Source organism: Equus przewalskii, chromosome 2 (assembly GCF_037783145.1).
Source record: "Equus przewalskii isolate Varuska chromosome 2, EquPr2, whole genome shotgun sequence".
Taxonomy (NCBI): Eukaryota; Metazoa; Chordata; class Mammalia; order Perissodactyla; family Equidae; genus Equus; species Equus przewalskii.
Genome location: NC_091832.1, coordinates 80,943,121 through 81,015,209, shown reverse-complemented (window position 1 = coordinate 81,015,209; position 72,089 = coordinate 80,943,121). Strand labels below are relative to the sequence as shown.

General features: G+C 43.8%; 1 protein-coding gene across 2 annotated transcripts; it reads right to left on the bottom strand.

Moving 5' to 3' along the window:
* Positions 1–13,784: 13,784 nt before the first annotated feature.
* TMEM154 (transmembrane protein 154) lies at positions 13,785–55,452 on the bottom strand. 2 transcript variants are annotated; one of them, XM_070611553.1, is made up of 8 exons: positions 55,136–55,298; positions 53,145–53,209; positions 35,227–35,484; positions 35,098–35,136; positions 29,887–29,914; positions 28,639–28,724; positions 26,501–26,558; positions 13,785–16,206 (listed from the first exon to the last, which is right to left on the bottom strand). In XM_070611553.1, exons 3-8 carry the CDS (start codon positions 35,453–35,455, stop codon positions 16,191–16,193), a joined length of 456 nt encoding a protein of 151 aa, XP_070467654.1. In that variant the 5' UTR covers positions 35,456–35,484; positions 53,145–53,209; positions 55,136–55,298; the 3' UTR covers positions 13,785–16,190. The 2 variants fall into 2 exon arrangements, with proteins under 2 accessions (XP_070467654.1, XP_008538606.1); XM_008540384.2 differs by lacking the exon at positions 53,145–53,209 and having other exon boundaries at positions 55,136–55,452.
* Between the last annotated feature and the right edge of the window lie 16,637 nt (positions 55,453–72,089).

Here is a 72,089-nt window from a genome sequence, read left to right as displayed (position 1 = left end):
CTAGCTAGCTAGTGGTAGAAGCAGAACCCTAGGAGAGGAAATGCAGGAGTGTTCGTGCTGCAGAGAGGGCTTCAGGCTCTCTGGATGCAAACCTTCCGAGGAAAGCTAATGCTGAGTTCCGTTTCCTCTCCAGCCGGCGTACAGTCCTGGCCGCAGCAATGTGGGCCTTATTGCCATATTTTACAACAGACATAAATTCAGCATTTCCAAATAAAACTAGAATCCAGTATATGCCCCATGAAAAGAAGTTAATTTTAATGAGGATCTCACTTAGAGCATTCACGGATTCTGCATATTTCATTTGGTCATTTAATGCATTTTACCTTGAGTATTGATATGGAATTGATGAAGTGGTTTTTTTTTTTCTATATAGGAAAGAAAAGACCATAAGTACAACTATTTCCCAGCCTTTTCAATTCTACAAGAATTACTAATAATAACACAAAACTATGTAAAGTAGCAGAGAGTAGATAATGACAGAGTTGGGAAAAATGTCAGTGATAAAGAGGAAGGTGGGAAAAATATAGCTACAGCACAGATATCTGTACTTTACCTCAAAGTAGTGATGTCTTAGAAAATGTCATTATGGCTCATGCATTTGTCATCATATTGTAGGTAATTCAAAGCCAGTGTCTGACTATTGTCGTCTTTATACTGTCGCACAACACCCAGCTCAGTCTTATGTAAACTCTCAAAATACGTTGCCTGATGAATGGGAGAGGAAGTGGAGGAGAAGACGAAATGGCGAGAGAGGGGCTGTGGGAGGGTGAGAGAGGAAAATGAAGTCAAAGGTGGAGGAAGCCTGTGTCCAACTGTTCCTTCGTAGGATTGGTGTATTTAGAAGGGGGTCAGGTGTCACGGAGAGTGGCGTGGTTTGGCAGGCAGGCCACAGTGAGTTCAAGGAAGCACAGTGCTGGTAGGGCACATGCAGAAAGGTAGAGTGATAGAATTTAAGACTCGGGCGTATAAGAACCTACTTATCCAACTTTATATTTCTTAGCAAACAAACAGCTAAACCATCTGAGGTGGATAGCTGTCTGTTCTAATTTCATTGGTTCATACAGTGATCCCAAAAATATTTGTTGCTTTCTAATAATAATGATAATAATGACTACCATTTATGGAGTACGTACTCTGTGCCTTTACCCCATTACACGGGTGAGGAGCTGAGGCTCAGAGAGTCTGGGTAATGTGTCCAAGGTCACACTGCTGGGATTCAAATGCGAGCCTGCTCCACGCCAAACTGCACTTTGAGTCACTGTAACGTTGCATAAAGTAAGCCCTTATTCAGTCATGTTCAGATGGGCCTGTGACAAATTCACCCCACTCTGTTCCATCACTTCATCCAAGGAATCTGGTTCTGCACACCCCCCCACCCCCACCCCCGCCACTCTCTTGCTATGTGACATTAGCCAAGTCTTTCATGTCTATGGGTCAAGTTACTTTATCAGCAAAATGCTGGATTGGGTGATTACTGAAATTCCTTGTTGCTTTAAAATTCCACATGTCTGTTACTGGGTATTCATTCCTCTTAGCTGGGGGACGATTTATGAAACTTCACATTTTTTTCATGGCCTCGGCTGTCTCATCTAGGCTGTTGCTTCCTGTGGTAGAATCAGCTGTTGCCCACCTGATGTACATTCTTCTTAGTAGAAGAATCCTTGACTTTCTTCAGGGTAGCAAGTACCCATCTAAAAGGCTACGTCTCCAACCTTATTTAAAGCAAGATGCAGTCCTTGTCCAGTTTTGGCCAGTGAGATGTAAGTGGATCAGGCTTTCTGGGGAGTCCATTTCACCTTCCCCCTTCTTCCTTCCTGCTGTAGGAAAAATAGGTTTGATGACTGGTGCTCCAGCAGCCATCTGGAACCAAAGGTGACTTTGAAGATGGAATCCATATGCTAAGAATGGTGGCACAGAGAGGCAGAGAGAACATGGTTCTCTGATGACCATGGAGCCACCATACCAACCCTGGACCTCCCACCTCCAAACTTCTTTTGGGTGAGAGAAAAAGAAACACTTGCAAATTTAAGCCTCTGTTCTTTTGGATTTTTTGCTAGATGCAGGCAAACCAGTCCTCACTGATATACCTACAAACTCTGCACTCTTTCTTCCTCTGGCTGTAATATTTCCCTTAAATTGTAGTGTTGTTTGCTGCGAATTGCTGGATAAATTGATGACCTGCTGGTACCTCTGAATCAATATGTACAATACTGGATTCATAATCGCCCCTGGAAAATGGTTTCTTCTCTGTTCCCTGTTTCAGTAAGTGGCAACACCACTTTTCCTGTCACTTGTGTTCAAAAGCCTGGTGTTACCTTTCATTTCTCTTATTCAATTAGTTACCAAACGCTATAGATTCTCCATTCATTGATCTAACATTTTGAGGGCATATTATCTCACAAGATGATTGGGGCTGGGGTACAAGGGTAAGCCAAACAGATGTTTATCTGTTCTCATGATGCTGGCAATCAAGGGAAGGCATTTATCTGTTCTCTTGAAGCTTATAATCAAGACAGGCATTAGTTGGATAATCACACAAACAAATGTCAAATTGCAACGGCAGCAAGTGTTACAAACAAAAGGTACTGAGAACCTACAGTGGGGGCTGGGGAAGGCTGGGCTGACCTGACAACTGAAGGATGCATGGGACCGAATGTGGCAAAGCATACAGAGGGCTGCGGGGTGGCAGGGTAGCATTTCAGGCAGAGGAAGCAGAAGGTGAGAAGCCGAGGGAGGAAGGGGCAGGGTCTACTCCTCGAGTTGAAAGGAGGCTGCTGGCCGAAGCACTAGGAGCCATGAGGGATCCAAGAGCCAAAGGAAGGGTTCGGACCATGTTGAGGACTTGGAGCTTCATTTTAAGATCGGTGGGAAGACATTTGAAGTGTTTTAAGTGGCAAAGGGAGGACGGGCAGTGACCTGATCATATTTGCAGTGTCCTTCCTATTTCTTTTCTTCTCTTTTCTTAATTCCCTCTGCTGCTATGCTCGTGCCCTATTACCTGCTTCTCTTCCTGAAACTCACCCTCCAAAACTGAGGATCATTCTTCCAAATCCCAGCGCTGATCATTCTGCTCTCATTCTCAAAAGTCCTCAAGAGGGGCAGGTCCCATGGCCTAGTGGTTGGGTTTGGTGCTCTCCACTTTGGCGGCCTGGGGTTCGTGGGTTGAGATCCCAGGTGCAGACCTACACCACTCATCAGCAGCCATGCTGTGGGGGCAACCCACATACAAAATAGAGGAAGATTAGCACAGATATTAGCTCAGGGCCAACCTTTCTCAAGGGAAAAAAAAAGTCCTCAAGAGCTCCTCATTTCCTGCTAAATGAAATCCAGCTTCCAAGGCAGAGGTGAAGGCCCTGGCCTCCCAGTGCAGCCTGCGTCACCTACTGTTGTCTCTCACATACCTATGTGCCCCAGGCACACTGTACTGTACTGGGCTCCCCTGTTTCTGGGCCTTTCCTCACGCTCTTCCCTAGGAACTAGAATGCCATTTTCTTGATTGACCATTTGTCAAAACTTTCTGTCCTCTCAGACTCTGCTCTAAGGCAACGCTCTCCCTGAGGCTTCGCCTGCTCTGCCCAACCCAGTCATCCTTCCTCCTCTGTGTCTCTGAGCCCTATTGCTGCTCCTCACTGGGAACTTGTCATTTTCTGCATTTGGGCATAAGCCTTATCTCCTGAAACAGCTTGATGGGAGGATCCTGGCTTCCTTTCTGCACCTGACAGGTCCCACTGTGCCCTACTTAGAGCGAGGGGCTCAGTAAATGTCAGCTGAAGGAGCAAATGAATGATGCTCAAATAAGTAGGCAAATAGCAATTTGCACAATTTCTTGGTTGTCAGTGAAAATGGCACATCTGCATGGTGACCCTGCTAACATGCAGGCTGATTTTGGAAACAGACTACCTGGGTTCAAATCCCAGCTCTACCACATACTGCCTGTGTGGCCATGAGCAAGTTATCTCATCTCTCTATGCCTCAGTTTCCTCATCTGTAAAATGAGGGTAATAATATACCTACCCGGGGAGTTAAGCCAGTTAATTCACATGGAGTACTTAGAAATGTGCCTGTTACAGAGTAAGTACGCAATAAAAGTCTTCATCATCATCTTCTCATTCCCACTCAGAATGACCCTCACTAGGTGAGGATGCCGTCTGTGACCCAGTTACCTACAAAATGGTGCTTGGGGCCAGAGTCCTGGGCAGGATGATTTCCTGCAAGCTGTTCAACCAAGGAGCCTCCCAGCCACTCCACATCTTAACACGATGAACCCGGCAGGCCCTTCATCTTGTTGCACAGACTTCCGGTTTGTGCTGTTTCAGCCTCTGACCTGTGAAACTCCTTAAGGGCAGAGACCATAATAGTAACACTCAGCACTATACAATCCTTACCACACACTAGGCACTCAGTGTTCAGAGCATTCACTTGGATCAATTCATGTGGTTTTCCCAGAAATCCTCTGAGGAAATTAGGGCCCAGAGAGGTTAGGGCCCAGAGGCACACAGCCAGCATTTAAAGCCAGCCAGTCTGGCTGCAGGGACTATGGGCTTTTCTACACTATCCCCTCCCCTCTGTATTTTTAACACCTAGTGCATAGTAGGCACTCAATAAATGTTTGCTGAGTGAATAGATCCCAGTGGCATCTTCAGGGAAGGCTTCTAGTATCTCCTCTATCCAGGATTTCTGACTGGCTTCCTCTCCTGTTGACCCTTCTAAACCCTCCAATAGGGGCGGAAAGTGCTTCTGCTCTGTTCAGGAAACGATGCTGCCACGGGCTGCTTGAGGAAGTGACCCTGGGTGGCCCCACACTGTGGTCCACTCCCAGCCCTCTTCTTACTTTCCCTTTCTTAGAGAGAGATAGATGGAGACTCTAAAACACTTCTAAAAATAAAAATTGCTTTGTTAGGCAGGTAGAATTAAGAATAATTTTGCAGGGGGGAGATTTTAACTGGATTTTATTTTATTTTTTATTTTTTTTTACAGATTGGCACCTGGGCTAACAACTGTTGCCAATCTGTTTTTTTTTTCTGCTTTATCTCCCCAAACCGCCCCCATACATAGTTGTATATCTTAGTTGCATGTCCTTCTAGTTGTGGGATGTGGGACGCCGTCTCAACGTGGCCTGACAAGCGGTGCCATGTCCACGCCCAGGATCCGAACCCTGGGCCGCCTCAGTGGAGCGCCCGAACTTAACTACTCGGCCATGGAGCTGGCCCCGTGGATTTTATTTTCAATAATTGTTTTACTCTATGAAAGATGTACATATTAATTGTAGAAACTTTGGCAACTACAGAAGTGCACAAGGAAGAGAATTTAAAACGGAAGATAGTTTTGCCCTTTATTTAAAATATTCTTTAATGTTAAGTGGTCCTTACGGTAAGAAAATGAGAAGAACCCAAGTGGTTAGATATTATGCATTATGGGGAGAGAACATCTTTCCAGTTCTGCCTTGTTCTCATTTGGCCTGTCAGGGTCTTGACAACAGCCTGACTGCTGTCTGCTCCTGGCCTAAAAGGTGACTTGATTCACAAGGTAAATTCAGACTTCTAGAAACTGCCCTGATTCTCCCCTGGTCCCCGAAGGGAAATGGGAAAAGTGTGCCTGAGTCCAGCCTGGGTTACAGGTGGGCATGTGGATTATTCCACACCCTGGAGTGAGCCTCTAGGCGCTTTTTCCTTCTCCTTTTGGAATCCTTTCTCCCTCCTACAAAAATGGTCCTGGTCACACACACCTAAAAATATCCACTCAGCTTTGCAACTAAGTTTCCAAAGACATTTATGCTCTAAGAATATTAGAATTAAAATTAGGATTTTTCTATCTTTTAGTTCTTAGTATTTCTGCCTTGGTTACTGAAAACCTACCCACTCTATTCTTTTTTTTAAACATGTATTACAAAGGTACTAAATATTTACTGTAGAACACTTAGAAAATATTAAAAATGCACAAAGAAGGAACTGAAAGACATTGGTAAACTCCCCATCCTGAGTTCTGAACGTAGAGAAGGAAGTGGAAGGAGAAAGAGGAAGGTGTGTAATGGCGGATATCGGGGTGCTTGGCTGGTCCCCAAGACCCTGCCTCTGGTCATAGCACTCTGATTCCCTTTAGAAACTGCTTCCCCCTGCGTTCTCTTCCCCACAACCAACCAACCAAATAACCAACCAGCCAATGAACCAACTAATCAACTACCCACCCACCCCACCAACCAACCAACCTATGCATGTAACACGCACAGGCACATGCACTTCAACCAGAGGTAGTAGAGGGAAGTGTCGATCCTAGTCAGTCCCAATCCCCATTTTCACAGGGTTAGGCATAAACCCCAGACAGTCTAATCTGGTTCCTTCTGGGAGACCTTTCTTAACCAGATGCAAGGAAAGAGATTCCTCTCCTCTGGTGGGAAAGACAGAAAGACGAGCTCCCTGGAGCCACTAGCTGCAGTAGTTACTGCCCGATAGGGAAAGTTGTCTTAGAGAATGAAGGAAAGACAAAAAGACTAAGAAGCTGTATTGCGTTTGAATCCCTAGTCTGGCTGTCCCTCGTTCTAGCTGTACCCGATTCTGGTTGCCCCTGAGAGAAGCCACTTCCTGCCCTTGCCCAGTTTACATGAGCCCAGGAGTGTTTTCTCACTGAAACCGAGAGTCTTGTTTAAACAAACACACCAAAGTTGCATTTAAGGAGAGAAAATTAGGAGAAGTGTATTTATTTAGGATAAATTTTTAAAAATTTATTTGAAGGACAGTATTGAGCTCTGCCCTGTCCACGCTTCATGTCACTTGCTCTGGACTTGGCCAGAGATGTAGGTGGCCTGGCCCTACCCAGGTAAGCCAGCTAGCTCCTGCCACTCCCATAGCTCTGACAGGAGTCAGGGTATGTGCCCCGATGCTGTGGGAGCACGAGTCCTAGGTCTGTTATTCATGCTGTCTCTCTGGAACTGGGTTTCCAGAGAGAAGGGAGGACGGGCAACTCTGACAAAGAGAAGGTATTGATTATCTAATGTCCTTTCCACCTTTCCACCATTAGGCCAGGCTGATCACCATTCCTTGTGTATGTGGCCAATAAAGGATAGCCTTTGGATAGCTCGGCAACAGTGTGGAAATCACCCAGAACGCTCCTCACCTCACTCCCAAACCTTTCCAGCCCTCTTCTGTCCAACACCTGCTTCTCACTTGTGTCCCAGATTTTGACTCCTCTCCTGCCCCTTGAGTCTTCACAACTAATCTTGTTTCTCCTGTTTAACCAGAGAACTCCCTAAGAGCTTTTCTTCACATTCTCCCCACCCCCAACTCACTGTGTTCTCTTTGGTCATGCTCCAGCCCCACGCAAAACATAAATCTTGACATTAATTCATTTGGCTGCTTCCCCAGATATATCTAACCCAGCTCCCTGAAGGCAGAGGGTTGGGCAGTATGAGCAAAGAGGAAGGTTAGAGGTCCATCCGGAGTGGAACAGGGGTGGGTTTTGAAAAGAAAGGTATATTCACATGAGGTAAAAATTCATCTGTAGCCACTTGTAACAAGATGGAGGAATTTCTGTCCTGATTCATGGAGGTGAGAAATGAAAGGGTCTCAAAGTTTCCTATCTTGCCCGATTAACTGGCTTGGTTGGCTTCATCTACATTCAGTGCTGGTTGGGGAACGTTTCGGGAAGAATTTACGGCACCTCTTATTTTGTTAATCTGTCTTCCTGTCCAGAGAAGAAACAATCCGTATCTTGGGCTTCGAGCATGACCTAAAATAGATTATTTACTCTTTTTATTAATAACAGGTGTATTTCTTTTCTCCGTGGACTCTCCAGAGGTCAAAGAGGAGAAGCCCGGAACTGAGGCAGAAGGAGCTGCCGGGAGGATTTTAGTGACCTGCTGGGCTCCTTCCGCACCCTTCCTTCACCCTCCAGATCGGGGCCACTTTCCTCTGCCTCCACTAGCTTATTGGTTCAATTATGATTGTTCTCTGCCTGCTTCCAGGCTGGATTTAAAGTAGCTAAAAAATAAAACACTCAAACAAGAGGACGATTTCAAATAAAGATTAAAAATGCTATCAGAATCCATTAGATGGAAGGCGAGAAAAACACAAGTAAGCCAGGAAACTTGGGAAGAAAATGGTGATGGAAAAATGGACAGTTCTTTCTTTGGGTTGTGTTCTTACTGACGACAAAGACTGATGAGACACTTGAGTCAGGGGAATACAGGGACTCTTAGCTCAGTAGATGATTGGTTTTTCCATGATGATTGAGCATCTACAGTGCCAAGTACTGCTCAGGATACAGAGATACGTAAGACTTGATCCCTACCCTCAAGGTGCTGACAATCTAATCTGCTCCCATTTTAACCTTAAGTACTGAGAGTAGTCATAAGCTTCTCTGTGTCTGACCCACCCACAATCTTTTCTGTGTCGTAGCTCATGCCTCATGTAGTGGGTGAAACCAGTTCTACCTACCACAAATTATTGGACCAGGGATCTATGTCCAAGAGCAAAGACAGCCGCAGTGGCACCAAGCTCAAGGGAGCTCACCTATTCCTGAGGACACTTGATGTGAGGTTGCCTAATATACTTCTTCCATATTGCATGGGGCCACATAAATTTTGGCAAATCAGATTTTCCACACATGCCTGCAACAAATCTCCTGTCCCACTCGCTCTTCCCACAATGTGACCTTGACACTGGTCCCATTGATTGGTGGAGTTTATGTCCTCTCCCCCTTGAACTTTGTGACTGCCTCAACAGAGTACGGCAGATGTGATGGTATGTGACTCCCGAGTCTAGCTTATAAAAAGGCCACATGCTTCCAATTTGTTCTCTTGGGACACTTGCTCTTGGAACCCAGCTACCATGTTGTGAGGAAGCGCAAGAGTCCATGAGGAAGGCCACATGGTAGAACCAAGGCCCCTGGCCCATAGACCGGACTGGGCTTTAATCCACCAGCCAGCACCAACTTGCCAGCCATGTGAGTGACACTTCTGAAAGTGGATCCTCCAGCCCCAGTTGGGCTGCCTAGCTGATGCCATGTGAAACAGAGATGACCTATTCCCACTGAGCCCCACCCAAACTGCAGACTCATGAGCAAAATAAACGACTGTTGCTGCTTTAAGCTACTAAGCTTTGAGGTGGTTTGTTAGGCAGTGATGGATGGCTTAAACACCAATCCAACAGATTTCCACTCTTGGCAAGTATGAATGCATCCAGAGGTGGGCCTCTTGAACTCAGGCTGAATCCCCAGCAATGATGCTTTTCCTGTTCTACACAACTGCTGTGTACAGGCTAGGCTTGGCTGTTCGGAAAGCCAGAATGACTATGGCTGTGAAAGAGGTGATATTTCAGGCCACCTTAAATTCTCTAAAATTCTAGCGCTGCCCCCCTGTTCCTGAGAGTAGCTGGGCATGCTCTCCACTGCAGCCTTAGAGAGTACAGCTACTAGCCTGTTGGCTTCAGCTCTAGTAAGTGGGAACTTTACTTTTTCACCCTGTGACCGAATACACCCTTACCAGAACCTAAGTCCAGAAACCAAGCTTGTTCCTTATCACCCCTATCCCAAGCCCTGGTTTTTCCTCACATGATATACCATTTCCACTGGCCCTGGGGTCCTGCCTCCACTGCCATCCTGCAGCTTCTGTCACTTCTTATCTCAGTCTGTACCCATCTTGAGGCCTCCTTGACAATGACTGATGCCGCCTTCGACACTTTCCTATTGCTTATTACTGAGGAGGCAGAGTAGTATAGTGGTTCAAAGCACGTGCTTTGGCATTGGGGTGACATGGGACAAGTGTTTATAAGTTCTCTAAACTTGCCTGAAGAGTATATTGTGAATATTACAATGGAATGATGTGCTAAATGTTTAGCGCCTTATGGCCAGGATTGCGACCTCATTTGATTCGCAATATTCTTTCACCGCTTCTTCAAAGAAAGCCCTTATTCTTGGGTCTGATAACGTACCCACCATAGAGCTACAGTTCCCTGCTGCCTTGCAGATAGGTTGGCCAATGAGCTGCAGGCCAAGTTGTTTCATTGGGCTGGCGGGAAAGCTCTTTACAGTGGCTGCCTTAGACGGGAGGCTCACCCCCACGCTGGTTCCCTCTCTCTCCTTCTTGTGGATATGGTGCTGGAGCTGGAGCAACCATCTTGGATCATGTGGCAAGCCCAAGGGTGCACGCTCTGCAATGATGGAGGTGGGGAGACTTAGCAGGAGCTCAGGTGACCGTGGAGGTACCATGCCAGCTTACCTCTGTGCTCCTTCACGTGTGGGAAAAAACCATCTTGTTGAAAACAATTTTATTTTGTGTCTCTAGTATTAGAGGCTGAACTTAATTCCTAACGCATAGTAAATGTTAGTCAGGATTATTGTTCTCTGTGAGCATCATTTCCCTAACTCTGTGGGACATCTGCTTTTTGGGTCCAAGCCATCTCCAGGCTGATCTGTCCCACCACTTTAGTCACTTAGCCATTCTGGTTAAAACAGGAAAAAAATACACACCGAAGTAGACTCTAGGGGTGTATCATTGCCATAATTGACCGGGTTTCACGTTAGTTGGGACCACAGGAAGGAATTTTTCTCCACATTGTTTGTCAATGTACTGACTAGTTTTTGTGGTCTGCAAGAATGCATCCTTATTCAAGGATGTTTTCATATTATCCACATTTATGAACCTACCAGTTAGCCTCGCTCTGACTGTTATAATGTCAAGGTGTGGAAAATGAGATTAGAAGTAAAGCCACGAAGAAAAGTGAGTAATCAGGGAAAAGAGAAGGTTTTATCGCTAAGATTTTTCCATTTTTACTGATTTTTTTTTCTTTTTGGTGAGGAAGATTGGCCCTGAGCTAACACCTGTTGCCAATCTTCCTCTTTTTTTTTTTTTTGCTTGAGGAAGATTGTTGCTGAGCTAACATCTGTGCCAATCTCCCTCTATTTCATGCAGGATGCCACCACAGCATGGCTTGATGAGTGATGCTAGGTCCGTGCCTGGGATCCAAACCTGTGAATCCCCGGCTGGCAAAGTGGAGCACACAAACTTAACCACTATGCCACCAAGCCTTGGTTATTTTTAAATAACCAAATAACCAAAAATATTTTTAAAAATTACATTCCCATAGACAATTAAAATTTTATTCCTCAATTTAAAAATATTTTGTAAGGAAGAAAAAGACAAAAATGTGTAATAATATCTTTTAGATACACAGAGAATCCATTAATTTTTTGGTCTAGACAATTTTGTATAAAGCAGGTTCAATGCTAGAAGAATCTTTGAATTCGTATTGCTTCATTTATTTAAAGAGGCCTATGGATCAAAAGAATACAATTATAAAGGTAACAATCCTTCTTTTCCATAGTTATAGAAGTTAAGATAAAAGAATTTTCCTTTAGAAAGATGCATCATTCACTACTTTTGTCATCAACATTTTAGTAAACAAATATCTTACCTTCAAATAAACGTTTATTCTAAATAGTGATATACGTTAATGACATACAAACTAATGAAGAAAATATACTTTCCTCCTATCTTATAGTGCTTTATTTTTCAATTAAATTTAGAAATGCTTTGCAGTTTATCACTGCTGAATGAGCAATTTAGCATACAAGCCTGCATGTACTTATTTATTTTTATAAAAACCACGCAGCTGGGAATAGAATAATTTGTACATATATGTACATGTATACCTGACATTTATAAAGCCAGAAGTCATAAAGGAAACAGATTATTGTATATGTTATTCGCAGCATGCGAGGTAAGAGAATAAACCCAGAACCTTCAATCAGTCTTAAAACTTCGATAGTTTTGCAAATTAGTTCTAAGCAGTACCAATGGGACCATTTCTTCCATGAGGCTTACAAGGTAGAATTCATATGTTGCTGGGACAAAAACCCAGTGACGACCTTACTGACCTCCTGAGGAAATACTTTTCATTGCTTGTAAAATGAGAGAATCTAACATAGTATTTTTTTACATGATTCTCACTTAACTTTAAAAGCAAGATACACACATAGTAAATTATTACTAATCTATCAGATTATTTTTTAACTTCTTGAATAACTACAATCCCTGCTCTTTCTGAAAACTGGCATTTATTAAACATGCAGACTTTTCACATGTTTCTGGTGTTATTTATAATTTCAGGGGTTTCACCTAAGTCAGAGTAATACAATCATTACTCTCGACCAATCTTTACAGGGGGAAAAATGTTGCTTACTGTTTTTAGTATCTATGTATCATTCATTTAATCCTTTCCATATAGACCAAAAAAGTGAAAAATGTGAAGAATATGCTTTTTTGTAAAAAGTCCAGTTACTTATTTATAACGTACCAAAGGCCAGTGATGATAATGTGATGTGAACTGAGGAGGATGATGCCCTGAGCCCTCTGCAGCCGAAGTCAAATTGTAGAAAAACTCATCTTCCTCTGGTTGTGTTAAATAGTCAACATTATATTTCTAATCTTGTACAGCACTGGAATTAAAGTCTTCATGGTCTTATAAACACTTTGGTTTAGGAATTTAATTTCTTCCTTCCTTCCTTTCTTTTTTTGCTGAGACAGATTTGCCCTGAACTAGGTGGGTTGCCGCCACTGCATGGCCACTAACAAGTGGTGTAAGTCTGTGCCCAGGAAGCAAACCCAGGCCACTGAAGCTGAGTGTGTTGAACCTGACCACCACACGGCCAGCCCAGGAATTTATTTTCTTAAAATATCATTTCAAAAAAGAGCTTAGAGCATCTATACAGTTGACAAAAAAGTTTTATTTTATATAATTGTATGGACTGCTATGTCATGAACATGACATATTGTTTAGAAAAGGTAATAGGGCAAGAAACAACCCCCCAAACCCCCACCCTAGGTATATACAAATAACCACCCCAAAAGGACTAAGTGGAAAATAAAATTCTGATGTCAGACAAGACAGTATCAAGGCAATGTCAAAAAGCTGCTCAAAAAATAAGTAATTCAGGCAATTGGTTGTTTGGGCTTTGCAATTATTAATAACCAACTTGACTAATTCCACTCCACACTAATATACAGTGACTCTTCTGGTTATTCTAAGATCAAAGAAATGAGTCAAGCTACTCTGGACTGCCTGTTGTAGATGTTAAATGAAAACGCCAGAATTCATCCTGAGTGTCTTCTGAGTGTGAAAAAAGGAGCATGTGTAAATTTAATTCAGTAGAAAATTTAAATTTAATTCAGTAGAAAATTTCAATGTTTTCCCCACAATGAGAATTTCAGCAGTGTCTTCCCAGTGTGAAACCGTGTCTTATCACTCTGCTTTATTCAGAATTTGTACTAACTCTGACAGAAGTTGCAACTAAAGTCTACGTTTTATGTTTACTCAACATAAGGGCGTTCTTCTGGAGATGGTGCAAAGTGATAGTCTAAACAACCAAAATAAAAGAATAGACAAAGGTATTGTGTGTGTGTGTGTGTGTGAGAAAGATTGGCCCTGAGCTAATATGTGTTGCCAATCTTCCTCCTTTTGCTGAGGAAGATTGTCACTGAGCTAACATCTATGCCAATCTTCCTCTATTTTACATAGGATGCCGCCACAGCATGGCTTGATGAATGGTGCTAGGTGGGCGTTCGGGATCTGGGCCTGCGAAGCCACAGAAGCAGAGCTTGCGAACTTAACCACTACTCCACTGGGCTGGCCTCAAGACAAAGGTATTTTTTAAAGCACTCAACTATGTTGTTAGAGCTATGAAGGTGACCAGCAAAAGCATCCGTCACCCTGTGGATATCAAGGTTGACCCATGCCATGTGCTTGTATTTGGATAACAATGACCTTCCCAGAGAGAGGAGCCACATCACTGAGTTAAGATTGATATTTTCACATATTTATTAAAACAAGTTTCCTGAGGAGTTCAACTAGGCAATGTTGTTAACCCAGTTTGCATAAAATGTACAAAAATGCAATACAACTTATACATCTTTAAAATATTCTAAAGTCAGATTTTGCTTTGATTGAATGCTCAACTACATAAAGTTCATAAGATTTTTACTAGCAACAATCCAAATCAGAAAATTAAGCTTGGGTTTAAAAGCAATTCTTAAAATTATCATAAATTTATGATGCCTATTGATTGAACAGTAACAAAAAGATACAGGATGCTAGAATTGACCCTTGACTCTTTTGCCCCTTACTAACTTCATATATCTTGCCAGAATGAACTATCTTAAAAAGTGCAATTATATGTACAATTATAGAGGTTAGTACATTTTTCAGATATAAACTCAATGACATGTTGCTGAAGCTTGCTTCTTCTGGAATTTGAGTAATTTTAAATATTGAATGAAAATATTTTTTATCATATCATAAACTATTGCTTCATCAAAGTGAGATTCCAAGACCCCTTACACTTCTCTGAACTCCTGAAGTTCATCATTTGATAGGATTGGATGAAGTTTACAGGCCTAACTGTTCCGCAAACATCTTAGATACCTGGGGAGAGAAAGGAGCAAGCTGAGACTCTTCTGAGAGTCAAAACGTTGATGAGAAACAGGGTGACGACATAAGCAGAAACAGTGATTCAGAAAATGGCAGTTTTGGTGTAAATATCTGTGAGTCACTGTGAACCACAAGTTGAATATGGATATGCAAAACAGCAATGGAAACAAAAAATGCCATATTAGGATGTGGTAATGAGGATAGGACAGAAAACTGTTGAAATTCTGTACCTGGAAGACCGTCTTTGGCCAAAGCTCTCTGCAGTCCCAGGACGGCACAGGACAGTGGCTACACACAACTAGAGAGTTCTGTCTTTCATTGCATGGAAAGGCCTCCCCGGCTTGGGACTCTGCCTTTACAATTATGGGCAAAGTTCAGAAGGCAAGTATTTATTAAAGGGATTCTGAAAGGGAGGAGAAGGGCGGTTTTCTGTTGTGCATTGAGGCAGCCTTTCAAACACAAGATCCCAAAATTCAGCAGCAAACGTTTGGTGAACCTTGTCTCCCCCTCAGTTTCTGCATGGGGAGTAAAATAAATAAAGTTTTTACTCTTTGTTGCTTTCCTGGAATAAAATATCACATGTCGTTGAAGAGCTGAGAGCTCCCAATTTGCTAGATTGCTTTAAAGGTCAGAATTAGAAAAGTAAGAATTAAATGGAGATTGATTTTACGTGAGTGGGAGTGATAAACAGGCCCTTCTGCATTTTGCTCCATTGCTTCTAGCACGAGGATGTCAACAAATATCACACAGAATGTCACCTCTGATGGAATGACAATGACCTCCTGGAGAGCTGTGTTGAGGAGGGCTGGAGGCTTGTCCCAGCCTGGCAGGAAAGAATACTGAGTGCGACAAGCGATGTCTACCACAGGCACAGATAGTCCCTATTCCTAGTCTGTTGGTTTCAAATGACCTTAAGGACCTCAGAGACATAGAAGGGTGGCAGACGACCCCCACCTGCACACACTCCCCGCCCACATATCACATGCCAGGGAGGTGTGGTAAGCACAAGAATGAGCTTTGGGGAAACGCGATTTTAGCTGAGAAGGAAAACATTTGCTCTTTCATTGAAGATTCCTATTCCTCTGAGAAGTGCCCAAGGGTGACCGGATCTGGCCAACTCAGGGTCCACAAGTCACCATGCAACATCTTCCCAGGACTGTGGACTCTCTCACTGTGCCTTCTTGGCAGGTAGAAAGGGGCTTACCAACCTCCTGGGATGGTGTATACAGTGAAACACTTGCTTTGTTGGCTGTCTTTTCCAGGCCATAACTCACGTTGAGAAAATTTCCTGCTGAAGGCAAGTGACCTGTCAGAGGACTTGACTACTCCAAGGAAATTATCCAAAGCTAGTTAGGTAATAAGGTGACCCAGAAGGAAACCATGAAAAGACAGCTTCCTGATTTAAACCCTAAGGAATGAAGAAGACAGGTAACAAGGACTTAGAGGGCATGGCCAGATTGAGACCAGTCAGCTAGAGGTTGGCTGAGAGGAGGGAACACCCATCGATTAGAGGTGAATGCATCATATGCCTCCTCCACCCTCCACAGTGGACGTCTGCCAGGCCTTTTCCTAGTACTTCTCAATCGCGCCTTCTTCCAAGCACAGGTGATGCCATCGTTAGGAAGAGCGGGTGTTGGAAAAAACAGCAAAAGGTTCTCGTGTCTACGTTGATTTTAAATTAACTGAATTTGTATCCTCTTCATCCTCTGTTGGCAGGCCCAGCAGGCTCCCTTCGGGGCTGCTTCTCTTGGAAAACATCAGCACCATTCAGTTTTAGGATTCATTGTCACTGTAAAAAATAGAACAATAGTATATTTCCAAGAAGCTACCGAGAGCTGGTCACTCTACTAGTGAGGTGATCAAGAGAGCATAAACAGTCAGGAAGCCAAGAGCATCCAGTTTACAATTTCTAAAACAAAGATTGGTTTGGATTTTATATTTGACCCTGAGGAGGAAATCCATGAAAGCCAAGAAATAGTCCTAGCTCTTGTTCCAATACCCCTCCCCAGGGCCGACATGCAGAGAACCAGATGGAGTTGGGGGTTTCCCCTTTTAATTAAGTCTAATCCCATTCTCTATGAATAGATGCCAAATTGCCTTTTAAAAAAATTTCCATGTGTTGTTTTCCCTCAAGAGTTTCTGGTCCTGGCATGTTTTCAAAAGCCCATTTTGTTCATATCCACAAAGGATCCAGAAGTGCCTTCTCAGTGTCATTTAGAATTCAATCATCAGGCATCTTGAGGTGTGAGCTGACATAAATTATGGACGTGGTATTTGGACGTGACTGTGCTGGTTGGCTAATGTGTGCTTTTGTTTCTAACTTGGCTCCCTTTGCCACATACATGGTTGTGTGGCTTTTTCCTGGTGAGACCACGCCTCCACCCAAGACTCCTGGGAATCAGGCCACGCGACCTCTCCTCCCACCTCTCTTTTTAGTTTTGTGCCCCTTCACCCAAATTCTAGCACGTCTCTGCTTGAAGTGACCTCTGTCTCCAAGGAACTGCCTGACTGTCAATAACCAACATGACCTGGCATCTCCTTAGCTCATGGGCGTGTATAATCTGCAATGGACTAAGAATTTCTGACTCCTACTTCAGTGCTCTGCTGCTCAGTGAAACACAGTGTTTCCAAAAGGACTTTGAAGCAACTTGATAGATAGATAGATAGATAGGTAGATAGGTAGATAGGTAGATAGATGGATAGATAGATAGATAGATAGATAGATAGATGATAGATCTATCCATGAAAGGGGAGGAGAGACATTGTGTGTATGTTTGTGTGTTTGTGTTTGTGTTCTAAAGTCAGGAGAAGAGGCTATGATAAGGAAGGATGATCAGTGAGAAAGAAGGGGGAAGGCAGAAGTGAACAAACGGACAACTTCTGTAGCAAAATTAATTTAAAATGGAAACCTGATGGAAAATTAAGCCATTTTTATCTGAAGAGTAGACGTACTCTTGGCTGAAGTCATCCTGAACCCACTTGGCTGAAGTCATCCTGAACAACACTTGAACTGGGCAAGGAGGTTTCATTTCTTGGAAACTGGGTGGTAGCGTGAAAATATCTCTAAGATCTAGGAGTTCATCTCTACAGAGCATAGGTCTCTGAATTGCCTGTTTTCCTTTTGTGGCCTTATCTTGAAATTTCAGCTACTCTAAGCAGAGTATATCACAAAGCTGAATAGCAATGGACACAATTCCTCTTTTGTCCCCAGAACTGATCTGTGTCCAGCAGTTATAAAAGAAGTGATTTTTTAATATTAATTATTATAAAACCAATCCATATTCGTTGTTGGAAAAATAGAAAATACGAATAAGCAAAACAAAAATACTAATACTCTCAATACAATTAACATTTTGGTATTTATTTTTCCGTGATAATGATATATACTCCTTTTGTACAAAAATGGGATCATATGGTACACATTGTGCTGTAATCTGGTTTTCTCACTCTCATTTACATACAGACATCTTCCCTTTCTAGTAAATATACAGTAGCTTTTTCGTTGCTACAGACCATTGCATTATCTCACTAGACCAAAAACAAGTTTTTTAGCTATATCCTTACTGTTAAACATTTAGGCTATTTCCAATTTTTAGTTTCATTTATTATAAAATTGCTACATCTTTGCACCCTTCCAATTGTTAATCTTTGCATAAATACCTAAAGAGGAATTGCTAGGTTAAAATGTATGCCATTTTAAAGCTGGACTACCCCATTGTCAGATTACCTCCCCTCCCTAGAAATTTTGTACAATTTACCTTCTCCCAACACTTTCCTTTAGGGAAATATCCTTTTTCCCACATCTTCTCCAGTGCTGGATATTATTTCATTTTTTTATAAATCCAATAGGTGAAAATAGTATCATATTTATCTTTACTTCTTCTTTGCTAACTTTTTTTTTATTACTAGGAAGAATAAACATTTTTTTCAAAGCTCTATTAGTAATTTTCATTTCTTCTTTGCTGAATTGCTTATTGATATTGTTTGCTCATATTTAAAATGAGACAATTATCTTTTTTATTGGTTTCAGTATTAAGAATAATAATTTTTTGTTCATTATATATATTACAAATACTTTTCCCCAGCTTATCACTTTCCTTCTAATTTTATTTACTGTGACTTTGAAGTACAGGAAATTTGAGGTTTTAATGCAGCTAACTCCATCCTTTTCTGATATGGTTTCTGACTGTGTGTCACGCTTTCAAATTAGTCCCCACCCTAAAATTATAACATTTACCTATATTTTTTCCCTTTTTTAAATGCTTAAACTTATCTGGAGTCTATTTTAATCTAAAATGTGAGGGAGAGTTCTAAGATCTCCCCCTAAATGTTAGTTGGCTGTCCCAAAACTATTGATTGAATAACCCACTTGCATGATATGCGACTTTTATAATATATTAAATGTTAACATATTCTTGAGGCTGCTTTTGAAAAATATTCTATTCTATTCCAATAATACATCTTGTTTGGTTCTGAGTGTACACAGTTAATTCTCAGAGCATGTTCCCTGCAATTCCCCCCTCATCTCACTATTGCTCTCCTTCCTTCTTTTAGAATTGTCCTTAGGGTCAGCAGTTAAGTTCACAAGTTCTGATTCAGTGGCCCAGGGTTCGCGGGTTCGGATCCTGGGTGCAGATCTATGCACTGCTTCTCAAGCCGTGCTGTGGTAGGCGTCCCTACCACAAAAAAAACTAGAATTGTCCTGGCTATTTGTGGGCAGTTATTCTTCCAGATGAAAGCTTCATGGGGATCTTTAAGAAATTGGGTTGAATTTGCAATAATAATTTTTACATTGTTGAGTCTTTCATTCAGGAACACAGTATGTCTCTCTCCATTTGTTTAAAATCTTTTATGTCCGTCAATGAAAATTTGAACAATCTCTTTTTATATTACCCCATGCATTTTTTGGTGATTTTTTTTTTTTTGAGGAAGGTTAGCCCTGAGCTAACTGCTGCCAATCCTCCTCTTTTTGCTGAGGAAGACTGGCCCTGAGCTAACATCCGTGCCCATCTTCCTCTACTTTATATGTGGGACGCCTGCCACAGCATGGCTTGACAAGTGGTGCCATGTCTGCACCTGGGATCGGAATTGGCAAACCCCGGGCCACCGAAGCGGAATGTAACTGCTGCGCCACCGGGCTGGCCCCTTTTTGGTGAATTTTATGCCTGAGTACTTCACATCTCATATTGCTTCTATGGTAGTACTTATGCTGGCATGTGCTAACAGTGGCTTTCTAGCCCCGCAGATAAGAGCCCTGGGTCAGACAGCCAGAGCTTGAATGGCCAGAACCAATTCCTTGCTGTGTGACCTTGGGCAAGTTAACCTTTCTTAGCCTAAATTTTCTGTTCTCATCTCAAATGAAAAACATACATAACAATAGCATGTATCTTACAAGGTTGTTGTAAAGAATAAGTGAGAAAGTGGAGGTGACGTACCATGCTACAGATCTGACACACAGACACGGGAATGTCTGTTATTCTTATTCTGCAGAGTTTCCACTAGCAAGTGTTTGTCAGGTAAACGTGAGCTCGAACATTGCTTCAAATATCCAACGGCTTTAAGAAACCATCTTCCAAAACAAACTTTCAGTTTCTGAGGAGGAGGTTCTTAAATGTGGTTTGTTTCGAACACTCCACAAGCATTCTGAAGGCTTAGCGTGGGACACTGTCCACCAACCAGAACGCGTTTACTCAAAGCACCAAGAGCACAGGAGCTCATGCATGGCACTTACTGCTACAGCTCTGTGGTCTGTGAGCAACGGGACAGGCCCCGCCGCACAAGACACCGTCCCAATGTGGGTACAAGGTGCTTCAGCTGTGGGACATCAGGTCATTCCTGGTGTTGCAACTCTCACATGCAAATTTTCGCCAGTGGTGTGATAGCCATCAGGCTTGTTATTAAGTCAGCCACCTGGGATCTGGCCCAGACGCTGAGCTGGAGGCATTCTCTCTCTCCAGCTCATTCCTTTATTTAGTTAGACGTGTTTCCCGCTGTCTTTGTGGCTATTTATCATCTCTGTGAAATGATCAAATAAGCCCAGACATTTCTAACTCTGGCAAATCCTAGAGTTCCCGGTTAAAAATATCTTGGCAAACTGCCTCAGAATTGCAACAAATAGAATAAGTGATCCCGCTGCAAACCTCGATTGCTTGCCTCGATGCTAATCCGTACAGTTTTAGTAACTTATCTATGACAGCGGCATTAGTAATTTTTCTCGGAGTGTTATGTAGATATTTTAAGAATGTGAGACAACTTTCCCAAAGCCTGTATAGTAACAAGGCTTCAAAGTGTAAAACAAATTGAATTTAATTAAGAAGCATCATCTCATTATTTTTAAGAAAGCATTTAATTGGAACGCTACCAGTTAAATGAGGACAGATGCAACCCCAACACCTTGTTTCATAACTGCCCCTTTGTTGCAGTCAGGATCAGATAAGCCAGCTTTGTTCTCCTGACCAGTTTATCTTGTAACAATCCCTCTTTATGACCACAGCTAGTGTTCGCGATCTCTGAGGATGGCAATAAACCTACGCTAGACCACTCTGGCACTATGAGGCTCTCTGACTTGGTTTTGGGGGAGTGCAGAGTTCAGTTTAGCACAAAGTCATGTAACGATTAGCTCATGCTCCCTTTCTCTTCATCAATATAACATCCCTCCTTCCCGAAAGAGGCCTGGCCCAGTTGGAATTATGGAGGTCACGCATCTGGCTAATATCAGAGACAGGCCTAGAATTAGTCCAAGACACATAGATCATGCCCATAGTGTAGACATAATCTGGGCCACTATTCAAGCAATGCCTTGGTTTATTAAATTTAGAACATCTTCCCACACACACACACACACACACTCCTGCATTTTAACAATGTTACTTGAGGTTATCATCCTGCAGGATTATAAACTGTTACTTTGTATCCCTCTTAATACTTAGCTCAGATTTGAAGGAAACCAGTTGGCACTTAATATTTGTTGACTTTTAAATGACTTAGAGAGGAAAAGAGGAAAGAAATTCATAAACAAAGAAAATAATTGGCAGTGGCCATAGAGATTTACTTGAGTGGAGAGGCCAAAATGATTCACACAAGACTGCTGTTTTCTTGCAGTGAATGGTTCAGCCTCATCAATGACTGCACTAGATGGTGGACACATCACCCATCAGACACTTTCGTATATTAGCCTCATGGTGGCTGGCTTTCTTGCTTCTAAGTGTTCTTTGTTTTTAATCTCTAATTTGACTTTTAATTTATCTCTGTAATTAATCAAAGAAAATGAAACATGCAGTTTTAAAAGAAACTCTTCTCTAGACTGAGCTTTATCACAAACTTGCTGTGTGAACTTGGACAAATCACTTCACCCCTCTGAGTTCCAAGTTTACTCAGATGATTCTAACTGATTGTCTTGGCATGATGTAGACAATGCCAGGCACGTGTTAGGTGCTCAATAAATATATTTTGAAAAATGACATCAACCATTGTATTTTCTCCAAAAAAAGACAAAGAGAAGAGAGAAACAGAAAGAAATTCAAAAAATTCACTATTAAACAAACCTAAATTTTCCTGAGAAATATTGAAACGATCTCTTTTTATGTCACTGAGCTCAGGCATGAATCACAGAATAAACAGTAGACTTATTACACAAGCAGAACAGGTTTACTGTTACTTACCCTCTCTGACGTCGTTAAGTTCCTAGCTAAGAGTACCGAGGCATCTGGCATATAGAACATGCTATATAAATGTCTTATTATTGTTGTTATTAATATACTTTCAAAATTATAAATCCACTTGCATGTAACCAAATCCAATTTTTTCCTGATCTTTCCCAAGGCTGTTACTCAATGTAAAATCCTCGCTGTGGCCAAGAGGCATAAAGGGAAAGAAGATGGGCGCATGGCTAATATTTGCGATTCCTTTTCTGTAGTTGTTCATCTAGGCTTGCAGGAAATTGTCCAACTATAAAGGCCCCGGGAAGAAGGAACAGGCTGGCTGGACTGGTAAACACCGTGATAAAGGGGACTCTATCTTTCTCGCTTTTACCACTATCTAGTGGAAGGTGTTGTGTGGGTGGGGGTAGACAATAAGGAAGTGCATTCTTTACAGAGAATTAAAACAATAATGAAACCAACTCAATGGATCTGTTCTTTGTTATCACCATGCACTGAGAGTGCTTAGCAATGTCAGTGATGAAATTCTCTTTAACTCTAGGGCAGAACTCTCCCACCGCCCTGCCTCACCCCTTGGACCCTTTTCCACTGACACTATTCCCAGTACCTCATACAGTGCCTGGCACATAACAGGTATAAATTACAGGGAAAAAATGCTAAGGTGGGAAATAAGAATATAGAACTCCATTTCCTCCACAATTTCTCTGTTGTCTTTTCCTATTGATTTTTTAAAAACATAAAAACCATAGTAAAAGCTTCCCATAGTACTTTGTACATCTCTGGCCCTTATTGAAATCCTGCGCTAAATTGTAGGTTCCACAGCTCAAGGAAAATGCCCATTCAGTGAGGACAAGGAAAGTAGTGAACAATGGCTGCCCAATGGGATATGTGGGAAAGTTCTGGAAGACCTGAGGTGATAGACCCTAACAAGAGAAGGCTGAAGGGTTGAAGTCTTTTCACACAATGCGGTGCGTTAAGGGTAAGATGGTGACCAGAAGCATAGAGCACTTTAGGGATAACAGAGGTTCTGTGTCAGGGTGTCTTTCTAGCATCAGGAAGGGCTGAATTCTGTAAATGGATTCCAGACGTCTCAGTTTAGCAAGAGGATGGAGAAGTGTGTTTTCCGCTAAGTTCCATCTTCAGGGACTGTTACATACTTTTTGGAGGGTTGGAGTCTCCTGTACACTGTCTAAAGGGTGGAAGGAGGATGACTCACAGAAGCAAAACCGATGGGGAGCTTTGGGGACAATGATGAGTCAAAGCAGGTTCATTGATTCTAACAACGGACCACTCTGGTGGGAATGTCAATGGTGGGGAGGCTGTGCCCGTGTGAGGATAAAGGGTATGTGGGGACTCTCTGTACTCTTTGCTCAATTTTGCTGTGAACCCAAAACTGCTCAAAGATAGAAAGTCTTTTTTCAAAAAGGCCAATTGGGGAGTGGGGCAGAGGGAAGAGAACTATGGCCAGAGCATAAAAGAATTAGTTTCATTTGCATAGTGCTTTAAAACTTACAAATTGGTTTTATTCCCTCTTATGATCCTGTGAAACTAGAAGGACAGGTGTCATTATTTCCATTTTTCAATATGAGAAAACTGAAGCTCAGTGTTAAAGTGACTTGTCTTAATATAAAGAACAAACGAGCATCTGACTCAGGTCTTAAAATTAGTCTTCTGATCCTAAGTCCAATGACCAATGCACTCTCCACCTGGATCTCTAAAGATTCACAAGCTTTTAGAAAAAACCAAAGTCATATATCTGTCCTGGATTTAGATATTCAAAGTAAAAATTTCACCAGTTATCAATTTAGTTAAAAGAATAGGAGAAAGAAATGTAAATGAAATCATGACAGAAAAGAAAGATTACCCAAACTATAAGATTATGCAGACTCTATACCCTTACAAAAACTCCAGGTGGCAAAGAGGACTATTCTGAAATCAGCAACATTAACGGGCCTATAACAGTAACGGAGAGGAAGTGAAAGTCTCCAGAGCATTCCTAGGAGATCAAACAAATTCCTGATTTCTCGGGATTGGCCAGACCCAAAAAGAAGTCACCGGAGAAACCAGGGGCAAGAATAATGCCCCACCCGCCCACACAGATGCGCCTGGGTCTTAGGGCGCAGGCTCATTATCCCAAAGGCAGCGAGTTTCTATGGATCACTTTTAACTTACTGCTACTACTAACCAATACTCACTGAGAATTTGTTTTGTGCCAGGCTTGGTTCTAAGTGCTTTGCACTTTGCCGAGATTTTAATGAATAAAAATTAACTTTGCTTTGCAATATCGTAATACCCTTCAAAGTGATCAGAAAGTGCCTGTGTGTGGCACCAAAAACTTGGGACTTGCCCCTCTTGGTTCAGTGACGCTGGTGCTGGCTTTACAGAGAGGGAGGGAGGTGAAGTCCTGACAGTTGTCCTGTGAAGTAAAGCCAGATACTAGTTCTGGACCAACAGAGGAATGTAAACATTCCCTTTAAAAACACTAATTTAGCATAAAGCAGCTTTCCAAATAGGTTAAGCCTTTTTTTTTTTTTTTTTTTTTTAAAACTATGCACTTGCAAAGAGGTGGAAAGAAATACCTAATTCTTTCTTTTTTTCTTTTGGTGAGGAAGATGGGCCTTGAGCTGACATCTGCTGCGAATCTTCTTTTTTTTCCTCCCCAAAGTCCCTGTACATAGTTGTATATCCTAGTTGTAAGTCATTCTAGTTCTTCAATGTAGGATGCCTCCACAGCATGGCTTGATGAGCAATGTGTGGGTCCAAGCCCAGGATCCTAACTGGCGAACTCTGGGCTGCTGAAGCAGAGCATGTGAACGTAACCACTTGGCCACAGGGCCAGACCAGGTTAAGGCTTTTTGCCTTACAAGTAGAAATGAACTAGAGCTTATTTCAAAGACCAACCTCTCAATATTCCAAAAATATGATTTTTAAGACGTTTTCACCACCACATAGTTCTCTAACATTAAGCTGCTTCTATGTTGCTTATAATTTCAAGGAACAAGAGGCAGGTATATAAAAAGCACTGACATTTTGCAACATCTGAGGGTGCCCATCCCATAGACAGTAATAAGACATTTGTAGAGCTGTGCTGGTGACCTAAGCCGCATACGCAGTGGCTCATTTTTAGGTAAAGTATACATGTGGGGAAAATATTCCTTTGTTAAGTCTTTTGTAATACTCCCCCTAGCATTTCTTTTTTCTTTCATCTGCTTGTTAATATCTGGAACCTCATTTAAATAGGATAGAATCTTTTCTGAAATGGCAATGAATCTTAACAGGCAAATACCTGGAGAGGTAAAGATGACTGAAATCTACAACAAGGTGTAGACCTCTGCATCAGGGCTGAGGGTGCCTCGGTAAGATTGTGCTGGCATGATGCGGGGAGAGATGTAGGATGACGGCTTCTTAGGGGAGGTTTAGGGGCAGGATGAAGAAGAAGGGTCTGGAAGACAAACATCTGCCTGCCCCAATCACTGTCTAATAATCAGTCTTTCCCCGCAACGCTCTAGACTCAGGGACTGCCCGAGGACAAGTGGCTGCACCCTGGAAGCATTTAAGATGATTGGCACAAGACCTCTGGTTACCACGGGGGGAGAGAAGGTGGTGTATTTATCCTGCTCTGAAGGTGTATTCTATTTGTTCTGGCAGAAGTGTAATATCTCAGTCACGGGCTCAAGTTCTCTGCTCGCCCCTGCCAACAACTGGGTGCCCCCGAAAATCCCAGCGGTGCTCTGCGGAGCAAGTCCCGGACCTTGCTGAATCTTCAATCCTATTTCCTGTGAGCCCTTCCCACGTCCTGATCGAACAATTCTATGATCAAAAACACCCCAAACACGGTCATGTCTAAACTCACAAAAGATCAAATAACTGAAACGAGATCGCGGAGCGCGCCGCTTCACCCAAGCGCCCAGGCACTAAAATCTTCTATCGGGCAGAGCCACCTAGTGGTACAATGGAATATGGTTTTCAAAATTCTCATCTAATTTGTCTCATAGAACAATCCAACCCAGGTGGGTTAAAAAAAAAAAGTTTATTTCACTCCTTGTTTACAGTTACCCCCTTTGATACTGTCACCTCCATGTGTTTTCTTTACTAAACATCTATTCTTTCAAGATAAACAAACCTACAGTGTCTTATAATCAGAAAGTTTTATGACTGAGAAACCAACTCCACAGTGTCTTTTTAGAACAAAAACAAGTCAATACTAATTTATTTCTGAAGATAAAGAGCCACTAGGATATTTACTTGGTGGCTTTCTGTTCTTCCATCACTCACACTCCCTTTTCTCCACACTATGCACATACACCCCATGTAAACTGTCACACAAAATTTACATAAAATGACAGAGAAGGGGAGGGAAAGGGCTCCACCGTGGTCTCCAGGTCCCTCCCCCCACATATAATCGGTGGTGGACATCAGAAGTACCTTGGGTTGTGGTTTGATTCCTTTTCTTCCTTTAAAGTAGGTAAACCTTCATAGTCGGCTAGGGCAGAATAAAAGCAAATTCATTGTTAGTCACTGAAATTCTATTTTCTATCCGCAAAACTCATACAATTGAGCATCGCGTTTCCCTGGTCTGGGCGGCTGTGCAAAAGTGGCCTCACCAGGGAGTTCCAGGGGTTAGAAGATTAAGGACGGCACAGCTCTTGAAATGGAAAAAGCACTAACAGTACAGATTCAAGACTTCAGCGTGCCTCTGGCCCTGGCGGAAAGGGCACGATTCATCACGGCTTGGTTATTCAGTCCCTGAAGGACCCCACTGTTGCTCCAAAAGCTGGAGCCGCGTGTTTCAGGATAGAAACGGGAATAAAATGGCTTCACCTGGGGTCCCAATGTGTCTGCAGAATGACTTCAGTCAGACTGCATGATCGAAACGAAGCAGGAAAAGTGCGGAGCGGCTAAGCTTCTTAGAGTCATCAGAATTCTCTCCTTTTACACAACCGTTATTTATTTATTTTTTTAAAGATTTTATTTTCCCTTTTTCTCCCAAAGCCCCCCGGCACATAGTTGTGTATTTTTAGTTGTGGGTCCTTCTAGTTGCACGCCACTTTTATTTTTAAGGGGGAAAAATCCATTGGATCTATCGCCCATGTGTGAGAAGAACCCTCGGCTTTAGTTGTCCCATAGAAACACCTTTTTCCAGTTTTCTGGGTTTGGGGAATATAATAAGATCATGACTTTGTATTACAATTATCTCATCAAAATATTAAGACAGGTTGTCTTTGGGTGGTGAAAATTTTTCTTCTTTCTACTTTTTTTTGCATTTTCCAAATTCTATTGTGTACGTATATTATTTTTATAAACTGAAAACAACAAAATGAAACTAGTTTAAGGATTATCTCAGTGACCCATCCCTATCTTCAAGCACCTTACAGAGCCATTCTTCTCTCAATATTAGACTACGAGAAACTGTTAAAAATGGTACAAGTTACTTGGGTGAATCTTTTGGAAAGTTCATCTTGATAAGCCTCTGGGACAATAATTCTAATAACAAATCTCTGGATTTGAGAACTCCATTGTAGATTGTTGAATCTGACAGACCCCGTGGTAGTTTTTTAAAAAATAAATGTTAAAAATATGAATGATATGGGGCCAGCCCAGTGGTGTAGCAGTTAAGTTTGTGAGCTCCCTTCCTAGGCACGAACCTGCAGACCATTTATCAAGCCATGCTGTGGCAGGTATCCCACATATAAAGTAGAGGAAGATTGGGACAGATGTTAGCTCAGGGCTAATCTTCCTTAAAAAAAAAAAAAGAATAAAAAAACCAAATGATATGATAACATAAATAGTGGATTTTATTAATTTAATCAGGGCATTAAAAGTAATTTATTGATTTTTAAAGGAATTAAAAAAAAGTAAAAACAGCTGTCATCATTTTAAGTCCAAATATTGATTTAATAAAAAGTAAGGAACATATACTACAATTACTGCCAGAGATCAATCGGAAATTAAGTTATATGGGGATATTATATTACTATCCATATTAGTATGCCCAATAGAACTTTCTACAGTGATGGAAATGTTCTGGATTTGTGTTGTATAATATAGTAGCCACTGAGCACTCAAAATCTGGCTAGATTGACTGAGGAGCTAAATTTTAAATTATATTTAGCTTTAAAAAAATGTAATTTAAATGGTCACATATGGCTAGTGTCTTGTATTGGACAGCGCCGACCTATGTAAACTGTATTTGATGAAGTTTTATGTCCCTATACAGATTAAAATCATAGGCCTCTAAATCCTATGATATGAAAGGTAATGCCAGATACTAACTTGCTGCAGATCATTTGGTCTCAGAGATTTCCTTGCTTGAAGAAAGACCATTTTCTTCTTGAAAAAGACCATTTGAAAAACTTGTACAAAAATAAAAACAAGTGGCAACAACTGATGCAATAATTAAACTGAATATTTAAGGGTTGTCAGACGAAAATTCTGCATGTCACGGCTCTAACGTGGCTTGGGCTCATGCTGTCACACCCCAGGGTTTACCGGGTATTTACAAAACTGTTGCCACCTGCTCTTACCCGAAAGGACAGAAAAAACAACCTTATGTTACCACGTACCATTTCTATTCATGCTGTTCATCCATTTATCAAGCTCTTCCATTTCTATTTCCATAACAGAGGGCGTGTCTTCCTCAAAAATAGGGCTAGAGAGAGAGAGCAAAAAGCTTGATGAAAAAAAAGTGTGTCGTGCTGAGTTTCATTTGGGGAGATCCTAGAATGTGGACTCTGAAGAACATGAACTTGAGTCAGTGTCTGACACTCCAGGGCAGCTTTGGGGTTTGCTATTCAAGAGTACCAAACTCTAACAGGAGGAAAGACTAGAACTAGAACAAACCTTCTGTACCACTGATACCAAAACGGAGGGCGCACAGCCCGGGCTGGGCTGAAACGGAACCAGGAGCCTCTGCTCCCTTGTGCCCAAGGCACAAAGTCGACCCTGCGCTCCTCGAGGGGGTTGCCACATTTAGCATTTTCGCCTTGCTTAATCTCACTTCCCTTTCTTTGGGGTTTTTGATCAGTGCCCTGGGTCCACAGGCCACTAGCAAGAGGCTCCTTTCATCATCTCGCCCTTTAATTCCCAGGCTTTTCTGTCTGGGAGAAATGGAGCCATTGCTTTCAGAAATCCGGTCCCTTCACTTGCCAGGGCTCAGAGCGCCCAGTTAGGGGAAAGCAGCCCCTGGGTATTGTAGATGGGGTTGGGGGAGGGGGACCACCAGCTCCGAGTGGCGGCGTGGGCGTCACACAGTGTAGAGGAAGCCAGCAAAGTGTCTAAATGAGTAAGGCTGCAGGACGGTGGGGGTGTGGGGGACATCGCCCCAGAACGCTCTTCTGGGCGGAATCTTTACTCCAACCACCCCCACCCCCCACCGCCCTCCACCCTCGCCTGTGCGCTTTCCATCCTTCCTTCCCCTCCCCTTCCATTCCTATTCTACCAGGGCGCTTCTCCCTTAACACCAGCGAAAGCCGCTTCTCTGGTGATAAAATTTTTAATCAGAATAAGAGAACCAATGTCCTTGAAATACACCCAGGGGCAGAATATTTAACTACTATGCATTTGGAATAGGTAGCCGTTAGAACAAAATTCTTTTCTGAACAGAGGACCCTGTCCTCAGATGCTCCCAGCCCCCATTTCCGGCCCCCCCCCCCCCCATTGAGGTCTGGGGAGTCCCATCCGGGAAGCCTTCTCCTGGGGCGGAGGGGATGTTAGCGCAAGAGCTCTTGACAAGGCAGCCGGCTCTCTGGTCTGCTCCCCTCCCCCCCATCCCTGCCCACACTGAGCTGGACTGGAAGCAGCGGGGAACTTACACTTTCACGTTTTCACATGGAAGTTCATCTGAAAGAGAATAAATATGAAGGTCATGCTAGGTTTGTTTGTCTGTAACAATGCATTATTTCATCAACAGCTGAAATCTCCTTTATCAAGAGAAGTGACTAAGTAAGTCGATTTTTTAAAGGAGCAATAATTTACCCCTGTCAAATGAGTACAGATTGCCATCTTGAAAAGAGGTCCCGATCCACGTAAAATCTGTTTTCTTTTAGATGTGATGGTGCTCGGAGAGCGCTCCCTTCAGATCAGATGTTCATCTCTATTTTATCCACAGGAGGAGGAGAACAGAGGGGAGGGGAAGAAAGGAAGGGTCCTACAGGAGGGCTTGCTCCTTAGCCCCCTGCCCCAAAATGTCCCAGGTCAAACCATTGCTGTTTCATCTCCTTGTGACACGCTGTGCCGTCGTCCCTTTGTCTCCGAGGAGGATGTGGGGTACTCCATCAAGGGCTCCCCTTGGAACTCTCCCCTCCCCCTGCTCTTTGCGTGAGTGAATCCCTCACATCCTCCTGTTCTCAGCTCCTCCTCTTTCCTGGGGAAGGCCTCCCCACCTCCCGTCTCTGAAGTAGGGCCCGTCTTTCCTATTGTTCTCCAGCTCAGCACCTTGCTTACTGCTACATAGCATTTGCTACAATTTGACACTGATGAATTCATCTAAGTCTTGTCTGTCTCTCACACTAGACATAGCTCCAAAAGCTCAGGGATCATGTCTGTCTTGTTCGTTGTGGCAACCCCTCGCCTCCCATCCAGCTAGCACAGTTCCTGGTGAACACCTGGTCAGTATTTATGGAATTAACAAATAGGTCTTAATCTGGATTGTCCAGCACTGGGGGTAAATTCACGCCCAATGTTTTGGACTCAGCATTATTATAATAGTGAAACTTCCAACAAGACTGATTTTCATTCCTGTTGGTTGAGGCGACAGTCAGTTAACAGTTTGCAAAATGGCTCTAAGACAGATCAGATTCCAAATGAATATGTGGCGAGAACAGAGCCCAGTGCCCCAGCTCAAGCTCTGTTTTGTTTGGTAGGGGGACCAACACACCCAGAGAAATGAGGCAATGATGTCAAGTGAGCGGATAGCATAGGCCCACTGCACCTTTTATGATGTGAAAAACATTGAGAAGCAAATCACTTTGTCCCCCGAATAGTCAGAGGTTCCTGATCCTTGGCAATCAGAGGCCTCCTTTTGCCCGGCCTGCAGAAATGCAGGTCCCCAGCGAGGGAACACAACAGCAGGCACCTGGAACTGAGCTCTTGGCAGCGAGGAGCCACTGTAATTTCCTGTGGGTTGGCAAGCTTTAATGCCATTGCTAAGCCAGGAAAGCTGGGCACAGATGTAACTTTCATGCCATCACTGCTGACCTTGGAGGGGCTGTTCTCCTGCCCCCCAGGAGGAGTCTGAAGCTTCCTACTGATGCCTGACTCCTCAGACACTTACACTGGGTGAAGGGGAGTATGTTCATCTTATATTTTATATATGTATACATTTTTTATCTCAAATTTACAGGCTATTTCCTTAAGAGATTTTACTATAAATAAAGCCCCTGTATAACTGAAGCTCCCCTCCAGGTGACCCATAAAGATCCCCCTGTTTTGTCACTCCCTCTCCTCTTCCCTGCTTAATAACCCCCCATTAATTTCTCAGAGAGCAAGTGGCCCCACATCCCCACTGTTGAGGGCACGGATTTATCTTTATAATCTGAGCGCCCGCAGGCTTCACGGTGGGCAAAAGCTAGCCCTGCATGCAGATGATGGAAAAGTTTAAAAACTCATTACAAAAGTGCTCCAGATGCACCAAACGCAAGGCTCCTGTAATCAGTATTCAAACATAGCAAAAAGCCTTCTGTGGCCTCGACAGCCATTACCCCTGCCCTGGCCACCATGGCAACAGGAAAACATCTGGGAGAGCGCACCAGAGCAGAGTATTAAACCAGGAGGGAGACCAATTACTCGTCCTCAGCAATCAGGCCCTGCTCGCTCTGCTCCACCTGGCTTATATCTCTTTATTAATAGCCACCTACTCCCTTGCACCGGGAGGCGAATGCAGCTCTTGCATGGCTCCCCCACCCCCACCTTGATTCCATTTTCCCGCCTACAGTCCTTCCATTTCCTATCCTCCTACCCACCCTGTCCTTCTCCCTCGCTTCCTACATTACACCCCTTTAGCCTGACAATGCCGGCTCCCAGCTACTCTCCTCTGTGCACTGGTGGAGGGATTGCTGGAGCCCAGCAGGACACTGGTTTGCTTATCTGGTTTCCGTGCTGAACAGTGAGCAAGAGAGCCTCCTTCTGGAGATTCACTGAGCAGAGCCAGGTGTCATGAAGCCACAGCCTGTTTAAAGTGATGGTTGACTGCCAGCTGCTTTCCCTGCAGCTCTTTCAGAGACACAGCACATCCAGATACTTAATAAATGTTGAATAACAACTGCAAATTTAACGCCTGGAGGTCCAGGAAGAATGACAGTAGAACGCTGAATTACTACATAGCCCTTTCCTTTTCCTGGACATCAAAGGGATAAATCCAGAGAAAAAGGTAATTTCCAATTGGATGAAACATTCTTTCTAAAAATGTTGGCCAAGTCCTCCCCAATTGTCCACTTTAATGACGTCTTTCCAGGTGTAGAAGAATATTCAGGTGGGGAAAGAAACAATGTGTCTATTCCTAACTTTCTGAGAGTCTATCTTCTACCCATGCTCTCCCGCAAAATGCTCCTTTGGGAACTTTCCAAGCAATTTGCTGGGCTGACCCAGTAGGAGTTTTGTTTTTCCTGGGGAAAAAATGTATTTAAATCAAATTTTTTAAATTTAAATATTCTCCTTTTATTGACTTGCGTTATCATGTTAAATATGAATGGGTGGACAGTGGCTGTTAACCTTTAGCATTCAGTTTGTCTGAAGAGAGATTCATCTCTTTAGCAGTTAATGATCTGTATCAGTATTAAAGGAATGGCTAACAAGAGAAAATATTGAAATAAAGGTCTTTTTCAAAATCTTTTGTAATAAGCAATTGTTTTGAAACTCTTAAGTTTTTTGTGTTATAGTAAAATATATTTAAACTACAAATAATGTGCCAATTTGTGTTAAAGATAATGTGCAAATTTGTTTTTATCTCTGAGAATAGGTGTTCTTTAAAAAAAGTTCTAACATTCTTTCACGAACTCATTCATTCAACAAACATTTATTGAGTGGCTAATATATGTGTTGGGCCAGCCACTATGTTAGGTAAAAGGGACAGTGATAATAAGCTAACACAATATACCAGGTACTGTTTTTTCTAAGTGCGTTACATGGATGAATCCATTTAATTCTCACAATAACTCTCTAAGGTAGATATTGAATTTGCCCATTTTACAGAGGAGGAAACTGAACCAGAAAGTCAAAGAGCTAGGAAGTGCGAAAGCCCACTGGGCAATGTGGTTCTAGAGTCTGCACTCTCAGCCTCAGTGCCACGCTGTTAAACCAGATAAATAAGACAAGTTCTTGCTTCTCTTGGACCTTAAATAGAACACAGCCTAGTAAGAAAGAAAGACCAAAAAAGGGCAAGTTCCTATCTTAAGCCAATGTAAATACTGTGCACAACAAGGGCGACCACAGTCTGTGAGAGCACAGAAGAGGTGGTGATTAATTTTGCCTGCGGAGTGATTACTCAAGGTTTCATAAAAACTTTAGAACTGGGCATTGAAGAATGCGGTGGCAGTTTGCCAGGCAGACGAGGAGGAAATTTCAGACAGAAGAAATAGCATCGATCAGGCATGGAGGCATCATGAATGTACCATGCTGGGGGAAGAGCAAACGCTTCATGTATGGCTACAGTGTAGGATGCACAGGCCACGTCTGGGGATGAGGCCAGCCCTCACTCGTGAAGGGCTTTTGAACTTTGAGATTCTCACAGTAAAGTTCAATGGAAAGCCCCTTTCTGGATTTAGAGCCGAAGAGCACGACCACTGACTGGACACCTCCATCCTCCCTCCAACGCCATAACTCCATGAGGTAAGACTAGCTGTGGGCTATGGTTTGAGCAGGAAATGCTTACTTTCTCTACTTTAAAAAAAATGGAACCCAATCAGCCCTGTTTGCTTTTTCTTTTTCTTCAGCTTACAAAGGAGCTCCCACACGACACTGTTATTAGGTCACCCTGAGATTTCAAGCCATGGAGAAACATGTATTTTCTATTTCCTTGTAATCTATTAAGTCAGCCCTTGTCATGAAAGGAAATCCACTCCAGCGCTTCTTCCCCAGCTCGCATATGCCGTGCCTGCTGGCGTAATGGAAAAGGACACTTTACAGCTGCTGCTGAGAGCTGAAGGGTGCTCCCGGTGCAAGGACAGTGAGCGAGGCCCTAGGCCAAGGTCATGATCTCAAAGCCAGAGGTGCCCTGTTAGCGGGTGTGAGGGACAGAGTGAGTTTTGTCTGCACATATGAATATGTATCTTATTAGAGAAATCCTTATCCCTGGAGTGATTTTTGGAATGACCAAAGGCTTCAACTTAAAAATCTAATTAGAGTCATTTTTACCAGCAGAAGCCAGAAGGACCTAAGTCCTCTTTGGACCCAGAACAACGCTGATTGGAACTGAACACTCTCAAAGTGCATCTCTGACCTAGGGAATTTTCTATCAGATTGGTTTCAGATTGATGGTAGTAATCTTTAGGCAATTAGGAGTTGGATTACAAAAGTTAGCATAGCTTTCATGGGAATAGGAACAATGCTTCACTCAGGCCTTTTCAAGACCAAATTGGGATGTGACGTGGGGGAGAAAACAATATCTGTGACAAAAATATACACGTAAGGACCCTCTTCCTCTGGAGATGGCCTCCAGGTCTTCAGCCTTCCTGTTCCTCACCCCAGTCCCACCCACTGCTTCACCAGCTTACCTTCCTGCCCCCCCCCCCCCCCCCCCCCGCTGCCCTGACAGCAAGGAAATGTTACATTGACCTATTGGCCAAGATTATGCAGGGCCCTCACCTGGATTACGCAAAGGGATGGCCGCTGTGTATTTTAAATTTCAATTTAGGCTGAAAACATTCTCTTTTTTAAAAAGAAAGCGATTTGGCCTTTTTAAACTCTAGAAAATTTCCTTGAAATACGTCATTCATCGTTTACTATTTTGTATAGCTTAACTTTAAAACCTCCCGGTTCCTTCTCCTGCCCCATGCCCCACGCCAGGCAGGTGTTAGGAAAATACTCACATGTCTGTAAAGCGCTCTGAGATCCTTGGCTAGAAGGCTCTGTGTAGAAGCAAAAAGTATTTTGCTTTATTGATCGTTCGTTAACACATGGAACAATTGTCTCGAAACGGGGACACACAAAATATTTACCTTGTTTAGTTCTTTTTCTTTTATAGCATGTTACGAGGAATATCACAGATAAAAATAGGACGGCCAATAATATCAACGGAATCAACACCATTAATATAAACTCTAACTGATTTACACCCTCATCAGTGTGGGTAGAACTCGTATTTGTAATTAACGTTTCTGTGGTCACTGCAGCAAATGTACTTAGAATAGTAGCCTCTTCATCTGTTCTTTCCAATTCCAGGGGCATATCTGCGGACTGTGCTGATCCTTCGACATCTGTGGGGAAACACAAAATTGAGATGGCCAGGGAGACAAAGCTAGGATGTTATGTTTTCAATGATTTTTAAATTTATCCTGCGTACATCCAGGGATAAACTTGATCCACTGTGTTTGGTCTTCCAGTTCCATGTGACACAAAGTATTGATTTAACATAAATGGAGCTCAAGCTGGGAGTATATTGAACGTGGGATCAGAGGCCGGAGATAAACCTCCCACAAATGCAAGCACTTTGGCCTCGATCAGCTGTTTCAGTGATGCTTAAGCAAAGGGCATTGAGAAGCTTTGTCGTGTCAAGTGTTATATTCCAGGACTCCTCCTATAGGGTGTCATGATATTTTAATAATATTTCTGAGTAAATAGAAATTCACATTTACTGAAAGTTAAGTACTTGCCATATAATACTTTTAGATATAAAGCAATGCATTGTTTCCTAATTTTTTTTTTTAAGCTATGCTTTTTTGGTGAGGAAGATTGGCCCTGAGCTAACATCTGTTGTTAATCTTCCTCTCTTTTTCCCTCCACAAAGCCCCAGTACATAGTTGAATACTCTAGTTGTAGGTCATTCTAGTTCCTCTATGTGGGATGCCACCTCAGCATGGCTTGATGAGCTGTGTGTAGGTCCACGCCCAGGATTCAAACCTGCGAACCCCGACCCCCCGAAGCAGAGCACGAAAACTTAACCACTTGGCCATGGGGCCGGCCCCCTTTTTGTGTGTGTGTGTCCTAATTTTTGATAAAAGTTTACCTATGGATGGGGAAGACTTCTTTAAAATTGGGGTGACTGCTTAGGTTTCAGCGTCAGGTCTCGCGTTCTGCAGAGAACTGAGTCTGCCTCTGCGACGATATGACGGAAATCCTCCTGGATTCTACATAAGAGTATTCACGTGTATCTCATTTTTAAAGTGAAATTCTCCAGGGGGAAGTTTCCTGAGACGCTAGGGAAACTGCACCGATATTAAAATTTATTTAATCCAAATGCATCTTCAGGACTTTCCCTATTAGTAAACCGCAGGCAAGTTTATTCTGTTCGAATGTCAGATTGTGTTGGAAAATCATCCTGCGGCTCATGGCAGGACAGGAAAGGACTAGTAGCTTGATGATTATTTGAAAATTCTTTCCTCGTCTGGCTATGCAGTGGTCACGGTGAAGGGCTGAGGGCTCTGTCCTATCACGGTATAACCTGCCTACCATACAGGTGGGGCCCATCGAGGAAAAGAGCATAGAGATTAGGCTACGGGAAACTTATCTAGTGAGTGAATTTATGTGAAAGTTCTTTCTAAGGAGAAAGGTCCGATGCAAACAGAGAAGTTGACGCTTTAAACCGTGCCCTGTTACTATAGGTTAGGTCACCGCTCCAAAGAGTGACCCAACTGGCCACTGAGAGCCAATTCAGTAACTTATCTATCTGCATGACTCTAGCACAATGGATTCCTCTGATTTGATTTATAAAAATCTTCATTTGAGCACCGTCTAATTATTTGGGTTATATAAGACAAACATTTCACTTTCCCCCAAGACCAAGAATCCACTTGACAACCATGTCAGTAAATGCCACCCAAAACCATCAGAATCAATTACAAATGGCAGTGTGTAACTAACTGGTGTCCCTCACACGTATGTACCAAGAGCAGGATTAAAAAAATATCTGCCTTCCTGGTTAAGCGACTTTGTCTTATATTTACGTCTTTGAAATAAGGCAAGTCAATAATGTATTCACTCATATGTTGAAAGCTTCAATGTGCGATGTGTCACCCTGGATCAGGAAAAGATATTTGTCCACGAGGACAATCTCAGTAAAGTCATCCTGCTTTCAGAACTATTGGGACCACACAGCATTGTTCACTGGTAACCCAGCCAGTGAAGACTGGACGGTTGTGGGGCGAGGGCATGGGGTGGGGGACGGGGATGGCACACATGTGTGGTTGGAGGTAGTGACCCTATTCCTTGAGGTCAGCGCTTATGGATCTTCCTCAAATACCCAGACCACCCTTATATTTCTTTTTCTTTTCTTTTTTTTGAGGAAGATTAGCCCTGAGCTAACTGTTGCCAATCCTCCTCTTTTGTTGAGGAAGGCTGGCCCTGAGCTAACATCCATGCCCATCTTCCTCTACTTTATTTGTGGGATGCCTGCCACAGCATGGCTTGCCAAGCAGTGCCATGTCCAAACCCGGGATCCGAACCGGCAAACCCTGGGCTGCCGAAGCGTAATGTGCAAACTTAACCGCTGCGCCACCGGGCCGGGCCCCGGCCTTGTATTTCTTGTGCTTACTTCTGCTACTGCAGTAGCTGCTGGTACTATTTCAGGCTAACCTTTACAGAGAATTCACTAAGACTCAGGTTCTGCGTTCTGCCTTTTACCCGGATTATCTCATTTTGTCCTCATCATTTCTTCAGACAGAAACCGGGGCAAAGAGGTTACACAACTTGCCCACAGTCACGAGCTATCGGGGAGGAGTGAGGATTTGAACCTAGGAGGGCCGATGGCAGAACCTGAGCTTTGAACCTCATCTGGTATTTTCCTTCCAGTCAGGCAGGAGTATAATAATAACAAATCTCAAAGTGGTGAACAAGAGAGGGGACCTCACGTTCTCGCCCCTCAGCCTGTAAGGAGGTGGCTTCCCGGCACAAAGGGGAAGGGAGGGGAACGGTGCTCAGAAACCTGGCTTTGCAGGGGCTCCTGCTAAGCTGACAGCCCAGATGCGGTGTGGGCAAAGCTGCCCAGAACGACAGCATCTTGTCAGCACTTCTCCGAGCAAGGCAAACCCAGCTCCCAGTAGAACACTTAGGGCCTGAGTCACCACTTGACCCGTGGCCCCAGAAGAAGAGAAGATAGGAAAGGAAATAAGCTAGCAAGAATAATGAGGGCATTTCGACAATCGAGAGTGAAAGAGAAATGGAAAGAAGCGCACCAGATGGGCTCAAGTTGTGTACATTTATTTTTCAGCATGAGAGACAATGCTGGTCACAGGTGGCCCTTAGTGGCATTTCGGAGGAAAAGGGGCTGGAAGTTCTCTCCACAGTATCCCTCTCACATACTCCCTAATATATGTTTTCCAGGTTAAGCATCATTTACTCTCTCCGATTCTCCAGTGACTATTTAAATAATTGAGAACCAAGTGTTCTCTCTCTGTGTGTTTTATTTTTCTTTACCCTGCAAGCCTTCACCTCCATGCACTCTTATGACAACCTTCCTCACAGCCCTGCCTGCCCCGACCAACTCCATAATAGCCTCAAAATGATCAGTAACCGTTACTGGCATTTATCAAATGCTTAGCGTGTGCCAGGTGCTAGGATAAACACACACCATCTAATCCAACCTTCACAACAACTCTACTGTTTGCGACTTAGAGATGAAGAAACTGAGTCTCAAATGTCTCACCCTGGGGTATAACTCTGTCATTTTTGTTGTATGTTCTACTGATACGTAGGGTTTAGAAGACGCATTCCCTTGAGCATAGGTGCCAAATGACAGCGAGGGGTCTAGTCATAGCTCTGTCAACTTACTAGTTGTGGGAATTTGGACATTATTTACCCCTTAATGGTTTAATGTTTTAATCTGTACAACTAAAATGTGGTCCCCAAGCTGCCGTGTATTTCCACGCCTCTGTGTTGATTCTAAAGCATTTATCTTTTTAAATACAATTTTTGAATAAGGACCATACACATGGGACTAAGCTCAGGAAGGAAACTTCACCGCCACCCTTTTCCCCAGTGACTTGGTTTCCTTCCCCAGAGGTAACCACAGTTTCTGCTGCTTTCCAGAGAAATCTATGCATATACAAATATAAGTATCATTTCCTGTTTTCTTCTATTAACACAAATGGTAGCAAAATTTATATACTGTTTGGCCCTTTGCTTTTTTCACTTAAAATTTGATCTTGAAGATTATTCCATGTCTGCGTACAGAGAACTCTCTTTTCCTCCCATTATTTGGACGTATTATAACCTATTCCTACTGAAGGAGATTTAAGTCACTTCTTTTGTACTTCCCAATGATGTTGCAACAAACACCCCTCGGCATCCTTCAGTGTGCACATGGGCACATGTATGCTGCAGCACATCTCAAGACTGGGGAGAGCAGGGGAGAGGGCGTTGGGTGCAGAGGAAGGGGATTAGCACCAAGCCGCTCCTGGTGGTCTGCCCGCACAACCTTTCCAAGACAACTGCAGCCCAGTCCTCACACAGTGAGCATCAGCAGAAACTAAATCAGGGAAGGACTGGGCATGTAAGGGGTCTGTGATGGTACAGGGGGACGCTGAAAACATTGGGGATCAGCCCCACGAGTTTGTGCCAGGAGCATCGAATGTCATCAAAGGGGAGCAGGAAAACCAGGGTGGGCCATAGAATCAAATCGGTAACCAGGAGGGGCTCACCAAGGGGACATAGGTGAGAGTTAGGAAGAAAACCAGAGGCAGACAAAAAACCAAGGTGGAAACCAGAGAGGAGCCAGAGGTCACGAACAGGGATGGGAGAGGAAACGCAGACAGCGGCTAGGGGACTTTCCGCCCAGCATTACTGCAGTTCCTCCATGGCCTCTGGGCTAACAGCAATTCTTAACCCGATGGCGCAGCCTCAGACACCCCTGTGGGTCCAGCCTTCTCTAAGAAACACTTGCTAAGAGCCATAATAGTCAACAGTCATTGCCTGCAGGCGCCGGGCTCTGCTTCTTGGATAAAGTGACATTATACAAACTTAAGGGTCCAGCACCACTGGAGAGGCGCCCAGAAGTCTCAGGAAGTGAATCTGGAGCGTGTACCCTGCAGAATGTGCAGCGCCATTTCTTGTGTTGCCTGTGGACTTCGTGGGCATCTCCTTGACATTGTGGAAGGAAGGGTTTGGATTCAGAAGAGCAGAGCTTGAGCCTGGGAGCTGCCCTCTGTAGTCGTGGGGCCTGGCACCAGCCCCTCTGTTCTCCAGCCCTCCCTTTCCTAGTTGCCAAGAGAGGAGGCCATCAGCTCTGCCTATCCCATAGGGTTCCCATGAAGAGCAAAGGAAACCCTAATCGTGAAAATGCTGTCTGAAGTGCCGAACACACACCAGGTGCTGGGAGATGTGCTCTTCTCCGCCCATTCTCTTCCCCCATCTCTACACGTATCTGTTTCTCTGCTGTTCCCCAGGAGACTCATCTGCCTGCTATAACGTGTTCATTTTATTGTTGTATCTTCTTATCTGGATTTGGACATATTTCAGGGTAAAAGGGGGTGAGCCTGGGTAAAACTGGAGATGCTGCAGAAGATAAAGAGGATCAAGCATGAGAGTCAAAAGAGGGAGGCATCAGCCAGCAAAAGTCCGGAAGAGAAGGAAGAACGAGGACAGCACGTTAAGAGCAGAAGGGCCAGGTGAGGGTGGGCCTGGTTGGCTTTGTACCCTGCGTGTGACCCGCCTGTGGAATCACTGGCGTGAGGGCTCAGGGCAGCAGGCCAGCAGCCGCTCTCTCGTCCTTTTGAGAGGGCCAGTCAAGGTTATCTCAAGTGACCCCAACGCAACCTCTCCTAGAATTCTCCCTTTCTCTCTCTCTGCTCAGACAGCGGAGTATTAGGAAGCAGTATGGGAGTGGTCACGTGAGTGATGAGACTAAGCTAAATATTGCCCTTACTTTTAATCCTAAAATCCTAAAATTACTGAACAATAAACCACACATGTGCAGAGTCACTTACAAACAATTTTTGATAATATCCATGCAAACGCATCTGGGATGCAGATTTCACACATCTGGTGAGGTCTCTGGGGGGACCCCTGCAAGGGGGAAAACAGGGCAATGCTTGAGGGGAGCCCGGCTGCCCCCCGGCAGGGCGGCCACGTTCCCCTTGATCACTGCTCCAAGCATCATCGCTGGTGGAATGTCTCTGTGCTCGGTGAAGCAAACTAGCGAACTTCTGTTTTTTTGAAAGTGGAAGAAATGTGCAACCAAGCTCTGGCTTTTAAAGTTTAAAAACAAAAAGTATCCTATACCAACTGAACGATTGCCACACTGATATTACAATGTAAACGAAAGCAATGATGAGAGGATGTTATTAAACTCAGGGTAGCATGAGTGTGTTGGACCTCAATCAGACGCCTCATTCTTTCATTTGTTATGTAGGCTCCATGCACAAATTATTTAAGCGATTTTATGGTTCAGAGAGTGAAATGAAAGAAAACACAAGTCAGACGTCAGGCGTTCAAATCTGCCCTGCTCTGTGGAGTAACTGCAGTACGTGAATTTCAGGATGCTCAAGAAACCACACCCAAGAAATCCGCCGACTTTTTCTCCCCCTGTATCTCCGTATACAGCAAAGAACCAGAGGAGTGTTGGAAGGAAGAGATTCAACCAAACCAAGAGGCCCCCAGTGGTTCTCAGCCTCGGCAGCACATCAGAATCACCTGGGAGATTTTAATACTCCTGGTGGCCAGACCACACGCCAAACCATTGGATCAAAATATCCGGGGTGAACCCAGCCCTTAGTATTTTTTACAGTTCCCCAGGTGACTCCAGTGTGCAGCCAAGGTTGAGACCGCTGCTCCAGACCCTACCCACTTCTGGCCTTCCCCTGGGCCACCCCGCATCTCTCTCCCCTCTTGTTCTCTATGCTCCTTCTTGGCAAATTGGTGAAAAGTCAGAGATCCAGGAGTTGGATGCCAAAGGCTTGCCCAACAGCTGCCAACTCTGTCACTGGACCACAATAGCTTAAAAGTCATCCCTGAAGACTCGAGCACCTGAGAGACTCTGGCCAGGATATTTGAGAGGGAACTCTGACAATCATGCCTTCTCGAATAAGTCTGAATAAGAGAGATGCGTGTTGCAGTTTAAAACCTGCATCTCCAGCAAAGGTCACTGTTCACAGAACAGCTTAGAAGTTTAAATCAGTGGTCCTCAAATCTTAGCCTGCATCAGAATTCGCCTGGAGGGCTCCTTAAACACAGACTGCTGGACACTGCTCCTATTTCTGACTTAGTAGGTCCGGGATGGGGCCAAGAATTTTCATTTCTTTTCTTTCCTCTTTTTTTTTTCCTTGGTGAGGAAGATTGGCCCTGAGCTAACATCTGTTGCCAATCTTCCTCTTTTTGCTTGAGGAAGATTGTTGCTGAGCTGACATCTGTGCCAATCTTCCTTTGTTTTGTATGTGGGATACAGCCACATCATGGCTTGATGAGCAGTCTGTGTGTCTGCACCTGGGATCAGAACCAGCGTACCCCAGGCTGCTGAAGCAGAGCACACAAACTTAACCACTACACCACCAGGCCAGCCCCAGAATTTTCATTTCTAACAAAATGTTGAGGCTGCTGGTCTGGGGGCCATAATTTCAGAACCATTGGTTTAAGTTGCCCAAACAATCTCATTTAGTTGTACTTAATCATTAGTCACACATGTTATTGTTCTCAACATTTACTGTGCACCAGCATCTCCTGGTGATTTCTTTTTTAAAGGTATGCTTTTTTTTGGTGAGGAAGATTGGCCCTGAGCTAACATCTATTGCCAATCTTCCTCTTCTTTTTTTTTTTTATCCCCAAAGTCCCGGTACATAGTTGTATATCCCAGTTGTAAATCCTTCTAGTTCTTCTATGTGGGATGTTGACACTACATGGCTTGATGAGCGGTGTGTAGGTCTGCGCCCAGGATCCAAACCCATGAACCCCACGTTGCTGAAGCAGAGTGCACAAATTTAACCACCATACCACTGGGCTAGTCTCACTTTCCTAGTGATTTTCAAGTTCTGCTCAGATCAATTACTTGAAGATATCTGAGGCTGCAGCCTGGGCAATGGTATGTTTTAAAAGCTCCCCAGGGGCCAGCCCAGTGGCGCAGCAGCTAAGTTCCCATGTTCCCCTCTGGCGGCCTAGGGTTCGCCGGTTCGGATCCCAGGTGCAGACATGGCACTGTTTGGCAAGCCATGCTGTGGCAGGCATCCCATATATAAAGTAGAGGAAGATGGGCACAGATGTTAGCTCAGGGCCAGTCTTCCTCAGCAAAAAGAGGAGGATTGGCAGCAGATGTTAGCCAGGGCTAATCTTCCTCAACAAACAAACAAACAAAACCACAAAAAATAAAAGTTCCCCAAATGATTCCAGAAAGTATATATGCTGGGTTGAGAATTACTGAGTTAAATCATAAGTCGGTTGAGTTTATTTTAGTTTGCTATTGTTCACGAAGACAGTCCTTACTAGCTTTAAGGCAACTGGAGAACCCTGCACAGAAAGAAGGCTCTGGGAGCAAAACCAGTAGGCACATGCACGCATCACATAGTCTATCTCTTCAGCTCTAATTTTTTTTAAAGATCAATTTTCAGCATCTGTGGGATCTGTGATGTGGCCAGGGACAAAACTGGAACAAAATGGGAACAAATGACCTTACCAGACTCCTCAGGCCCCCGCCTGGCTCTGGGAGGGTGACCGTGTTTGATGCAGGGAGAGCTAACACCAAGTAGATGAATGTCGCTCCTTGGTGTTGGGCCACCATGCTGCATGGACCGCAGATGGAGCATGAAGCACTCTGCCCGTTCTCTAGTCTACTTGGTTTCAAAACAGTACTTATTGTTTATATCTGAAATCCTTTCATTTGAGCACTTGTTTCTTGTCTGTCTCTCCCACTGTTTTGTACCAAATCCATCTCTAGCACCTGCAATGCTGTCTGCTGTGCAGCAGCCGGTCCATAAAGCGTTGCCTAGGAGATGGGAAATAGGCAGGTCAGTGCGAGGTGAAATGTTGTACACCTCTTACCTTTAGTCAAGAGTCTGATCTCCTCCCCATGTATCAACCAGCCCCCCCCCCCCCCCACCGCCTTCCAGGAACACACAGCGTGTTCTCAGTGGTTTCTCTCAAAAGCTACCTGAGTTTTAAAGAAAACACTGGGGAATGAGAGGAATTGTTTAACGTGAAGTTATGAATCCCTAATGACGAAACTTCACGTACCTAGTGGGTTTTTTGTTGTTTTTTCGGCCAGGGCATTCGTGGTGTTTCACACAGTCTCCCACAGGCGAAGACCAGGGGGGAGCAGGACCAGGCAAGTGGAGGGAGCCTTGTTTACATTGTAAGCTCTGCCTACTATGTATTTGACAATTTTTATTAAGTGAAAATATTCACTTAGGATGTTTTTCCTGACATATTCACTTGAAGAAGATCTGCTCAGAGTAAACAGCGGGTTGAACAGAGGCAAGGTGAAGGCGCTGAAGGTCAATGGCAGACTTTCAGAGCAGAGGGCGCTTTAGGCGAAGCAGTGCCTAGGTTTTGTACACCTTTCTCTTCAGCCGTCAGCCAACTAAAGGTGACACTGCCGGACACGGAAAGAATGTTAAGAAATGTTTCTTTTGGGGACGGGTCGTCTGGTAAAACGGTTTGATGCAGGTCTGCTCGGGGAATTTACTGGCAAAGGCTGGTTGTATTTTTACCTCGTTGCCTTGAGAAGCACACCTGTGGCTGCAATTTATTATCAGATTAAAACCTGCCCCACAGCGGGGCCTACAATGCTCTGATGTCTTTTTTGTTTTAATCTTTTTATTTTGATGCCTTTTTTAGAGAAAGCTTGCTCATAGTTCATCAGACTTGCCCAGACCCTAAGGCTGTGTCAGGTTTGAAGTTACTCACCTGGGGAAGCTGCATTTTTCCCCATCTGACTACCTTTTCGTGCTCTGGAATCCTATTCTGGCCCAGAGTACTTGACAGTTTAAAGGAATGTGTGTATTTTTATGGGACAGAATATACATACACTTTTAACATTTAAAAATTCTTTCTACAATCAGTGGGATAAGAGGACACAAAAGTACCTTAAAAAAAAGGATTATTAAATGATAGTTATTACCATTATTAACATAATTAAAAGGATTATTAAATGAATTATCATCATCATATTAGCCATTAATTATTAAGTTATCATTATAATAGTTATTATTAACTTTCCTATTTTTATTGTATTTCTATATCTTTTTTAAATAGCCAATTTCAAAATGATAATTTAAAAATGTTACTTGAGGGGCTGGCCCAGTGGCATAGTGGTTAGGTTTGTGCTCTCCACTTTGGCAGCCTGGGGTTCACAGGTTTGGATCTGGGCGCAGGCCTACACACTGCTCATCAAGCCATGCTGTGGCGGCATCCCACATACAAAATAGAGGAAGATGGGCACAGATGTTAGCTCAGGGACTATCTTGGTCAGCAAAAAGAGGAAGATTGGCAACAGATGTTAGCTCAGGGCCAATCTTCCTTACCACAAAAAGAAAAAAAAAAGTAACTTGAAAACAAGTGCTCCTCGCCATGCCCTTGCCCTCTCCCTAGACTGCCTGCCTTGTCAGCCTCCCTCTGAAGAGAGAACAGAGACACGCTGCCTGCTGGATAAACCAGGTGTGCTCAGTGATAGACAGATGTTTGTGATAAATTAGAGACCAAGAAAGCAGGGAAAGCAGATGTGGGCTTCTCAGTGGCTAATGTACCTTCACCATGAGCAGCAGGAGGGACGGGAAAGTTCCACATCGCCAGCCCATGGGGAGGAGGGAGCAGAAGTTTGTTTATTGTCTGAGGTTTTCTTACAAGAGGCTCAAGAAGGAAGCAAGTTCCTGAGGTCTTTGAAGTGGTGTCTGAGGGGAGCAAAATGGTGGCTGGATTTTCCAGGGTCAGCAAAGCCCTTGACAGGTTTCCCAGGCTGGCTAGTTTCTGATCCTATTGTGCCTTGAAAGAGAGTCAATCCTGCCCTTCCATCCTAGACGGTCTAACAGGCCCCACGTCCTCGGAATTTTAGTGCTGCTGCTCGAGCTACTGACATGCTATGCTCACTCTTTCTGGGTTTGTTAATATAATCCTATGATTTTTTTCTCATTTAGTTTTTTTTTTTTAAGATGGCACCTGAGCTAATATCTGTTGCCAATCATTTTCTTCTTCTTCTTCTCCCCAAAGCCCCCCAGTACATAGTCACATACTCTAGTTGTAGTTCCTTCTAGTTGTGGCATGTGGGATGCTGCCTCAGCATGGCTTGACAAGTGGTGCCATGTCCGCGCCCAGGATCCAAACAGGTGAAACCTTGGGCCGCCAAAGCAGAACACACGAACTTAACCACTCGGCCATGGGGCCGGCCCCTTTTTTTCTTTTTTTGAGGAAGATTAACCCCAAGCTAACATCTGCTGCCAATCCTCCTCTTTTTGCTGAGGAAGACTGGCCCTGAGCTCACATCCGTGCCCATCTTCCTCTACTTTATATGTGGGACACCTGCCACAGCATGGCTTGCCAAGGAGTGCCATGTCTGCGCCTGGGATCCAAACCCGCGAACGCTGGGCTGCCGAAGTGGAGTGCACCAACTTAACCACTGCGCCACCAGACTGGCCCTTTTCATTTAGTTTTTAATACAACAAATTAATAGATTCTCTGAAGTTGATCCACTCTTGGGTCCCTGGTTTTTTCTACTTAATCATTGGTTGTTTTTTCCAGCAATGATTTCTTTACTTGCCATTTGCATGATTGATCTAGGACTAGCCTGAATATTCTTCTGATATTTGATAGCTGGCTACATAGTCAATACGCCTGAGGCCTTAGTGATGAACCAATATAGGGATGTTCTTTGCTTGACAAAAGATAATCATAATCATAAATAGAGTCACTAGATAAAACATAGTACATCCTGTTAAATTTGAATATCAGATAAACAACGAATAATTTTTTAGTATAAATATATCCCGTGCAATATTTGTGTGTCCTATACTTATATTAAGTTGCATGGGATGTACTTATACTAAAAAAAGTTTTGGTTATTTGGAATTTATATTTAACTGGGTGTCCTATATTTTTATTTGCTTCATCTGGCAATCTTAATCATAAACAAATAAATAAACAAGCATAATTTTTAGAAAGGAACAAATAAAATTTTAAATTAGTAAACAGGATTGTCAGGGGGGAGAAAGAACATGTCAGCAAATTCTGGTAACCACTGGACTTCTATTTCTGAAAACTTCGATGGGGTGAGAAGCAGGAAATAATAAAGATGGCTCCAATTCTTATAAAACAAAGAACTATAGAAAAAAATTCAAATTTCAAAAAGAAACTAGATTAATTGGTTTTGTTTTAAGGAAGAGAAACCGAAACACCACCCAGCAGACCAGGTGAGAGCTAACAAGAGTCTAAACCAGCAGGGAGCCGAGAATGAGTTCTGTCTGGGACACGCTGAGGTCAAGGCCCCTGTGACAAATCCAAGGGGAACTGATGATGAGCATGTGGGTCTCAAGTCGGGCAGGTAGGCCGGCTGGAGGTGGCTGACTGGGAATCATTGGCTGAGGAGTGAGATGAAAGCCACACAAGTGGATGTCATGGCCCAGGAATGATGTAAGGAGTGAAAAGAAAAGGTACATATTAATATGAGATGAGAAGGTGGAAGAGGAAGATTCATAACCAAAAACTGGAAAGGACCAATCAGAGTCATAGGAGAAGAAAATAGCATCATAAGACCCAAGGAAGAGGAGAGTTCCAATAACTGACTAATCATGTTAAGTGTTACAGAGAAAAATGTAAAATAAGGACAGAAATGGGTCCTTTGGGTTTAGCTATTAGGAGGCACCAGTGACCCAGTGATAGCCTTCTGTATGCTGTGCTTGACGCCGTAGCCAGATCGCGGTGGGTTGAGGAATGAATGGAAAGGGAGAAAATGAAGAAGTGTTGACTCTCTTTCAAAGAGATGGAGAGTTATGGAAAAGAAAGATGGAAAAAAGCTGGAGGCAGACTCCGGAGAGCTGGAACGGAACTCACAGGCTCTCTCATTATTTTTCATTATGAATGTATACCTACCGAAAAGAATAGAGGATAATGTAACAAATAACAGGGTACCCACCACTAATTGTCCTACATTTTCCCATGCTGACTAGAGCAGGCATTGGCAATCTCTTTCTTAAAGGGCCAGAGGGTAAGTATTTTAGATCTTGTGGGCCAAGAGGCAAAATATAGGCTATTATATAAGTTCTTATATAAGCATTAAAATATAACCATTTAAAAATGTAAAAACTGTTCTCAGCTCAAGAGTTGGAAAAAACAGGAAGCTGGCTGAGTTCGGCTCATGGGTCTTAGCTTGCTGACCCTTGGATTCCATGTCTTTTCTGAAAGAAACGACATGATAGACATGGTTGAAGCCCTCCTTACATCTCTCCTTGATCTCTGCTCTCTCTGCCTCCCCAAAAGTAACTGCTCTCCTAACTTAGCACGGATCATCCCGCCTATGGCCCTAATCAATATCAGCAGAATTTGAAGTGTCTTAAAAACTTTAGCTAATGTAATTATTCTGTGCATAATAATCTTCAGCTGGCTTTTTTGGTCAACATCACATTTGAGACTGATTCATCTTGATACATTTGGCTCTAGTTCATTAATCTTACCTGTTCTATGATATCTTATACTATGCCTACACCAAGTTTCAGGTGTTTTTCTTCTGCTAATGGACATTTAGGTTGTTTGTATTTTTTCCATTTTGGCAAACAATGCTACAATCAACACTCTTGGCCGCGATACGTGGCTGCACGTTTGTGAGTGATCTGGGGTGTACACCTAGGAGTAAATTGTTGGGGTTGGAGGGTATGAACGTCTTCATTTGACTAAATATTTCCAAATGGTTCTTCAGAATGGTTGTCTGGAAAAATTCCCTTTTCTAGTAATCTGGTATAGTTGGTAACCTCTAAAATTCTCCCAATATGCAACATCTAGAAATACTGGATGACATATAAGAAGTAATTTTTTAAATGTATAAAGAAATCTCAAGAGGGGCTGGCCCCGTGGCTGAGTGGTTAAGTTTGCGCACTCCGCTGCAGGCGGCCCAGTGTTTCGTTAGTTCGAATCCTGGGCGCGGACATGGCACTGCTCATCAAACCACGCTGAGGCAGCGTCCCACATACCACAACTAGAAGGACCCACAACGAAGAATATACAACTATGTACCGGGGGGCTTTGGGGAGAAAAAGGAAAAAAAAATAAAATCTTAAAAAAAAAAAGAAATCTCAAGAAAACAAGGAAATCCCTAGGGCCGAAAATATGAAAAAAAAAAAAAAAAAAAAGATTGTAGAGGAAATTCAAATTCAGAACTGTATATTCCTATGGGGATTCCCGAGAACAAAGCTTTGGACCTTTAGGAATGTACGAGGCTGTATAATGCTTTCAGGGGCTCCCGTCCATCTATTGGGTCAAAAGTTAAAGCTAAAATACAAGGCCATAGAGAGAGAGAGACAGACAGAGACAGAGACAGAGAGAGACAGAGAGAGAGGGAGAAAGAAAAGCAGTTGCAATGTCTTTGGCAAAGTTTAAAGTCAAAGTCAGGTGCACTAACCCCAGCTGATCTCACTATCATCCTGACAGCCGGCCCCTGGCCCCTCCTCAGATTCTGAATTTTGTTTTGTCTACTTCTTTCTCCTTGGCAATCACTTTGGTCTCCTTGGTTACCTGCTTCTGTTTACCACCTTGGCCCCACTGCTGACTCTGGGTTGCTGGCTTGTACCTTTAAGGAGGTTTCGGCACGTCTTCATTCAACTCTTGGAGGCTGACCCCTGAGGCGGCCCCTTCCCCATCCCAAGGCTGGGGGGGGGGGGTCCAAGCACCGGTTCTCCTCAAGCCGGCACATCCCTGTCTGAGTCTCTTCCAAATGCTATTTTGTGGCGATGGCACTGAGGGTGTATTGGGAAAGTATTTACAGTAGCTTGATGATGGGATCAGAAAATTTGGGGTTCTGTTAAACAGGGTGAGCCAGCCTCTGTGTGCCAGATTCTGCCCTCAGTGCCCCCAGGATTTCCCTCATGAACAGGAGCCCACAGATGCAATGAGCAACAGGATAAGATCTACATAAACTTCAGATTAAAGGTATCAAATAGACAGTAATATGTTTAAAATAAAGAAGTAAAAGAAGAACACAAGAAAAAAAATAAAACCAAGACACTATATAAACATACAAAAGGATTTTCCAGAAATGAAAAAAATATTTTCTAGAAATGAAAAATGTGACAACGGAAAGGAAAAGCCCAACAGATGGGCTCTGCAGCAGGATAGACGAGACGATTGCATTAACCTGCCATCCCCCCAGCGGCGCCCAGTTCCGGTTTCTCCACGTCTTTGCCAACATTTGAGGGTGGTGCAAACCAGACACAGGTAGGCAAATTGCGGGTTGCATTGTTTCTTTACAGAATTGAGCTGATCCCAGCCAAGCCCCTGCCCTCTTCTGGTTTCCTGGGTCAGCCTTTCAGACAAAGAGGGACTTAAGCCTCAGTAAGTCCCTCTCGGCTTGTTTTTTTGGTGTTTGGTCCTGGGGTCAGTTCTCAGCAGAGCTCTCCCACAGCGACTCTGCCTGACAGAAGGCTGCGCCGTCTCTCCCTGGTTCCCACACCCTCAAGCCTCTTGCTGAGCGACTTCAACGTTCTGTTTTTCCTGCTTCTGGTATTAATTATGCTAATCCTCAGATTCTCTGTTGCTCACTCTGCACCTTTCAGCGGCTCCCCTCCCCCCCACTTCCCACTCTGCAGGCTGAAGTTTAACCCAATTCTCACCATTCATTTTCCTGTCAGCCAGTCTCTGACCCAACCAACCAAACACAGCTCTTTTATTAACACATGGTAACCTTAGAGCCTGGCCAAGACCTTACGTGTTACATCTACAGTTGAGAAGGCACCAGAGCTATATTGTTCCAAACCTGAAAGTAGACATACAGCCCGGCAGAGCCCGAAAACCCAGAAGTAATAGAGCGTATGCTTAGAGCACGAAATCCTGAGGCTGAAACTTACTTAGATCTACTACTTAGCTGTGTGACCTTGGGCAAGTCACTCAACCTCTCTGTGCCTCAGTTTTATCATATTTAAAACAGGGGTAGTAGTACCCACTGTATAAGGTTGTTATGAGAATTAAATGAGTTAGCATATGTAAAGTGTTTAGAACAATGCCTGGCATATAATGAGCACTGTATATGTTTGCCATCATCATTATTACTAGTTGAAATTGAGACTTTCCCGGGAAATAGCAGATGGCAGTCACATTCATTGAAACAAGAACAGTGTCAGAAAGTGCAACTTCTCTGACGCACCTCGTATTTTCTTCTATTATTTCTCTCCTTTGCAAGATTCATCCAATAATTATTTGGTTCTTACTCTTCTGAAACAGCCCAGCAAACCTCTCACACCTCCTGGCAAACCCAACATTTGACGACTCTGGCCACCAAAACTGTTACAGCCTCCTTGTTTCTGCCTCATGCCCTTTAGCTCTCCTTTCTACAAACCATCCTGCCTGTGGCAGCTAATAAATCTCATGCTTTTGGGATCTGGGAGGTTGCTTTCAGCTTTCTGATAGTGTTAAGCTGACGTTGGCAGGGCACAGTCTGAAGAACCAGGTGGAGACGCCTCCCTTCCCTCCAGGGGCAGAATGTCGCCTTGACTCTGACCTTCTTAGCATCCCACACAGCCACGATACTCAGGCCCCGAGTCTTCTGTAACTATGCTCATCTGTTTGGTCAAAATCCCAGAAAAGCTGTTTTCTCATTTCTCTCCCGGTGATGTCTAAGTGGTTGCTTTCACTTGGGATAGTAATCAATTCTGCGTCAGGCTCTCTATCTACACAAAGAGAAAAGATGCTGACTCAGAGGTAAAGCTGCTGGTCCGGGCAACTGCAGGGTTAGACAATGCAGCCCATTTGTGGTTAATAAATGCTTGATTTGCGATATATCCTGGAATATGCCTGCAAGGGAGAGAGTTGGGCTGCTCAGTCGGTTAGATTCTTCTACCAAACGTCTCCAAGATATTTTCTTTTTTTTGAGGAAGATTAGCCTCGAGCTAACATCTGCTGCCAATCCTCCTCTTTTTGCTGAGGAAGACGGGCCCTGAGCTAACATCCGTGCCCATCTTCCTCCACTTTATACGTGGGACGCCTGCCACAGCACAGCTTGCCAAGCGGTGCCATGTCTGCACCCAGGATCTGAACTGGCGAACCCTGGGCTGCTGAAGCAGAGCATGCAAACTTAACTGCTGTGCCACCAGGCCGGCCCCTCCAACATATTTTTTGAAGAATTCAAGGAAATACAAGTGTGACACCTATAAACTAACTCACATTTTGAAGTCCTAGGCACCATTAGCTCAAAAGGATATACATTAATTCATTAAAAAATATACATTTGGGGGGCTGGCCTGGTTGCACAGCGGTTAAGTTCACACATTCCACTTTGGTGGCCCAGGGTTTGCCGGTTTGGATCCTGGGTGCGGACCTATGCACCGCTTATCAAACCATGCTGGGGCAGGCATCCCACATATAAAGTAGAGGAAGATGGGCATAGATGTTAGCTCAGGGCCAGTCTTCCTCTGCAAAAAGAGGAGGATTGGCGGCAGATGTTAGCTCAGGGATAATCTTCCTAAAAAAAAAAAAAAGATTAATACATTTGGTCTTTAGAACAGACTTTCTATTGACTACTCTCTAAAAAGCTTTGATTATATGGCTTTTTGTAATGGGCAGTTTTGCATTTTCAGACATGGGGAATCCAGGCAGGGCCCAGGAAGTGGGTTGGGTTACCTCCATAATCCTGCGCTCTACTGAAACGCAGCTTTCTGTCTTTGACTTAAACGCGGCATTTCGTCTTTGACCGCTCCTGACATTCTAACTCTACCTGTTGTCAGGAGTTCATCAGTTTTTAGTGATCAGCTTCTTACGCATTCTAGGATGATTTTAGTATTTATGAGCAGTTATTGAGTTTTTTGCTAACCTTTTACAGGGCTTTGGAAAGTCCAAGAGGAACTGAAGACGACTTTCCCTGGAGGTGATCACAGCCTGGTCAGAGATGTAGACATAGGCACAATTATGGTTCGAAGCGATGAGCTGTGTTCACAGAAATTTAGGTCTCTAGGGGCAGAACAGGGGGTAAGTGCAGGGCACCACGAAAGGGGGAGTAAGAGGAAACATCAAGGAGGAAGTATTGCTCGATCTGAGTCTTTTAAAGTCGTACAGGAGTTCACTAAGTAGAAAAAAGAGAACTTATTCACTTCACAGAGGCCCGGAGCACATGCTCCATTCAGTGCGACTAGAGGGGGCCGTGGCTGGGGAGTGGGAAGGTGCATGGACGGAGGAGCCACTGGAAGGGAGATAGAAGTGAGAGACTAAGGGGCCTAAATGAGGAACATCCGAAGGAAGGTCTCTAAGTGGAGAGTCACATGATCAGACACAGGCATCAGAAAGACAACTCTTACCGAGTCTCTTCAGATTTTCCTTTTGCATCATCTAACTGCAGACACTGGATTCAATCATTTTTCAGAAGCTCAAGCAAATACTCAGGCAAGGTTAAATATTACCCTCAGGGGCGTGTTTGAGGCACGTGCCGGTAGTGTTGCGAAAGCTAAGAGAGGTGGCAGGGGGATGGTTAGGCTCCGCTGCCTCTGGCGCCAAGGGATGCCCTTTGGGGAAAGGAGTCAGGTACAGAGGTCTTGGCAGGGAGTGTGGTCGGTCCCCTGGAGTCCAAGTCAGAAGAGCGGGGACACTCAGACATCTCACCTTCCTCTGCCTCTGTTTCGTCACCTGTCTCCCTCGTAAGGCTCGAGCTGCATCACTTTAAAGCTCCCTTCCAGCTCCAAAACTTTGTGCACAAAACAACACTTTGTCCCCCAAACTCATTTTGAACACTAACCTCAATTTTAACCGAACTAGTTGGAATGGTTCACCCATCACTTTCCGTTTTCCACCTCAGATGCTGGAGAGACCATGTGGAGAGCATCCAGGGAAAGAGAATTTTGTGGGTGGGGGTGGTTGGGTGCTGACTGCTAATCTCCAGGAAGTTGCCACATCTGTTAGGTCAGAGCCGTATGCCCCCCATCCTATTTAAAGAACTGTGGCTTGAGAACTTTCCTTTTGCTAACACGGCCCTATACTAGAAGCAGAGAGTATCCATGGCCAGCGAGTTTATTCACCAAAGGGCAAGTCAACAAAATGTAAGAGGCAATTGAGGCTGATTGTGCTTGTTGAAGCCATGGTCAAGGGTATAAACCGCTTACTGCTCTTAGCTCAAAATAATGAGATCTAATATTTCTTCTTTTCCAATACCTTTCATTTGCTACAGTCACATTACTTCTTTCAACAAAGCTTCATTAGTAACAATCAATGAAAAGAAACTGTTCTCTAAAGTAAGGAGATCAAAGAAAAGCAGAGGAAAGATCTCTCTTGCTAAGTTAGAGTGGATGCCTCGTAACTCCTCAGATAATTTCCTGTTTACAATTTCCTTTTTAACTTACAGTTTTTCTTTAGTATACTTTCCAGTAGTAAATTTCCACACCCCAGTTTTTCCAAGAGTTTTTGGAACCGGGCAGACTTCTCAGCCCATATTATTAAAAGCAAATTCATTATTGCTCTGTTTCAGCTGATTGAAACGTTCTTTCACACGAACTGCCAAAGAGTTTACGGTTTTCTTAATATGCCATTAAAGTTTGTAAATTACAGGGACCCACGTATCTTAGAAGACAAAGATTGCAGGAAGGTTAAATTAAGGGAGCGCGCTGGAGCGCCGGCAGCCAACTGCAGGGAAAGCCACGTCCACCCTCCCGCCCCACCCTCCCCCAAAAAGACAGCTCTAATTTTCTCCACTACTTTCGTAGAAAGGATTAGATTTTTCTGGGTGTTCCCCTCCCCGGCAGAGTTCTGTAGCCTCGGGCACCAACCAAGCCTTCATTCTCCTCCTTCCCTGGAGTGGAAAGCCTGGAGGGAGCTTACCCTGAGCCGGGCGGGTGGGAAGGAGCGCGATCGCCAGGGCAAGGACCAGGGCGGCGCGAGGAGCCTTCATGTCAGCGGGCCTGGGCGCTCGCTGCTCCGGCGTGATGCTGCGCCGGCTTTCAGCCTCCCTGAAACGTGAACATTTCCTGTTTCCTGCTTGTTTGGGTCGGTGCTAACTTGAAGGAGAGGTGTTTGCCTGTTTTTTAGGAAGTGATGTAATTCGGCAGGAGCCTGTCAGACCAGCAAGGATTGCAAAAGAGAAGTTGCTCTTCAAGCACTGATTCAGTTAGCACGCCTCGCCAGCTCTCTCCAGCCCCGGCCCTAGCACTGGCCTCCAGCTTTTGAAATTGTCGATGTGGAAACAGTATCCGTTGCTCACAGATCATTCGGGATCTGCAACTGAGGGTCCCGGACCACAGGCATTCTCAATTTGCGATTTTACTCCACCCCCAGGTGAGTCTCTGGGGCTGCCTGGAGTCTAGAGCAGTCCTATCCAGTAGAACTTTCTGAGATGATGGAAATGTTCTACGTTTGTGCTGTGCAATACGGTAGCCATTGGCCACATATGCTGTTGAGCACTTGAAATGAGGCTAGTGCAAACTGAATTTTTATTTATTTATTTATTTAATTTATTTTGAGGAAGATTAGCCCTGAGCTAACTGCTGCCAATCCTCCTCTTTTTGCTGAGGAAGACTGGCCCTGAGCTAACATCCGTGCCCATCTTCCTCTACTTTATATGTGGGACACCTACCACAGCATGGCGTGCCAAGCGGTGTCCTGTCCGCACCTGGGATCTGAACAGGCGAACCCAGGGCCACTGAGAAGCGGAACGTGCAAACTCAAAACCGCTGCATCACCGGGCCAGCCCTTGGTTTTTATTTCTATTAATTCTGATTTAAATAACGCCACGTGGCTAGTAGCTGCTGTGTTGCACAGTGCAGGCCCAGACAGCAGGGACACCTGCACCATAGGAAAGTGGCCAGGCAACTTCCTTCCAGCCAGGTGCATCCTCCCGGCTGGGTCCTGAATGCCCCCTCACTTCAAGGCTCAGAGGGAGGTAAAGGGTAATGCTACACCCTGCCTGAAAGTGCGCTCCACTTCCTCGGAGAAAAAAAGATTTTTATTGTTTGTTTCTGTTTTATTTCTTTTATTTTTTCTTTATGAAGACTTTTCTTTTCAGAGCAGTTTTACATTGACAACAAAATTAAGAGGAAGGTACAGAGATTTCCTTTGTACCCTCTGCCCCACACATACCCAGCCTTCCCCATTATCAACACCCACCACATTTGTTACAGTTGAGGAACCTACATTGACACATCATAATCACCCAAAGTTCATAGTTTACATTAGGGCTCACTCTTGGTTTTGCACATTCTCTGGGTTTGGACATACGCATAATGACACAAATCCAGCATGACAGTATCGTACAGAACAGTTTCACTGCCCTAAAAATCATCTGTGCTCACCTATTCGTCCCTCGCCAGACCTCAAGCCCTGCCAACCACTGATCTTTTTATTGTCTCCATAGGACTGCCTTTTCCAGAATGTCATAGAATTGGAATCATACAATGTGCAGCCTTTTCAGACTGGTTTCTTTCACTTAGTAATATGCATTTAAGGTTCCTCCATGTCTTTTCATGGCTAATAGCTCATTTCTTTTTAGTGCTCAACAATACTCCGTTGTCTGGATGTACCACAGTTTATTCATTTACCTAAAGAAAGACATCTTGTCTGCTTCCAAATGTTGGCAATTATAAATAAAGATGCTGTAAACATTCATGTGAAAGTATTTGTGTGGACAGAAGTTTTCAACTCCTTTGGGAAACTACCAAAGGGTTTGGTAGATGGTTTGATGGTAAGAGAGAAAGATCTTTTAAATAAAGAGCCCATTTCCAAAGCAGAATATGCTCTGGGGTGGGGGTGGGGAATCTGCATTTCACTTTCTTCCATCTCTCGTGACAAATAGATTCCTCAGAGGTTGCTAACAGCAAGCAAAATAGGCCTGAGATGCATTAGAATGGGGTGGAAATCCTACTCAATTGAAACAATGCAGGATGAAGGTATCTGTTTAGACCAGATGTAGGAGAGATTAGAGTGTGTTGGGTTTTTGTGTTTTGGTTGAAGTCCTGCCCTTGGTTTAGGTTTAGGGCCTAGGCCCTACAGAATGCAGTTTTGTAACTGTGTTTGTGATGGTGTCAAGATGGACCAGCAGATAGGGAGAGGCATCAGATACCCATCTCATCTCCAACCCCTTGCCTGCTGGTCACCATGAGTCACCACGAGTCACCACCTTCCGGAAGGTTTCATCTTCAGTGGTCTGGTTGGCATACACATACGAGGTGACTGGAATTCCTCAGCCCCTGACATAGCCATTAATTTTTTGTTTAGTGCCTTGCTGCTTTTGAATGTCATTAGTCACCATTTCTCTCAGTTCTCATCCACAAGAAATAGGTTGGTGATTCATGTAATGATCAGTTTGTTAATGGATTTAAATATGCACTTTAATGTTGTTAACTGGCAATCAGGTCAACTCCTGGTATAATATGCTTTTGCACCTTAGGCGACAATATAGAATATACAGCGGAAGAAAATAGACGAGTTCAAAACTGGATGATAGATTTGAAAACCATAGGGAAAGAGCTATTAATGGAACTCTCACTGAGCATGTCAACAGCCCACTGGCTCGGAGACCCTCCGGCTCTGAGACTGGTTGGCAGTTATGCCTGTACTAGTACACATTTCTCCAGCTGCGACACATGCATGCAAGGGAGAAGGCCCATGGCTTGGAAATTCCCTTCACGTTGCCATTTATGCCCTATTGTGGCTGTTGTTGGATTTCAGGCTAGAGGCACATGTTTGGCAAGGGTGAGGTGTCAGCCTTGGTTTCTTCGATTTTAACACCGCACCTTGCTGGAAGTTTGCAGAGTAGGGATCTATAGCTGGACCACAGACTGGCTTACCCTACAGTCCTCAGTGGAGCCCAGCCGTGTGGCCAGACCATTCCTCACCCTTTCCACAAGTGTGCCGGGCCTTGCTTCTGAGTAGCGTCAGAGTGATGTGCAAAATAAACCTCGGCTGCAGAGAAATCCTGCACAACCGTGTAATTTTCTTTTGACCCCTGAGCTCTCTGAGACCCTTAGCATGGTTAAGCTGATCTTAAGGGGAAGAAAATTACCATCATTGATCAGAAAATTGTAGCACCTCGGTGATCTCGTTGCTGTTGTTAAAATCACAGAGACGCTGTGTGCTAGGTAAAGGGCTATTTACCTCTGTTTGTTCTAATTTTACCAACCATTAATTTGGCAAGTGGCTGCCTGGCCTCAGATTAAATCCCGATACACTCCTAGCAGGAAGTCGGGGCCCCAGTCACAACCACGAGGCGCCAGGGGAAGCCTGCAGAGCGAATGGCAGGCGCACAGGCAGGGGTGATGGCAGCTTGGTGCGTGCCACTGGCTTTCCGCAGTGAAAGGAGGAAGGGAGGGGATGGAGTATGGAGCCTAGGAAATGCCCTGAGGCCTCGTCATGCTCAGGAGGGCAGGAGGAGAAGCCAGTTACTGGTTCTGCAGGCTCTATTACTTTACACAAGTCTGGCTTTTACAGTCAACTCTCTGTATGACAGAAGTGACTCTCATCCAGTTCCTCCTCCCTTCCCTCCCCCCCCACCCCCGTTCTCCCCTCCCTCCCCTTCAGCCCTGATAGAGGAGAGACTTTTCCAGAGACAATGAGATCTTAAAGCCAGTGCAGGCTCCCCCTCGGCATTGCCCTTGAGCCCCCGACTGTGCAATTCCCACTGTGCAGGGACAGGCACACGCACTCAGACACACTCACACATGTACACACACTCAGGCACACTGGAGAAATACATGAAGAGGAACCAAATGAGAACAAGCAAAGGCGGTTTATGCGAGCTTGCTGTAAGGAGGAGACAGCTGCCGCCATCACTCGCGTTTTGCAGAGAGGGAAAGCTCTGCAGCGGAAAAAGGGGAGGCTCAGGTGTGCCCTGACGGGAGGGGTTGGCATGGGGAGCTGGAGGAGAGTTCTGGTTATCGTTCTAGGATTGCTCAGGGGTGCAAATTTGCTTCTCCTAAATAGGAAGCAGTCGGGGGGGGGGGGGGGGCAGTGGGGGAGCAGGGCCCATTGTTACGAGGATTCTTGTTCAGCTTCCTGGACCAGTTGCTAGAGATCAGGTCTGACTTCCTAGAAGTTTGATTGACAGCAGGCTGGCTTCCTGGGTTGTCTGCTGCGGATCATGGGTCAGAGTTCTGTTTTTATGTATATATGGTCTGGCCATTGTCCTTTTATATATTCAGTCTCTCAACACACACCTACATACTCATAAGTACACACATGCTCACACACAAACTCACGCTGGCACTCCTGCGCACGCTTTCTGTGGCTTTTTTCTCCGTCTAAATGCTAGCTGGTGGTAGCTGATGGCTCTGGACGGTTTGCTTAGCAAGGGGACCGACCCTCAGGCATGGGAATGGCAACATCAGGTGGGGCCTGGAAGTCACTCTGAAGCCGGTTAGGAGGGTACAGGGAGCAGGTTAAGGTCCCAGAGTCTGAAGGAGTGCCCAAGAGATAAGTGGGCAGGGCAGGGGCGGGGCAGAAGAATTAAACAGGACCCCAGAGTGTGCAGAGAAGCCGCTGCCAGGAGAGGGGCTGACAGCATTTCTGTGTCTTAGTCGGCCCGGGCTGCCATACGAAATACCATACACAGGGTGGCTTAACAACAGACATATATGTTCTCACAGTTCTGGAGGCTGGAGATCAGGGTGCCAGCGTGCTCGATTTCTGGTGGGAGCCCTCTTCATGGTTTTGGAAGACCTCCCTCTTGCTGTGTCCTCACATGGCACTGAGAGAGAGAGAGAGGGAGCACGGTGTCTGGTGTCTCCTCTTTCAAGGGCACTAGTTTCATCATGAGGGCCTCACCCTGATGACCCCATCTAACTGTAGTCACCTCCCAAAGGCCTCATCTCCAAATGCCATCCTGTTGCAAGTTAGGGCTTCAGCATCTGAATTTGGGGTCACATACTGCATATTGCCTTTGAAGCTGGGAGCCTACACACCCAGGCTCCTCCTGACCAGCCCATCAGCACTTGTCAGTCCCTCAGTGGCCTCTGTCCCTGCATCCTGGCTGCCAACCTTGGTCACACACTCTTCAGCTGATCACTCAGGGAGGCTGCGGCGGGGTTTGGAGAATCCTAGGGGCCTCCACCACAGGCCTCCACCTGGACCTTTTCTGTGACAGTCTCCAGGGCCTAGGCAGATGGCCTGTTCACTAAAAATGAAACTGAGAAGGACTGTGTGTAGGAGCAGAAGTGACAACTGGTGTGGGGGACAAGGTGCAGAGCTCTGGTCCTGAGGGCCCTTTGGGGAGCACCTGAGGAGAAGAGGCAGGTCCTCAGAGTCGGCCGTCCTCCTCTAACTGACCAGAGTCTTCCTGAGGGCGGGGGCTGCTCTGTCTTGTTCTCCAGTCCATCCCCAGGATATAGGACTGTGCTTAATATTGTTTTGAGTGAACAAATGAATGAATAAAACTTCCTTTTATGGCAGTATTTTTTAAGTGGGCTGGAGGAGGATCACCTACGTCAGACTGATTTGGGGAGCTTGTTAGATTCAGAGCCCCAGACCTCACCCCAAAACAATTGAGTCAGAATCTCTGGAGCTGAGGTCCAGAACTCTGCATTTTTAAGGATGTTTGGGGGTATTTTTATACACAACAAAACTTAAGAATCACCATTCTAGAGCGTCATTCTTAGCTCCTGCAAAGTTATGTCCCTTTTTCCAAATAGTAAGAAATAAATAGTACATCATATTTCCCTTTTTTGTCCTCTTTGCCAGGAAGCCTAGAATTAAAAGAACTGAAAGTACAGCTTGGTTGCATACCTTTCATAGCCCAGACCCCTTCCCGTTTCTAGGAACGTTTCTTTTCCTGGCTAACTCTAACTCGTCTTTCAGGACGTAGTTCAGGAGATGTCTCCACCAGGGAGCCTTCCCAGAAGTGCCCCCAGCCCCCTGGCTGAGCTGAATTCCCTTCCTCCATCTGCCCCCAGAATGCCCATCAGAATATACCAAGAAGATCTTGTCTGTCTCCCTGTACCTGACTGTCCAAGTCTTATTCATCTGTGGCCTCCCACACCTGTTAAAAGGAACTAGACTTCCTTCTGCTGCTGTTTCATTTTCGATTAAATCATATCTTGATAAGTTTTTTATCTGTCTCTTCAGTATTTTTGAAGTAGAACATACATCATCCAAAAATATGTAATATCTGCACCAAAGCCTGCTTCAGAATGATAAACACTGATTAGCGTTGTCAATGCTTTCTCTTTTGTTTTTCTGTTTAATTTGGCTTTTCAGATTCACGGGTGATGGTGTCTTGGCCAACTAAATCTTCAACACTAATGAAACTAGAAAATACAAAGGCGCAAAAATTTTGGGGAAATAGTGAATTATAATAGAACTAAGAAAGACGGTAGGAAGAACAACTCCAGTGCCAGGGTATGTGGGTAGTGCCAAAAATAAATGGAAATTGAGAGGATTTGTACCAAGTGGGAGTGAGTAGTGGAGGGTAGGAGGTGATTGTTTTTAAAACAAAATAGTATATTTTTCTTATTACAAGAACAGTACGTTATTATTGTGAAAAAGTTAAAAATGCACATAAGCAAAACAAAATTAATCCATATTTAAATCCTTCCAGATCTTTTTCTATACATATTAGCTAACAGTGTTACTCTTACTTTCATTTCCAGTGCTAGCAGTTGGTATTACTATCCTGTCAACACACTGTAAGTACAAAATTCATAGGCCACAAACTCAGGTATGAAAAAATAGTAACTCTATTTTTCTATTATAGCATCAATTTTGAATTTCAATTCTAGTGGAGGTAAACTGAAGACAGTCACTTACAAATACAACCAGTCAGTTTGGTGATTTCCCAGTTATCCAGGATTAACTTCAGTTATTTCAGGGCCCCTCTTCTCCCTCCACCCCCAATTTTTCTCTAGGATTGCCTTGGGCACGCCAGAGTTGGTAGGGAGGGCTTCCTCTAAAATGCAGCCCTGGTCTTGGGACCTTAGAAGATCAAAAGCCAAGAATTAACTCTTTATTTATCTTTGCATTTGAGCTGAGACCTCCTTTTCCTGGACCAAATCGTCCAATTTGCTAGTTTGAGGGGCTTTAGATGGGTATGTAAACAGAGAGAGTCTAGGGCTCCCAAATCTATATAGAATTTCATCTACTATCCCACCACACACATTCATGATAATTTCAATAACAACACAACTAACCTCCCACCCTCCCATCCCCAGGGAAGGATGGACGTGGGGAGACACTCTGGGTCCACTGGATTGAGAATGGGAAGTCCAAGGCCCCAGTGTGAATTCTTTCACTAGCTAGATTCTCTGGGCCCCATTTGCTTTATCTGTACCACAGTGGGGCTGACTAGATGATTTCTAAAGCCTGTGAGTCCATGAGATCCTTTAGGGGTCAGGCTCAAGAAAAGGTGTTCAGAAGAGAGGCAGACCTTAGGTTCTAAAGACAGGCCTGCTACAAACAGCCCAGCCAGGTTCTCGAACCTTCCCTTCATCACTGAAATCCAGAAATGTAAACATGCATTCACAGCAACGTAGCAGCCATGGGCTGGGTGAGAGGGGACAGAAGGGGACTCACAGAGCTGCCAATCAGCTGAGTATCACTGAGTTGAAATGGAGCAGCATAAACATGGCGGGTTGGAGAAGCATGACATTTGTGGAATCGGGCAGGAGGAAGGAAATAAGCAGGCGTGTACGCTGAAAAGAAAGAGGAAGTGTTTCCTTCACTGACGGTGAAGCATCAGGTGTAAAGTATATCTGAAGCCAGGAAGAAAAGTCTTCAAGTCATTTCGGCTACAGCCACACAGGGGCCCTGGGTACCGGTGTCAGCAACCATGTTTCAGTACCCAAAGGTCAGCAACAACTCCACTGCATGGGAAGAGGTCATTTACATATATATTTCACTGTTAGGTTCTTTCTTCATGAAAAATGGCAACCCCTTATAGTAGATTAGATCATTGTTCCCAGTTCTTCATGCTTTCTCTGAAATATATGAACTATATCTACGCCTTCATGACTTGGCTGTTCCTTCCGCTGAAGTAGGCAAAGTTTATTTCCCTGCTTTATTGACATTGGGCCAGGCCATGTATGACTTGCTCTGAACAAAAAATATGGGTAGGAGAGACAGTATGCCAGGTGTGGGCAAAATTCTTTGAGAGCCATCACATTATCTGGCTTGCCTTCTTGTGTTCCTGCGATCCCATGTCTCTGCGATCTGAGATCATGAGCCCCATAATGAGAAGCAGACCTCAGTAAGATCAGACGCCTGGAATCCAGCCGAGCGCAGCCTACATCAGCCAAATCTCAGCTGACTTACAAACCCATGAGCATGAAAATAAAAGTTTGTGACTGTAAGCTGTGGAGAGATTTAGGTTTTTTTACACAGCGTTAATGCAGCAATAGCTGCCTAATATGTCTTTTAAGATTCTTTATTCACAAGTTGCCAAACTGAACGGAGAAAATCAGAAAAGAAAATAAGAGCTCCTTTTGGCAAAGTCGTGAACCTTGGAGAAATGTGGCTGTCACATCTTACTGTGGACAGTAAAGACAGGGCTTGTAAAGACAGGGCTGTTCACACTTAACTCGCCACTGCCATCTTCTTCTCTCCTCCTGCGGGGACCACTGGTCAGCACAGAGCCAACAAATATGCACGGCTGAGTCATGCTGTGTTATCACCCATGGCATTCCTGGATTTCTGAGTTCCTGGACAGTTGTGCTAGAAACACTGTTCCTGGCAGTGTTTACTGAAGAGGAAGTATATTGATAGCCCCTGGGCGTAGTACTCATGATCTTTATCACTTTATATTTGAATTATATGATTTAGACAATCTTTCTGCCCTAATTGACCACGGGCTTCTGGAAAGCAGGATCCAGGTCTGAGTTAACTTTATGACTTCCTCCCCTTCCTTCCTTCCTTACTCAAAGCTCTGCTCCATAAGAGAGCCTAAAACCAATTGATACATATTGAATGAACAAAGGAATTAAAGAATCTAAAAATGGCCCTTATTCAAATAGGATTTAAAAAAAAAATCTCTTTTTTGCACTTGGGCACCTGCCTTTGTAAATGGTCACAGTTTAACAAATCAGAAACAAAATAATTTTTGCTGTCTCCCTGCCAGGAGTTGAAGGCACGGAACTTTGCAAGGGAGAACATTCATTGCAATGAGCCCCCATGCTCACCCGGCTTAAATTCTCCTCCTTGGCTGTCCAGTTATTTTTTTCCATTGCGTAAACCTATCTATCATCTCTCCTAACGGTCCTTTGAAAAACCCCTTGCCTCTTTTTTTTTTTTTTAAGTCAAACACAATAGAATGGAGGTTTTAATGTTTGGGGTTTTGCGTGCGGATGCCTGAAGCGGTTTGCTCCGTGATGTCTGGAGGCTTGTTCAGGCTGTCGGCAAGTCCAGCACGTGGCACTCCTGTGGGACTTTGGCAGGAGGCGGGGGTCTCTTATCCAGACCTGCAGAGCACTAACGAAACCTCCTCTCTGATCATTTTTGGGTTTGAGAATTATTCTGGCCAGAGACAGAATAAGACAAAAATCGTTATCTTCACATACAAACATTAGCATGTTGAAAAAGCAATGAGCAAAAATACGCTTGAATATGCAGAGAAAACTGAAAGCATAGGATCCACCAGGAATTAACAGTGTCTCTCTGGTGAGGGACATTGAAAGCTGGGTGAGAGGACAGCAAGGAGGAGGAAAAGGGGAAATAAGGAGACGGATTCCTTTAATCCACTTCAGTACTACTTGAAAAAATTGTAGCGGCCTGTGCTACCTTTGTAATATAAAAAACAAGCAAAAAAAGATGTGTGAGGAGAAAAGCAGACCTACAATGATAGAATGACCTTTAGGCCTACGGTTGGATTGTTCACGCCAGTGGGGAAGAGGAGAGATGACTTGATGAAAAAACTTGGATTTTTAAGAGAAATCGTATGTCAAAAGTAGGCTGGTCTAGTAAACAAAGATGGAAGGGGTGAGCTAGAATGGAGGGAGTGTTTTTGAGTTCAACGCCAGGAGATGAAGTTTTGTTCCAGGAGATTCTGTTGACAGAATCCAGAGAGGCTGCTAAGTCTGCACGTTGATAACTGTAGAAGCATCATTGTCAAAGGCTGGCGGAGAGTGGGGGAAGGCGTCCCAACATGGAATTTTGAGAAGCCTTGGTTATTAAATGACCAGGAAAGACATGGATGGGGCCCGAGGGGACAGCTTGAGGGAAGAGATGGAAAGGTGACCAGAACACAATTCTAAAAGCTTTTATTAAACCACTGGTTCTCACCAGGGACAATTTTTTCCCCAAAGGACGTTTGGCAACATCTGGAGACATCTTTGGTTGTCACAACTCGGTGCTACTGGCATCTAGTGGGTAGACCTCCTGCAACACATAAGCCAGCCCTCCCCTCCCCCGAAGAATTCCCCAGCCCCAAATGTCAGTAGTGCTGAGGCTGGGGAACTGTGCTGAACTGAAGTCAATAATGAGATTTATCGAGACGTTAACACCTCACACTGTGCATGCTTTACAGTTTACAAGGGGTGTTCGTATCCTTTTGCTCCTCACCCCAAACCCTGAGGCAGGCAGGGCAGGCATCCTTATTTCCCTGTGGCAGCAGAGGAAGCAGAAGTCCAGGGACAGACCCAAGGTCACACAACTTGGAATCCAGGTCTTTGGCCCCAGCTCCTTGCTCTGTCGACCCTCTTGTGGAGCCCCATGTGACACAGTGACGTCATCTCTGAACTAAATGGTTGAGTGAATATATGCTGTACTCCAGAAGGTGACTTAGGGAAAGGGACTCCCCTTGAAGCAAAAGGTAGGAAGGTCCCAATTCCAGTGTGTAGTGATTGCAAGAAACTGAAGGAAAATACTCAAGTGTCGGTGAAATAGCTGCAGAGTTTCGTTCGGTAATGGCTCTTGGTCACATTTCCTTGTACACCTGCAGGAGGAATTTTTGATATGTGGGGGTCTGAAAGTGCTTGGCCTGCTCAGGGAAGGGGACTCTCATGTGGTTAGAAAGTGGGGTGTATAAAGAAATACAGCGGGCAGTAAGGAGGGGAAGGGAGGCTGGGGTCCTTTCCAAGGTCCTGGAGGTCGAGTGAGGGATGGAGCTGTGTTCTCTTGGTAATGAGGAACCCTGGACATTTTTAAGGGCAGTGGTGACGTGATTTGACAAGTATTTTAGTAAGCCCACTTCATGAAGAACATTTTCTTTTAAATAACATTTATTCCTCCTGCCCACATTAGAAAATGGGTTGCTTTTAAAACCATTGTATTTGTTGTTGGTGGGTTTTCACTGAGGACTGCGTGCTTTGCTACAATTTGGATGAAACAACTTACTGAGAAATTGGAGGCAGATGAAAATAGCATCTTGCACAGCTGTCCTTTCGGTGGCTATTTAAGTACATAGTAAGTGAAGTCATAGCACAAATAGTCATGTGAGTAGCCATCATATGACACGAACCCAAATAGCTTTATTACTACAATTCTAAATTCAAATGAGTCAAAATAAGCCACAGTGTGTTCCCAGAGTATCTAGTGCCATTTACATCTGCTGACTCTGTGGTGGAGATCGTCACCCTAACAGGCTTAAAAAGGCAAGCACTTATTTACTTATGGCGCCACGCTGGGTATGACACTGAATAGAAACTGTCTTCTCTGTAATTACTTATAATCCGTATATTAATATAACATTTTAATTTTTTTCAGATGATCCATGCTCACTGTAGAAACGTTAGAAAACACAGATGAGTAGATGGCATAAAATGAAAGTGTCACCCATGATTTCTTTCCAGAGTTATTTTTTTCAAATTAATAAAGATAAGTTATAATTTTTTTCAAAGAATAATTCTAAAATCACATTTGTTTTCCTGTTTTAAAACTAAAATTTTCCATTTAAGTAAGTACATGAACCTAATCTATCCTCCTGGTAACTCTCTTTTTTTCCCATTAATTGTTTTATTGAGGTCACATTGGTTTATAGCATTATATAAATATTCAGCTTCTGTGTAGACTGCATCGTGTTCATCGCCAATAGTCTAGTTTTCATCCGTCACCATATGTTTGTACCCCTTTACCCCTTCCACCCTGCTCCTACCCCCTTCCCCTCTACTAACCAGCAATCTGTTCTCCTTGTCTACATGTTTGTTTGTTTATCTTCCACATATGAGTGAGATCATATGGTATTTGTCTTTCTCTGTCTGACTTATTTCACATAGCATAATACCTTCAAGGTCCATCCACGTTGTCAAAAATGGCATAGTTTTGTCTTTTTTATGGCTAAGTAGTATTCCATTGTGTATATATACCACATCTTCCTTACCCTTTCATCTGTTGATGGGCATTTGGGTTGCTTCCAAGTCTTGGCTATTGTGAAGAATGCCGTGGTGAATATAGGGGTGCACAGATCTGTTTGTATTGTTGATTTCATGTTCTTTGAATAAATACCTACAAGTTGAATAACTGGATCATATAGTATTTCTACATTTAATGTTTTGAGAAATCTCCATACTGTTTTCCATAGTGGCTGCAGAAGTTTGTGTCCAGACCAGCAGAGTATAAGGATTCCCTTTTCTCCGCATCCTCCCTAACACTTGTTATATCTCGTCTTTTTTGTTGTTGTTGTTGTTGTTGTTTTGCTGAGGATGATTCTCCCTGAGCTAACATCTGTGCCAATCTTCCTCTATTTTGCATGTGGGTCACCGCTACAGCGTGGCTACTGTCGAGTAGTGTAGGTTCACACCCAGGAACCAAACCTGGGCCACCAAAGTGGAGTGTGCCAAACTTAACCACTAGGCCACAGGGCTGGCCCCTCATGTCTTTTTAATAATAGCCATTCTGACAGGTGTGACGTAATATCTCATTGTAGTTTTGATTTGCATTTCCCTAGTAATTAGTGATGTTGAACATCTTTTCATGGGCCTGGTGGCCATCTGTATATCTTCCTTGGAAAGATTTCTGTTCATATCCTCTGACTATTTTTTGATCAAATTGTTCATTTTTTGTTGTTGAGTTACAGATGACTCTTTTTATTACTGGTGAAGTTTATGCCAATGTGATAATCTCTTGCTCTGGGAATATAATCACATGTACAGTAATATGTGGCCTTAATTAAAAAAAACACTAAAACATTGCCTCATAAATAGTTTTTATCTTATCTAGCTGATTTAACATTGCTAAATATTATTAGTCCTTTAGAAATTATGACATTGCGGATTGATTCTTTTTTCCTGTGGAGCACATTTTTGTTTTAGCCCTGATAACTTAGTTTCCATTTCTTTTTGCCAAAACAAGTTAAGAATCATTGCTGATCCAGGGCTGGCCTGGTGGTGCAGTGGTTAAGTTCGCACGTTCCACTTTTTGGCAGCCCGGGGTTCACCAGTTCGGATCCCTGGGGCAGACATGGCACTGCTTGGCAAGCCATGCAGTGGTAGGCGTCCCACATATAAAGTAGAGGAAGATGGGCATGGATGTTAGCTCAGGGCCAGTCTTCCTCAGCAAAAAGAGGAGGACTGGCAGTAGTTAGCTCAGGGCTAATCTTCCTCAAAAAAAAAAAAAAAAAAAGAATCGTTGCTGATCCTAAAAGAGAGACTTTGATTATATTTTACTTCATTCTTTAAATCTGAGGGGGTGGAGGTCGGTATGTGTCACTCCTTAACAGCCCTCCAAGTCACACAGGTAGTAAAGTGAAGGTGCTACAGCAGTGACTGAAGATATTGTTCTAGAGTTGTTTTCTAAACCACCCTTTTAAACATCCTGGGCATGGTGCCTTGCATTCCTAACTTCTCCTGACAGTTTTGGGGAAGATGCATCAGGATATTTTATCGCCTTGAGGCGGTCATTGTTTGAACTAAAGGTGGCGCTTGACCCAAAGCTGTCCAGTGACCCACAAGGTTGTGGGCCTGAGGGCTTTTGCCCTATAAAGGTGATAATAAACTAATCTAAATTTGTCCCTCTGAAATCTGGACTAAAGGTTTTGCAGCCCCTTGGCCAGTTGTTGGTGGAAGGAGATGGACAGAACTCACAAGGATGGAGATAGGAGAGGCCTATGAGAGAGACCATGTGAGTCAGACAAGCTGTGAGAGGTCCATCCATAAGCATCCTTACAGTAAAGCCCCTTCTCTTCAGGTGCTCTGACGTCCTGTTTTTGCTTTGAACAATCAAAAGTGCTACATGCTCATTTTCATTTTAGTATTCCCAGTGATTTGCATAAGCTTGACACAAAGCATGTTTTACTGCTTATGGAAATGAAATCATTCATTTGTTCTCTCAAACAACATTGTGTTCAAGATCTTGGGAAAACTCCACATAAAATGTCATGATTACAAAACACAGTATCAAGGGAATTAGCAGATAAAACCCAGATTGGGAGAAAATATTTGCAAAAGATGCTTCTGATAAAGGACTGTTATCCAAAATAGGCAAAGAACTCATAAAACTCAACAATAGAAAACAAATAAACCAATTAAAAAACGGGCTGAAGAGCTTAACAGACACCTCACCAAAGAAGGTATACAGATGGCAAATAAGCATATCAAAAGATGCTCTACATCATGTGTCATCAGGGAAATGCAAGTGAAAGCAACAATGATACACCACTGCACACCTATTACAATGACCGAAATCTGGACCACTGACAACACCAAATGCTGGTGAGGATGTGGAGCAACAGGAACTCTCATTTATTGGTGGTGCGAATGCAAAATGGTACGGCCACTTTGGAAGACAGTTTGACAGTTTCTTACAAAATGAAACAAACTCTTACTTTATGATCCAGCAATCATGCTTCTTGTTACTTACCCAAAGGAGATGAAAACTTATGTCCACACAAAAAACTCCTGCACACGGATGTTTACAGCAGCTTTCTTCATAATTGCCAAAATTTGGAAGCAACCAAGATGTCCTTCAGTAGATGAATGGATAAATAAACTGTGTTACATCCAAACAATGGAATATTATTTGTTGCTAATGGAAATGAACTATCAAGCCACGAAAAGATAGAGAGAAATCTTAAATGCATGTTACTAGGTGAAAGAAGTCAATCTGAAAGGGCTACCTACTGTATGAGTCTATCTGATGTTCTGGATAAAAGCAAAACTATGGAGACAGTAAGAAGATCAGTGGTTGCCAGGGGCTGGGTCAGGGAGAAATGAATAGGCAGAGCACAGAGGACTTCTGGGCAGGGACTCTACTTCATATGATGCCATTAAAGTAGATTTATGTCATTACATGTTTGTCCAAACCCATGGAATGTACAACACAAAAATGAATCCTAATGTAAACCATGGACTTTGGGTGATAATGATGTGTCAGCGTAGGTTCATCAATTGTAACAAACGTGCCACACTGATGGAGGATGCTTTAACGGGGGAGGCTATGCAGGTGTGGTGAGGCTGTGTGGGAAATCTCTGTACCTTCTTCTTAATTTTGTTGTGAACCTAAAACTGCTCTAAAAAAACTGTTTCTTTTCAAATACCAAAAAAAAAGCCATGATTCTTGATCTCAAGGAATTTATTATGAGACATATACACAAATATCTACAGACAAATATATAGTAATTTTAAGATGGCTAAAATAACATGTATCATCTAGGATGCTTTCGGCTTCAAGAAACAGAAGACCTAACTTAAAAAGGCCTTAAACAATAAAGAGAGCTCACATAACAGAAGTCTGTAGGTAAGGCAGGTCTAGGGTTCGTTGGTTCAGTGGCTCAACGACATCATCAAGGACCCAGCTTCCTTCCATCTTTCTGCTCTGCCATCTTCAAGATGTTGACTTTGGTCCTGAGGCTTGTTGCCTCATAGATGTCAGATTGCTACTCCTCCTCCAAAGAGCAAACGCTCACACAACAGCCTGAAGTCTGGCACAGAGAACCTTCCTGCGTCCTGTTATAAGGAAACCTTTCCCAGACACCCACCAGCTGACTTCTCCTCACTTTTTATTGTCCATTTTACACCTGTCACTGGCAAGAGAAATGGAATTACCTTTGTTGGTTTAGCCTAATCAAGAGTCACCTCTGCTAACACTGTACTGTATAGTTGAAATTTGCTATAAGAATAGAACTTAAATGTTCTCTGTCACACACACACACAAGGACAAATAAGTGAGGTGATGGATGTGTTAATTAACTGGGTGGGGGAATCCTTTCACAATGTACACATATATCAAATCTTCACGATGTATACTTTAAATATCTTACCACTTTATTTGTCAACTACACTTTGCTAAAGCTGGAAAAAAAGAGCCACTTCTGAGACTTTAGAGAGGCTGATGAAGCACATGACTACCCAGTTCCTCAACCAAACAGGAGTCTGGTTAACAGGAAAGGGGGGACGTAAAATGACTCTTGAGCGGGCAACTAACGGTATCTGTCCCATGGGGGTCAAAAGGGCAAATAAACTACTGACAAAATAAAATAAAGTCTAAATTAGAGTGAAAGGTGGTAAGAAAAATCCAGATAAAATATAAATTAAGAAAAAAGTTAAATATATCATAGTTTAATGAGAAAACATAAGTTGAGGAAAATTAAGATCTAACTAAAATGTCAAATCCAGAAAACTATAAGGATGAAATGATAAAATGAATTAAGACCAGCAGTTCTCAAAGTATGGTTTTTGGACAAACAGCACCAACTCATCCTGAGAACTTATTAGAAATGCAAAGGTTGGGCCCCACCCCAGGGCTACTGAATCAGTTACTGAACCGGAAACTCTGGGAGTGGGGCCCAGCCATCTGTTTTGACAAGTTTTCCTGGTGATTCTGATGTAGCTCAAATTCCAGGATCCAAAAGGAAAATAGACATTTTAAAACGTTAAGGTTGCAAAACTGAAAGAATCAAGAGGCAAAAAGGACAAAATGAAACTGGCCACTG

Bases quoted from the DNA above. Each gene is read 5' to 3' on its own strand.
- TMEM154 (XM_008540384.2), bottom strand. From the start codon at position 55,205: ATGAAGGCTCCTCGCGCCGCCCTGGTCCTTGCCCTGGCGATCGCGCTC. The intron at 28,725-29,886 runs GTAAGTTCCCCG...CTCTCTCTCTAG, and splicing joins CCATGTGAAAACGTGAAAGT to CCCTATTTTTGAGGAAGACA. The intron at 26,559-28,638 runs GTACGTGGTAAC...ATTCTGCCCTAG, and splicing joins GAACAGCATGAATAGAAATG to CCGACTATGAAGGTTTACCT.